Genomic DNA, 72,089 nt, shown 5'->3' with positions numbered 1-72,089 from the left:
TTTCCAAATTGCCTTTTCTTGTGGAAAAGGCTAGCTTGTTGCTGAAAAACAGGCTTTTCTTGCACTTAAGCTGTTCTCACCTAACCTTTCCTAGACCTGCTCCTAGTTGGGAACCTTTTGGACTAGTTTGCAATCTGAAAGTTGTATAACTGTGCCACCTTGCTCCAGTATTTCTTTTTCATCTCTGATTGGAATGTCTTCTGTTTTACCTTTTTTTTTGGGGAGCTTGAATGCAATTAAGCAGGACCAAGGAAATTGATAAGAGTTTCTGGATTTGAGAGGTTTGACTGCATTTTTTTTCTTGCGTCTTCTTTGTCTTAAATTATTGCCCATCTGGCAGCAAGAGGGATTGAATTGAAATGAACAAGTAAAACTTATTAGACTACCTTGAAAAAATGCAGTATGTAACATCATCTTAATGAGTGTGTAGGAATCCGGAATTATAGTTTTGTGGTGGCTGCTTTTGTTGATATGGGATCTTGTAATTTTTCTGCATGCTTTCAGCTATTGGTGATATTGGAAACAAGTTACTGCTATGTATGAAGACGGTCCTATCATATCAAATATTCTAGTGGCAGGCCTGTATAGTAGGCCTCTGCTCTCTCTCTCTCTTTTTGGTGGTAGATATATTTGCAGTAATTGCAGTCATGTTCCTCCCCTCCCTCCCAGGGCAAAACCACAACAACGTTTATTGGTTTGTTCTATGTTTACACCTCTTTACAGTGTCATAATAAAAGTGTGAAGGCAATCATCCATGAACATCATGAGTAAGGCTCAAACCATATTTAGCAATTCTAAGATTTAGCACATTCCCTGCCTTCCTATTAGAACAAGCATATTATCAACAAGGGACTTATCACTAAGATGTCTTCCAGGCAAGATGGTAGGTGGGATTGTACCATTGCAATTCAATGAATTAATCATCCTTGAGGGCCTTGTTTTTGATTGGAGCTCAATGTTGAGCCATTCTGGAGCTTTGGCTTTGCATAGAACTAACTTGATGGCTTCTGCTTCTTCTGATTCAGCATTTCTCATTTGGCTCTCTATGAAAGCCCTAGCAACTACTGGTTTTGCAATGCCAAATCCTTGCTACCATTTTAGTCCAGGTTTTATATTTGCGCCACAGTTATGGTTAATCTATGTAATGGAACCGGAAATATGACTTGTTCTTGAACATCACAAATCACTTACCTTTATTAAGAGGGTGATTTCATGTGATTGGCTTAGATCCAGTTTGATCTGCTGTTTTACTCTGTGACTTCTTGTTACTCTTTTCTCTGGGTGGTAATATGACATTTCAACCTTTAAATTGTCTCACATGATGACTTTTTTTTGGTTGATTAATGTGGATAAATTTCTTGTTCTGATATTTCATGGCCGTTTCATTAGGGATTCTTCGTTCAGAGATTTGAGAACTAATTCGGGGGATATTTCAAGGATTAGTAGCTCAAATGAGGCCTTGACTTCTTTCCTCAAACAAGACCGAGAGAGAGATAGCAATCAACATATTAGGAAAGAGAATGATGGTAATGCAGCACCCCGGTTTCAAAGTGGAGTTTTGCGCACCAACTGCATTGATTGCTTGGACCGAACAAATGTTGCTCAATATGCTTATGGATTAGCAGCTTTAGGTCGCCAGCTTCATGCTATGGGTTTGACAGATAAGCCTAAAGTGGATGCTGATAGCAGCATTGCTGCTGCTCTTATGGATATGTACCAAAGCATGGGTGATGCCCTTGCCCAGCAGTATGGTGGATCTGCAGCTCATAACACTGTATGCATGCATGTTCACTTTTGTATTTGCCCTGCCTGTATATAGCCTATAATGAGCATGATTACTGTTTGTCAAACATGTCATGGAAGAATTTTTATTTTTCCAGGTGTTTCCTGAACGGCAGGGCAAGTGGAAGGCTACTACTCAGTCCAGGGAATTTCTGAAGTCTATTAAGAGATACTACAGCAATGCATATACAGATGGGGAAAAGCAAGATGCCATAAATTTGTTATGTCCGATTCCTTCTTTATTTTGGTTTCTTTCTTTGTCTTTCCATGATGTTTCCTCTTCTTGTTGCCTTGTAAAATAGACCTCTTAGTAAGTGTGAGCTACACCAGTTTATATCTAAGTGTGACACTTTTAAGACTACTTGGGCATTGAATTCATCCTCTCTGAATGTTTTCTTTGATGGATTTACCAGATTCTTGGGTTATTTCCAGCCTCAGGAGGGAAAACCTGCACTATGGGAGTTAGATTCTGATTACTATCTTCATGTATCAGGAATTGGAGATGATTTCATCCCTGAAAAGAGGTAAATAATTCTTACTCGTTTGTGATGCTTTTCAAGTAATATATCATGTAGTCATTCTACTCTTCAAGTGATATATCATGTAATCATTCTTTTTTAGGTCTGCTTGTGCACCAACTTGTGTTGCAACTCTTTTGCTTGTTTCTTATCCAGGTCTACTGGTCTATTAACTGACTGTAACTGCAATAAAATTTAAAATTAGCCTGGTCAACTGATTCCTGGTTCGACCAGATTTAACAGCCCATTCAACTGATGTTATGGTTTTTCTTTTCCTAGAAAAATGTAAAAAGAATAGTTTTGTTGATAAATTTGTAAGATGACAAATAAAACATAGGATCCTGCATCTCAAATAGTTGTGTAACAAAGGTATTCTGAACTTTTAGAAACTTGTGAACTTGGTGCTAAAATTGCAAAGTGAAATTTAAAACCTTTTTGAAAATGAAAAGTATTAGCAAATTCAGAAAGCAATCAAGGTTGTCCTTTCTGAGCCAATTGGTATACCAGCTCCTATCGAGTTTGATTTACTCTGAACCAGACCCACCAGCTGATCAGTTATTGGTCAGAACTGGCAACCTAGGCAGTCTGGGCTGTCTTAGAATTGCCAAGTTATTGATGAAAATGATTCGGTTTTTATCATGGAGCATTGGCTTGTATTTTTTCACTGGTTGCTTATGTGCTCAATTAGATGGAAAGACACAACTATTTGCTCAATTATGTGTTTCAATGTTTTATTTTTTTAACAGAGTTGCATATGTAGCACCTGTTCGCCTTTGGATAAAGTTTTTTGTTGTTCATCCAAGGCTCTGGAACGCATGTAAACCATTTTGCCTTAGATCATCTAGATGATTTTTACTGGATTGATTAGCTTTAAGGAAACTATGAATGGTCTTCTTGAGCATTTGAGTTATAGCAGAAAGGAAAATTTCGTGTAAAAGGAAAGTTATGCACAAAGTCATAGCTAGCTTCAAGTCGAGAGGAAAAAGAAAAGGAACCACTAGAATAGCAATGGAGACATTTTAAAATATCTCCATTGTTTTCCTGCTTGTTTAGATTTTGTTTTCCTTGTTCTTTTGCTTTCCTTCTATTTGTTCTTTCTCATAGATAATTGTTTTTTTAGTCTATTGCTGGAGTCAACATAATTTTATAGTTGTTTAGCTTCATCATGAAAACAGAAAGTTCTATATTTCGAATTCCTGTCACCAAAATGGGACTGGACTTGCAGGATTAAGGAATGATCTAGCTGAATTTATGGAAACAAAAAACTTACACATGCACCTTGTGGTGTGAATTCTGCTATTGGTGCCTGCATCTCTAAGCTATTCTAAGAAAATTTTCCCTTGCAGATGGAAGTCTGTGAATTACCTTGGCATGCACAGAGACAAAAATAGTTCATATGATCCCTCAAAATTTTCGACCTTTTTTCTTTGTTTTTTTTCTTCTGATGACTATTAGATCAATACTTGAGGCTTTCCTATTTCAGTTCCCTGGTTGAAGCTGAGCTTGGAGCACAAGGCAATTCTTTTGCCCCTATTCCAGCTAGTAAAGAGGACTTTTCACGCATAAAGTTGACATCCCTTGATAAATTGATTGAAAGAACTTGCAGTTCAATTAAGAATGTTCGGCTTTACAGTGAAACAGACCAGAAAACTGGAAGTTTTGGAGTGGCCCCTGACGCAGCGTACTTCTCTATCCAATTATACAACTAGCATCCCTGTCTCTTAATTGTAGAGCTTCCTCAAATTTAAGTACCATATGCATGATGCTCTTGCACATATATGGAGAAACACCAAGAAAGAAATTCACCTTATTCTTCATTTTATTAATGTGTGAGATTATCATTCTGTGATGCATGTGCACATGATGCATGATCACTACAGCTTGGCTTAAAAAGATGGTTCTAATTTCCTTATCTTATTACTCCTTTTTGTGTGTGTCCTCTTTATTATCTTCTATGCATATCATCTAAACCAAATTCTCTACCGATGTCAGAACTGACATGTTGAAGATACTCATGATACTTGGACAATTTAATTTTTGATGTGTAGCATGTGTTGGACTATGCTTCTAGTTTTTGAAATTCTGACTGAGGTTTGCTTTTACATTTATGGCATCTGGAACTTATTTTTGGATGTTGCATATGAAATTTATAATTTACTGTCTGCTAAGGTGCATACATTGCACTTTTCCCGGGCTCTCTGTGCTCCTGGGAAGGTGGCGGACCATGATCAATGTGGTATTATATTTGGATTATTCTTATTGACACAAAGTTGTCATAATCTTGACTTTCAAAATGGTTTGTGCAGTAAGATAAGCTTGGTTTATTGTGAAATATTGGATTTTGAGAAAGGTCAAAGGGAATATTCTCTAGAGCGATTTCAGTGTAGATTTTTATGGTTTCTGAGATATGCAAATGCAGAGTGATGCATTTCACACGTGTGAAGGAATGTTTTATCTTGGAGGTCAAGCTACATCTAATGTGGCAACCTGATAAGTATGTAGGCTAGTGGGCAATCTTAAATTGTGGCTTATTTTATGCTCTCCTGCTTTGAATTATATTTTTGTTATGTGAGGGAAGGCTTTTGTTTGTTGCTTGATCCATCCTTTCTTGAGTTCATTTTTTGAGCCAATTAAGGTTCACTAGCTTAAGCTAAGGTAGAGTGACTACAGTGTGGTTAGAGATCAAGTCGCTAGTGCTTGTACACGTGTAATTTAGTCATACCTTGGAATGATAGCTCTTATCTGTTATATGGAATGATATTGTTTATAATTGACTACAAACTCTCTGCAGAGAAATACAGCTCAAGAGCCCTAATTGGCTTTTTGGACAGAGGAAATATTATGATACTAACTCAGGTGCAAAGGTTGGGTCAGATGAGGTTATAGACAGGGATTCTCATGATAAAAAGCGAGTTGATGCTTTATCGGACCTCAGTTGGCTTTCCCCTACAAGTGAAATTAATGATGAGGATTTATTCCAAAGGTATCTTCTTTATAAGCTGTGCTTATTGCTTGCTAACATCGGTTGCCTCCTGCTATCTTCTTTGTTCTGTATTATGGGTGTACATCAGTTTCATCTACAAACGTGATTTAGCAGGTGCAAAGCTTATGTGGACCAGAATGTGCGATCTGCCTGGCTAGTCTCTTGCTAATCCATCTCTAGGGTGCCTTTGCTCTTAAATGGGTGAAGCTAAGTTTGCATGTTTGCTAGTTCTGAAATACAACTGAGAATTCCATGTCCAAGCTTTGGTTAGTGGGTGCAAATTTATGACTGGCCACTGTAGTCTGTCTAGTCAGAATATTGCTAACCAGTCTCTGCTCTTACTTTTATTATACATCGAAGCTGGGCTTGCATGTTAATCATGCTTATTTTCCTGATAGTGTGGTAGCCTCGTTGTGCATGCCACCTTGCATGTATGTCTGCAGAAGAGTTTCTTTGTTCAATAATGTATTTATTTAAGAAGTGTAAGGTATGCTGCCAAAAGTGCCATAAGCCACTTAACTAAAGAAGTTTAAGGTTTTCTAGTAGGTTTGCATAATTGACCCTTTCCCAACATAATTTTTTGGAAAAAGACGAGAGAAGATTTAGGAAGCATAAGCATAAAAAGGGTTAGTTCATCTATTTATATGTTCTGGTATTGCAAGTAATTTGGGAAATTTTGATGTGGAATATCAAATCAATTACTCTAATAGGACAAACACAAATTATATCTTAATACTCCCCTCAAGCTGGATCTTATATCTTGCTACAGATAAAATCCATTCTAATTCTTGGCAAGGATTCATAGTCAGCAAGTTGTTTGCCTATTGACATGACTAGGAGACATTAGGTTTGTTTGGATTGGCTTGATTTCAAATAAAAAAATTTACTTCACAAATTTCAACCACCTTTTTATCTTTCCAATCACCTTTTTATCTCACATACATCACATTACAAAAAGTGCTACAGTAATTATCTCAAATAAATCATCCAAATAAACTCTTATCCAAACAAACTCATTATCTTGTGTTGAAGTTCTTCCCTTACAAAATGACAATCGACTTCAATATGTTTAGTAGGCTCATGGAATACAGGATATTATGGGATATGCTAGGGCTGCTTGATTGGAGAAATTCTGATCAGCAATCATGTTTTTTTCTTGTTCCTATTTCTTTCTTTTTCCTAATGTTGTTGGTGGGAAACCTAGTCTGATACCATGCAGAGAAAGAGTAGAGAAATTAAGTGTACCCCTAGAAGTGTGAGTAATCTATTTATGTACTCGGAAACTACCAGGAATTAGAAAAACTCGTGATTTGGGATATTAAGGAAATTACTCTAATAGGACCGACACTGTTTAATCTAATTTTTTGTTCTCTGTCCTTCTGAGTTTCCTAATTGTATGGAGAGGTAACTATGGCTATAGAAAGCTCCTCCTGGGTTATGGGTGAATAAAGTTGGAATGGAAGGTCGAATTCTCATCTTTATACTTATAATGACCTGTCAACTGTATGTGGCCATATTTCAAAAGTTTCTTAGGTGAGAGTGAATTGAATATACATTCAGGTGCAAGATACCCAATTTCAGCTATGTGATAGCTTCTTGTGTCCCCTAACCAATAGGGTTTTTTATACTTCAGTCCCCTTTTGTACCCATTTACTCCTTTTCATTATGTTTCAGAATGACCCTTCCATTTAGTGTTTGGGATAAAATCTGACTGTCAGCTGCGCATTTGAATGCACATGGCTTTCAATTAATTAAATCACCATCGAATAGTTTCTTCTTTCCCTATTTCCTTTGTTTCTCCTCCTTTATTCTTTTCTCCTCTCTTTGTTTGCCTCATCCTTCTTCCAGCCAAATCACACAACAACAGGCTGCGCACATGCTCTCACTAGGAAAAGACAACACAAATGCATTGAGGGAGGGCGGACTGATGGCACTAGCCATTTCTCGTTCAGAATGGATGAGTAATTTATGCAATTTTGATTAATATAAAAGAAAATAAAAACAGAAAGCCATGACTTGTGGAATCTGATTCATTTTAAAGATGGAAGATTTAGCTTGGATAAATTCAGAACTAACAACTTTTGGTGTTGATCATTTTCAATTTGATTTGTCTCTCTTGTTTTGTGTCAAAGAAAATAGATGTCAAAGTAATTGTGAGGCATTGAGAGTCATGCTAATTTAAAAAGAGTCAGGAAATTTGATTATTTTTGGTAGGTTGTACCATGAAGATAGCGATCTGTTGCCTGAGAATTGTAGCCCCAGACATTGTTGCGGAGGAGTTAGTGTGGGAGAACCCAGGAGCAAAAAGAGAAAGAAAACCGGGAATTGAAGAAGAAAATTTTAAAATCAGCATTTGAAAAAGGAGAGAGAAAGTAAGAAGCGAGTGAAAGTAAAACTAGGAAAATAATGAAAGACGTGAGCTTCATGCCAAGCACATGCCAGTTAACCGTAGATTTAATTCCAGACTCGGACAGAGGGGTGTTTGCTACATAACGAAAAAATTTGAGGAAAAAGGGATAAACCTTAGTTGAGGTGGCCAAAGGTCCACATCCTAAAGTTAAACTGTTCTATTGTGCCCTTTGAAGTTTTAAATTTGACTTCTGCTATTCAAGAAAATGAAACAGGGAATTCTACAATAGTTGTTTTATTGAATACTCTGCAAGCTTCAAAGTCAATCAGAAGCTGCTATTATTTTTCCCCCCTTTCAAGCTTTTGGTGACCTATATTCCAATTGTTTAACACGAAATCCATTCTTATATGTAAGCCTCATGTAAATATATCTGATTCTGGTCTTTCTTACTGTTACAAAATACTATTATTGTTTGGGCTCATGCTAAGTTGGTAGTGTTAGCTTTGGAAGCTTCCAGAATTGATGTTTCAGTTGTCTTTTATGTATTTGATAATTGAGGATAACTGGCAAAATGCACGGAAACTTCTCTTCTTGCATGTTATTTCCGTCAAACTCTGATTTCATTTACTTCCTACTAATCCATTCTCTGGTAAGTATTTTTATCCCACTGAATGTCTCAGACAAAAGATTAAAAACAGTGTACTCAAATTGGATAAAAGATTTAATATTGCCCTTGATGTCACTTGTTGACAAGCAAAAGAAGAAACTGCTAGGTATTGTTGCCATTGTCAAAGCTACGTTTTGCATGTCTAAGAACTGTACAACATTCTCAGCTACATGTTTGATTCCTGATCCATTGCAATTTCACTTGTTCTGTAGATATCTTGCAATGACGTCAGTAAATGAGGCAAATGGCTGGTACGGTGGCACATTGCTTGGTGATCAAGATGAAAGCAGTGAAATCTATCAACATTATGCTGAACTTGTCCAGGTATTGGGCAACTGTTTTCATGCAAATCCTCATATTAGAGTTTAAGATGCTTAAAGTTCAATTAGCTTTTTTAGCTTAATATACGTTCGAACTAATTATTTGAATATTCATTCTTGCCTTGAGGTTTTGTTGCATAACATTGCTTTGTCTTTCATTTAGAGTTAAAGATTATTGACTCTTTTGACTTGAGTCTGTATAATTTCTTTATAGTTTGGTCCTAGTCAGAAAAGCTTTAAGTTGTTACAAACAGTCTTAATTGGAAATCTAGATCCAGATTTCTGAGTTGGGGAGGTCTCCAGTTACAAGCAGCAGGTTGCATCTGAAGTTGAAAGTCTAACAAAATAATGGTAACAAAATAAGAAGTAAATACAAAATAATGGTAACCTCTATGGGTTGCTTTCTTCTGTATGCTTCCTCTTCCTTATAATGGTAACAATAAGAAGTAAATACAAAATATTGGTAACAATGAGAAGTAAATGTTTTTGACTATTGTTAGGGAAAACTATTTATGTGTTCTATCCATCATAAGCCTTTTGCCCACTTTGTTAAGTGAAACAAATTTTGTTCTGTTACTGAGGAGCATTAAGATAATCAAACGTTATTAGGATCTTCATGACTATGGAGGAACAAAGCTGTATGTTCGTTCTCTGAGCTTCCATAATAATCATCCTTCTAAGATGGTGTCATAAAACTTGGTTTCCAATCTTTCAAAATCTATTTTTCTAATTAAGACGTAGTAATTAATCACAAAAAGTAAAGGAATTAATAATATGTATGAAACTGCATAAATCAACTTGTTAAACTGGGATAAAGTTGGAATATCTACGTAATGTTTTGAGTTCAATATTTTTGTTAAAATAGGTCGAAAAAACTAAGGTGTATGACTTTTGAAATAAATAATTACGAACAGAGCGAACATTTTCTGAATCATGTCAAACTGGTATATTACAACAATCAATTTTAGGCATGAAAGGAAGTTACATATCAATATTTAGAAATTATCAAGTTCTCAGATATTGATTGTAAGAGAGCTGACTGTCTATGATCTCTAGGTCCATGTTTTGTCTATTGGGTGGAGTGGTCAAATAGGCTCTTGTTCCTACTCAATTTTTTATAAATATTTCAATAAATTCAAATTTGCACCTTCAGGTCAAAATTTCTGTAAAATAGTCTGATAGATCTTAAAAGTACTGGATTGGAATGTCGTTCTCTTGGACACAGGAGAAGCAGATTGTTTGCAAGCGCTTTTAACTAGTTTTATTTTCTTGTGTAAGAGGATTTAAGTTTTTATTGGTCTTTATTTTTAAGTCTGTTGCTGCTGTCCTGGTGGTGAGGGATGTTTGTAATAATCTAACAATGCATGTCTAATTTAGTAGCGGTTTATAGGTTACTTTTACAAAAGGCCAGCTTAAGAAAAACCTCTTGATGGTCATGGCATTGACAAATTCAAGTCTCATCAGAAGCTTGGTGTAGGTGTTCACTGCCTTGACACTTTAACTGCTTGTGTTTTAGGATCGCACTGGTGTCCAACTCATAGCTATATAGTGACAGCTGGTATTAACTGAAGGCAACCTACTTAAACCCTGCTTGTAGTACATGCTCTGTATCCTCACTATGGTACCGCTAATGAGTACTTGTTAAATCACATCCTGTCTGCCTAAGGCACTTATAAAATAGGATATTATGCTCCCAGTGCGCTAAGATCCACCACAAAAGGCTTCATTTCTCCCTCAGGATTCTGTTTCTTGTTGTCTGGAGTTAGGGAGCAAAGGCTACGTAATCCTGGGTGGTCCTAACTTGGGACTACTTCTTGATTTCCTGTAAATGGAGAGATGTACTACCTTACAAGTATTTTTGCATGATTGATGTGAACTACAGTATTTTGAATGTTCTCTTTTGCCAGGACTCATCATAACATGTATCCTAGAGCTGTTCGACCTATGGTTTATCCTGGAAGTACAGAATTACTGAAGTAGAAGCTTTAGTCACACACGAAGCATACAATTCTTTATATAGAAATATCAGTATTTTTTTCCTTGATACACACGTCATTTACAGATTTCCTTTCATAGACTATACTCTGTCCTCTTTAATGTACTATGCCATTTCAGTTTATGGTTTCGCTCGAGGCTGCTACATCACATGCTTAGATTCTTTCTCACCATAAGATCCATATTTCCCTCTTTGTTTTACTTCTCTTTTCTAAGGGTGGCAATTGGGGTGGGTGCCTGCGTGGGGGTAGAAATGGGGCAGGGGATGGGACACCCCTGCCTTAAAACTGGGCGAGGGGCAGGTCAACATACACCTGCCCCATCCCGTGCCCCGTATATATATATATATATATATTTAAATGTATAGATGTATATACAATACATATATATACACAATATAATAATTTAGTTATAATCCAATTCTTTATATTTAATAATATAATTAATAACATAATTGTGAACATATATTTGCGACTTGTCCTATTACATCTTAGTCGGATATTTTAATGTCATTTTCATGGTATTGACAAGTTGTTAATTTTCTTTAGTTATTAGTATTTTCAACTCGTTGAATGGTCCAAGGTTGAGTACTTGAGGATGTCTTTATTGGATATTTTGAGATAGAATGAATGATAAAATTGTCCCGTAGCTGAGTAGATTGTTAAATATGGTAGGTTGATTTCTTCCTACAGGGGACTGCGGGGGCAGGGGGAGAGAGATGGGGGGGTGTTATTTGACAACCCCCTCCCCATTGCCACCCTTACTCTTTTCTCTGATCATGCCTTGACTAAAAGCACTTTAATGGGACATCCTAAATACTACCATTATTTATCAAAAATATAAATCTATTGTTGCGATATCCTACTTTTCTGTTTGTCATGCTTCTCACAGTATTTTGACTTGTATATTTTTTTCATGTGTCCAACTACATTGCTTGAGCAGCTCTGTACATGCACGACCCTCTTTTATATTTTTTTATTTTGTTCTAAATTTTAAGTCAAGTAACCTTCTGAAGTACGATAGTAGCCTACATATTCCAAAACAAAAATGTGGTTCTTACAGTAACCTACATATTCCGAAATAAAATGTAGTTCTTACTGTAGTATAGAAGCGATTAAGACATGGCTATTTTTGTGCTTGTAGTTGTCTTTTATGTAAGATGATGTTGATGGGTGTAAGAGAACCATGACAACAGTCATATAGGTTCGCTTGTAAACTGTTAATGAATACTTCAAAGGAATTAGCCTTTTCTTCTAGATTCTTTGGGAAGCAGGCTTGGCATCCTATGCCAAACCTTTTCATCAGTATGAGCTCTTGTGGGAGATCAGCCTGTTATCCCTGGAGTAATTTTTTCAAAGAGGTTACTGCTTTGAACATTGGTTTCTGGGGGAACATAGACACGTAGCATGGGAGTTTGGGCTTAAGAGTGACGTGCATGCTATCCCATGTTATTAAACTGTCCCATCCTAAGATAAGCAAGTGCATAAATGTTTATTTAATTTTGCCACAAACATTTCCAAAATATTTGAACAGAATAGACACCTGCAAGTAAAAGATTCAAGTAGAAAAGTATCTGTAATTAAGTTGTTTTTTGCTGCATTGATGTAGTTTTTTGGGCTATGAAAGGATATATGCATTTCTGTATGCTCCCCATATGTCCTCATTATCGCTTAAGTGATTGTGGAACTTGCAGGGTCCTGCAATGGAACCATTTCAAGATGACCTTGAGAAGGAGAAATATTACGCTGACATCCTGCAGAGAGGCACAATGGGAATCATGGATGATACAGCTGCTGAAGCTGAGATGGAAGCGGCTTTCAAGGAGTATGAACAAATTGGTGCTGATCTGGGGATCATCCCCAGTTCATGCAATGCTTTGGCCGTTGATCCTAGTCTGGTGACACAATGGATCATTGGGGAGCAGAGGATGCACAGGATATGATGGTACAGAGCTTTTTCTGTACGATGCTTAGTTTTCTATTCTGAAGTTTTTACTTAAATTGGTGTTTATTGATGATAGTGTGGATGAGTGTTCAGTGTCTTTTTTTCTGGGACGGAGGAGCCTGTTGTTTTTTTGGGCTGAGCTCCTCTTTTTTTTTTCCCCCCATTTTCCTCCCGTGGTGGTCTGGTTTGGGGTAATGGGTGGGGGGCCGTGCAAGAGAGGCTGTTGTTCTTGGGCTGAGATACTCTTAGGGAGTTTATTTTGTTGCGTATAGTAATCTTTTGCGTCTAAAATCTGTATGCCGTACAATCTCTGTTGTAAGGTTTGCTGGTGATTTTCGTTCTTATGTATCAAGCTGATTGGCATCAGTATGAACATTCTGTTCTTGCTTATCTCTGTCTTTTGCTGTTCTTCTGTTTTTTCTGCATTGCTGATTTGCTTACAGAATCATATTATCTTGCAATCAGCTTCTGCGATTTGTTTTGCCACTAGGTCATGACTAATTTGAACGGGAAATATGATATTAGACCCTCGTTTCACCTTTCCTTTTCAATCTGGCTTTCTTTATTGTACAAACTCAAATTTATAACTTACTGACTCACAAACTAACAAACAAGTAGTAAACCATTACCAAAAACGCAGACACACTCTGAAGTTTCTAATGAGAACGCCCTGGCGAACTGTAATTGGCAAGTCATTACTCCGAATGGTACATCACCGATAGTTCCATCAATTGGAGTAGATAGTTGTACGTCGTATAGAGAAAATTTGCAGAAAGGCACTTATAATTGGTTTCTGCTATTCTTTGCCCCAAGGGCACATGATGAACACAAAAAAAAAAGGGTTGGTTCACAACAAAATGTTATGTTATCACTCATCTATTGAATTGAGGATACTTTAAGATTGATGACCTTTTGCAAAGCAAGACCTGCCTCTTATAAGAATCCTTTCCTATTTAGTAATAGTTTCAATTATGTTCATAGATGGTCCTTGACTATATTTTTCTACTCCAAAAACTACTATTTATGGTTGAGATTGTGCTGCATAAGAACATAAAAATATTTCATACTTTGATTTAAGCTACATAAACTAATTTTCTTTTTTTTAAGTAGACTTTGATAGGACTCCACTAATTTGGCAACTTGAAGCTGCAAGTTGGGCGTCCGCATTCAGAGTTATTAGTTATGATTAAGTGGGAGCTCAACTTCATACTAGAGCAAAATTCTTTTTAGTTTGTGCTTCATTTGACGACAATTTTGGCAACTGAGAATGTGAAAATCCTCTAGCAAAATAGACCCTTAATCTCCTTTTGAAGTTTTAACAACTCCTACTTGCTATTTTTTAACTAGTTGGACCCTTAATTTATCTCCAGGACCATTCCACAAACTGACATAATTCTCCAACTTTCACATGGTTAATAGTTCTAAGAAAATAAGACCTAACAATAACTTTATACTTTTGTGCCACCAGTTCCACTTCATGTGATGAAATATTTTAGTACAATGTGGACAGCTGCAAAAGGTGCCTATCCCTGCCACCTTTTTTTGGGACCACGGGCAGTAACGGTTGCAGGTGCAACTGTTTCTAGCGATTTTGTGTATTTTGCGTACCGCGTAACTTTTTTTGCAGAACGTGTAACTTTAGAATAAATTTTTTTGGACCTCACACACGTTGTTAAAAAAGAGGTACAAGAAGTGATCTGGATCGTACAATTTTTTTGGGCCAAATCCTGGTCGTTAACTGTTCAGGGACGGTCCTTCTGATGACCGTCCCTGTCTCGTCTCCCTTTTTTCGTAGGTTGTGCCTAATATAAATATATATATATATATATTTCAATACGGGAAATATCCTAATTTTGTCAGATTAATCTCTCTGCGCCTGTGCACCCCGCCCTCCAAGAATACACAAGCGATAGAGAAATGACTCGAACACACGAACTCGGGACCTAACTAGGCTACTCCGAGACCTTCCGAGCCAAATCCCAAGAGGCGGGTTGTGCCTATATATATCTCATGCAATTCAGTGGAGCAAATTCAGTACGGCAGAAGATGAAGCCCTATCACTTTCTTTGCTTCCTTGCAGTAGCTGCCATCTTGGTCTCATCAGGTAGGTCATTTCTTTTCTCAATATATAGTTTGCACTGCAAGCAGGAAAATCAGCTTCCTTGAATTTCTTCAAGCTTGAAGTTGGGAAAAATGACCTACAAATTTCGAGGATGTAATTCTTAACATACTTCTTTAGTTGCAAGATAATTAGCGATCTAATCTTGCTACTTTGTTTCTGTTCGTACTTTCAGGGAAAATCACTATAGGCGAGAAGCACGGTATTCGGGAAAGATGCATGGAAGTAATGGAGGTTAATGGGTGCAATCTTTCATCCTGTAAGCAGCAATGCTGGGAAGTCAAGAATGGGAATGGAGTTTGCTTAGCTAAAGTGAGAGAGGGTTATCAGTGTGTGTGTTTTTTTGATTGTTAAAACTTGGAATTTACCAATCTATACCACGTTTGAGGGCTAAGTTATCAATGGAAGTTGGCTCTTTTTCTTTTTCCGTTTCATCGAATAGTTTATACTTTATACTATATGTGTTCTGTTCACTATTAGCACAAGCAACTTCTTGTTTAAGTTGGCAAGGACAAGTCTCATTCTTCCACATATCTTCAACAGATTTTGAAGTACATTTGGCTTGTGTCCAGCAAGATAGTTCTTTTTCATATTTGAAGCATTGATATAAGAAATGGCAGGCACTACTACTTTTCCCAAAAAAAGAACATAACATGTGCCACCTCCATGTGGCATAAGTCACTTTGAGATAATACCTGAAAGTGTAGGGTACTTGTACTGATGTGCTAAAAAAGAAGGGGTAAGCTTAGTACTACTCAGTTATCCAATCGATAAGCAATAATACGAAATTGAGATCTCTATAAAGTAATATACTCCTTGAATAATTAGATTATGAAATTAGAGAATGAAATAAGTTTGTTTGGAACAAATCAGGATTCTTATTACAAAAGCATCAAAACTACAAGACAGTCACATGTTATTATTGGTTGTTTCGTCGGGTGGGGCCGGAAAGCGAAAGGCATATGATTAACGGATAAGAAGTTAGGGAAGTCAATTGTGGGGTGTATAACATTTTCTTTACTATTGATGATTTTGCTTTTGTTAAAGGAATTTCTTTGGAATTGGTCAACTATTTGAGAAAATATAATTGTTTGATTGATGTTCACTACTATTATATGAGTCTGGAAAATCAAAAAGTGTCTCTATATACATGTGCGTGTGTGTCTGTGTATACATGTTTCTTTTCTAAAAGCCAGGCTTTATTTTTTTGGATAAAAGGCAAATTTCAATATTGGATTGCTAGAAGTTGTCCAACACGATTTGATTTACATAACTGTTTTAGTGGCAGGCCAAACATGCCTTAGAAATTACAGATCTGTAATTTAACAGATTCAATAGATCTGAAAAATTATGAGCAAATCTGAAAAATACAACAAATTTTAAACTCATCTTCCAAAAATAAATCGCTGCAGCTCCCGTTTTCGCATGTTGCAATCACCAGATCTATTAATCAATAGCTGTAAATTCCAATAACGATGATGAGATTTGGCAAAATAGAACCAAAATTCAAAAAAATTTGATATTTGACACTCAAATTTAAAATAAATTTAGATCTAACTACAAAATAAGAAAAAATAATACAAAAATCTCCATAAGAACCCTTATGAAAATAGAAAATTCTCACTAGAAATCCCTGTGTTGAAACACAAAACTCTCAGTAAGAAAATTTAGGAGAGACTTTATTAGAAAAACAAAATAAAGAAAAATTCATAGGAAATGGTCTCCCTCCTTAAAAGAAATGCCTTTGAGAGAAAAAGAAGAGGAGAAGGAGGAAGCCAGGCTTTATAGCATCATCTTTTTTTGACATCTTTGAACAACCTTCTATGCTTGAGTTTAAAATTTCTTACTTCCTCTTCTTTGTTTCCATGAAATTCAATGTAATAACTTCTTTTAGCCCTACACCAACAAATACATTACCAGAAATCTTCCTTGACTCCCTGTAACTAATAAGGATTTGGATCCGTTGCCACTTTATTTGGTAATTAATGCCTCTCAGGGTATAAGTTATCAATTATGTTAAATAGCATTCAAGGGTTATATCATTGTTTATAAATTTAGAAATCAGTTGAATGATCAAATTAAAATATGGTTCTGTCTAATGGGTGCCCAATCATTAATATATATTTCAGGTACTTTTGAAAATATAAGATTAATTAACGAAAGTAAATAAATACAAGTAAGGGTAGGTAAGATTAAATAGAGTAGTATATAAATGTAAGGAAAAGTAATAATTATTAGTATATCTATATATGCATAGTAAGTAAATTTTAGATGTGTTTCGAGTACCCAATGGGCACGCATTAGAAAAGTCCTTTAAATATTATGCAAAATAATCTTGATCCTTTTTTATCATTGTTGTTAAACTTAGACTAGAGAGCGACTCGGCTAAACTATTGGGTTAAGAGTCAACTGATCAAATCAGTCCAACTGTTCTCAAAAACTCGTTGATGTCATAATTATTTTATATTTTTATAGGTTTCAAAAATATTGAAATTAAGTTCTTGATTATATTTTGGCCAACTATTCTAAAATTATTAGCCTTACAATCAAATATACATCTAAAAATTATATATAAAAATGTGAATTCATGTATCTCCAACCTCCAAAAATATTTGAAAAAATAAATTAAAACAAATCATACCCAATTCAAGATCTTTTTATTGGAAATATGGCTTTCTAATGCAAGTTCGAATCACTGCTGATAAATTAATAAGAATATAGAGATGAAAATTTCTTGCTTTAGAGATCGTTCAGGGGTGTGCGTGATTTTGGTGTTTATACTAAGTGGGTGGCATTTTTTTATTCCTATGAATAAATGAAAGTTTTACAACTTAGGTAACTCAAATTAGATTTGAGAAAAACAAGAAAGAGAAGTTTGAAAACCAAATCAAGTAGTCAAACCGGGGTTCCTGGTTTGGCCGATTTTTGACCAAAGTGATTTTGTGCTACTTACCAAGTCGGGAAGAAGGCCGATTCATGGTTAGATTGATCGGACCGACTAATTCGATCTGGGTCTAACAACACTGTTTTTGAGTTAAAGATTTTGTTAATTTCCTTTTACATTGTCAACTGAACCCTAATATTTGTTGGTTCTTGAATGCACTCTTACTCTTTTTATTTATTTATTTTGTTGTCAAATTAAGTTATAAATCCAGGTACAAGTTATCTATCCATATTGAGAAACATTGGCCTATATACTACTTCATTTCTAAGCACAGGCTTGAATATATATATATATATATATATATATATATATGAAGGTACATTTGGTGAGGAAGAAATACTTTGAAACTTGTTATCTCATGTCAAGTTTGCTAAGAAGTTTATCGTATTATGGTTCTGTACAAAGTGTAAAAGGAAAAAAGATTTGAATCAAATGCCAAATCTCTTGCATTATACGATAAACCATCCATGTGATGCAGCATATCCTGAAAACAATATATATATGTACAAGTGTTCTAAAATCAAAACCCATGTTGACATTGTGTAGAATCTGACTAATATATAAATAAATTCCATATAACAGTCTACCTCAATATAAGGTTGCATAATATTTATTTTGTGGTTATTTTTCTTCATGTTTGGAAATATTAGGACATGGTTGATTTGTTGTGATCTTATTCCCTCCTAAATATTTTGGTTGCTTAATTCTATGCAATTTTATGTTCCACAATATGGTATAGGAGCCCTTTTAAAGTTCTAAAAATGACATTTCAATTTAATGTATGACTCTGTATGGCATCTCTTAGGAATATTTTTTCGTTTTTTTTTATATTCAATATCTAAAAACAAAGAAAAATAAAGGCTTGCAGCGCTGCTATTTATGCTTTGTAAATCTACTGAGTACAATTTTATTTTGGTCATTTGCTTATTTTCTTTGCATGTTCTCTACACATGATCTTATTTTTAAAAACCTTTTACAGAATTTAATTATTTAAGATTTAAGGATTTTTCTGGTAAACATTGAAAATTTAATTCTTTTTATGGTAATCTTACTCTAAAATTACTTTGGGGTAGTATCTTTCAAGTCAATAAAAAAATTATGCAAATAATAAAATGGTGAGATATAATAATCAAATACGACATTTCATTATAGAAAACTAATCTCAGATCTATAGAATGAAAAATAATTTATCAAATATGAAAAACAAATCCAAATCTAGAAATAAAGATCCAAACAAAGTTGTTAGGAGACATTGGTGAGCACTTGAGCTATCGCTTCCAAATTTTTTCATACAACACTAGAACTAAATTAATTAAAATATAACAAAATATACCTACTCTAGTAAACCTATAAATAATCTGATCATTAGAATTTATCTTTACTAAAATTTGATGTTGTTACAACCCAAGGTTTTATTCTTTTTTTGTCAAATAATTCACTATATTTCAATAAATGAGAAAGTAATTTGAAGAAATGACCATTATAACTAAAAACAAAGGGTTAGTTCACATAAATTTTCAACACACTAATCATGAATAACCTAATTCATCTCTCCCCCCCCCTAAGTTGTCTTTGGACATTACAATCTCTCACTTACACTCCCTCTCTCCATATCACAACCCATTCTACCCTCATAAAGGGATAATTTCAGAAACCTTGTGAGAACCCGTAATTTTTCCCTAATAATTTTCCTAGGGTTTTTCCCCTTTAATGGCATGTTTTCTGCATTTTCTGGCTTAGGAAATTTTCCTGGTGAATTTTATGAGTAATTATAGTTTTTTAGATGATTTTTCTAGTATTGGATAGTGTTTGAAAAATTACGGATATATAACGGACGTGGGCCCCACTAGTGCGAAAAGTTCGGAAAAATTCGGCCAATTAGGTTGAGTTTCGGATACTGGTTGAAATTTATCGGGTATTAAGAGATAAGTAGAGGAGGTGAAGTGATTGATGTGAGAGGGAAAAGAAGGATAGACTTGCATTTATGGAGTGACAAGTGTCACATGGCCATTGGTTGTCTTTGTTGACAACTATTCACTTTTTGACTTGTCTTACCAAGTGATGAAATATCTGAAAAAAATCACCAAAATTCACTCTTTTCTTCTCCCTCTTGGTCGGCACTCTTGAGCAAAGGAAGGAAGAGAACTCTTCAAAATTTTAACTACCATCTAGTGCAAATCATCCAAACCAATTGCTTAAATTTGTTTCTACTCCATAAAATCCCTCCATTTGGTGCTAGTAAGTGATTTTGTGGAAGTGTTCAAGGAAGCTAAGGTGTCCTACAACTCTCCCTCTCTTGTGTTCTAGGTAAGTGGTGTTTGAACTTCCTCCTACACTTAATGAAGCTTAAGTTGTGCTTAATGGTAGCTAAAGTGATGATTTTGTGGTTTATTTCTTGGTTTGAGATGAATTGGTGAAGTTTTCCATTTATTGATGAATTTTCTGGTTTAATGTGATCATGATGTTGTGGCTATCTATGATGGTTGGAAATGATGGTTAATGACTATAGTAGGTGTACATGATTGGTTATTGCAAGCAATTTTGGGTTTGGAAGGAATTTGAGAAAGTTAGGGTTTTATATCCCCAATTCTGTCCGGTTTTGTATCTCATGGTTAGAGGCCGAATTGGCCTTGGATTAAAACATGAAAGTTGTAGGTATTGATGTGTTTGAGGTGCCTGTAAAATTTCAGGTTCATTGGAGTTGTGTAGGGTGAGAAAAGTCAATTTTACTGTTGCTGTTCTGGGTTCTTCAGGATGGCCGAACTGCGCCTGTAATTGGCTATTTTGACTGGAATTGCTTTGGATTTGGTTGTTGAGGTCTTCTGATGAAATGTAGCTTGATGTCTTAGTTACCATATGCCTTTGGAATCAATGAATTTGGACTTGTATAGACTGAGTTGGACTAATTACAGCATAGTGTAATTTGTAAACCTGCAATTAAGGTTCTGGTTTGGTATTTTGCATATTTGACCTAGTTGTGCTAGGATTTGGACTGAGTGGCCTTCTACATTGTTGTAGCCTTGTCTTTTAGCTTCGAGATGGTGGGTCTTGTACCCTCATCCGATAAGCGTAGCGCAATTTGTGCCATTACCGCATAATGAGGACAAAACTGTTTTTTTTCCAGGGCCAAAGTTAATTGCATTTCCGGATTTTCTGGTTACCTATGATACTTGTATATGCATATGAAACCCTATTGGAGTTGTGATTGGCATTGCTTTATGACTCGTTATCGAGTCTCATTGTACTTGTTTACGTGTTCTAGGGCGTGACGGTGGTTCACGACATTCTCTTGACGGAAGTGCATGAAACAACACTTAATTGATAAGTGAGTATACTACTCACTTGAATGTTACAATGTGGCTTTGCTATATGTGATTTTGATGCCTTGAAGGCTTATTTGGCTATTGGAATTGATTGAGGTGAGAGTGTACTTGACCGCCCTCACCCCTTGTGATACCGTTAATGACTGTTTACCGCTTCACTGATATACTGCACTTGCTATATGAGATATTGAATTCACTTTATGAAAAACTGATTTGGTGTCGTTTGGACGAGTATCCAACGGCCTTACTGTACTACTGAGCTCAACCCCGTTGGTAGTCAATTGAATCGAGCCGGCGGGGGCTTGGTCGTGAAAATTGACATGCCACGGGGACTGTACTGGGGAATCTTGTAGTAATGAGACTCTTGATTCCGGTAAACTCGAGTATTACCAAAAGCTACTGATTGGAGTGCGGGCCCGGTTGGGGTATGTTTGGTGGAAGGGATGGGAGTGAAGTGGGTTCTACGGTTGGTACTCATAAACGTTGACGGAGAGTCAATGAGATTGGATCAAGAATGTAAGCGTGGAAATGGGCTCTTGAGAGCCGTCCGTATCCTTTTACCGACTTGTTTTATTCTTTAATTGTGTACTTGAAATGAAAGGTTATGCTATATGCTCTTTGTTGCTTACGTGGTAGTAACTCACTGGGCTTAAACTCATTCCGTTCCATTTGTTTTCCTTACAGGAAATGACCACTTTTGGATAAGGTTGTGTTAGTTGGTTGTCAAGTTGAGCTCATGTAAATGTCTTTTGAATAGCTCGAAACCCTAATGTGTATTGGGTACAATTTCTTTTGATTGGCAAACTGAACATGTATATCCATGATGAATCGTTTTGATATGCCGCTTTGGCTTTTGGCTTGTAAATGTTACATTTCAATGTATATATGTTTGGTTGACATTTGGTTGGATTTCGGATTAACTCGTATTTCAAACGGCAAAAGAAAATTTTGGCTACTCTCGGCCTAGTATCCGGATTCTGACGTGGCCGGTACTGTTCATCATCGGCTTTGATTTTCGTTTTTTTTTTGTTTGTGATTTTGACTTGTTTGCGCGCGTTGGTATGTTCCGGAACGTATTAGATCGACGTCAACTGATCCGTTAGTCCTGGCGAGAGCTGGGCAGGCAGTCCGCTAACCCCTTTGGTTCGCCTTGGGGGAAAGTGGGGCTGTTACAAACCTCCCTTGAGGTTTCTTACTATTTCACTTAGTTCCCTTGATGTTTTAAAAATTACACTTGCCTCCCTTGATTTGACACTTTGGTAACCAAATTTTAAAATATAGTCAAAATTTTAATGAATACCCTAAAATGCCCTTATCTTACAAAGTACAATTTGTTTTTCTAAACAAAAAGAGTGTCAAGTTTTTCATGCCAATATTTGTTATTTGATAATCAACTATAATAATAAACCTTTGCTGTAATATGGTATTTTTTATAGTGCTTTACTGGGAATATAAATTCTTTTATAATAGAGAAGAAAGTGTTATTTTGTTTTTTTTTTTAAGTTTATGGACTTTTTTTAATAAAAATTTATGGACTAGTTTAGCGGTGGAACTATCATAATTTGGTAGTGATTTTGGGCCATTTGATTTTAATCATTGTTGACTTATCCTTGATTTTGATACCAAATAAAAGAGCTACAAAAAAATTGAAGGATATTAAAAGTTATCAAAAAAATATTACTAGTTTAATGTTTCATTTGGATAGATATTAGGGACAACATTGACAGTTCTTCTATACTTCTAATGAAATATAAGAGAAATGAATAAGAAGGAAAAAGGTAAAAAAAATTATAAAATCCATCCTTTGCATAAACATGGCAACAAAAGAATTTTATTAAAAATATTAAGGTTAGTGTTGTCATTTTAAATGGGAAAGGGAGGTAAGTGTAATTTTTGAAACCTTAAGGGAGCCAAGTGAAATTATTAAAAACCTCAGGAGAGGTTTCTGAAATTATCCCTTTTATAAAATAACTATCTTAATATAATTAGCTATCCATATTTCAAACTAACCAAATTAGTTTGTTACACAAGAAAGTGGATGAATACAATAAAGAAATGTTAATCGCACCCCACATTTTCATAATGCCAGTTCCACTATCTTTTTTGTCATATAATCTAATAAATGAAAACTATATGATAAAAATGATAATAGCAGTGCTATTATTTTAAAAAAATAGAGTGCGATTAACATTTGCCTATAATGACTCACATAACAAGTTAAAATCAGATACAGTTCTCTTACAATTAAACAAAGTCACCTAAGTTAATAGAATTTACTTAAGCAATGATCTAAATGCAATGCATGTAAGATATCCAAGATTAATGCATATCTTACAAGGAAAAGCTTTTGTATTTTACTTGCTTTCTAGTTTGAAGCTTTATACACTACTAAAGAAAGCTCTATGGCATTCATATCTAAAGTAAGTTAAGGGTTTTAGGAAACTCATATAAAATATTAGAAACGACTACTCACAAAATCAAGAAAGAGTGCTAAACCTTTTCTCCTGATATTTCACTAGTATTAGATATTGAGTCTCTAGTTTATTCTAAGAAAAATAATATATTTTATCCAATATAAGATATAGTCACAACAGTTCTTCTAGCAATAGAATATAAACTATTTTATACGTGTAGATTATGCGTCAAATAAGCTACTCAAATATGCAAATCCCTGCATGTTCAAAGAAATTTTAAAAGTATTCTTCATAATCATTTTCCTTGTTAAACAACATATATAGTTATGTATCCAATAAAAGTACTAAAGAAAAACGTACTAATCTGTGGCAAGAAAGTACGTATGTCATTGTAAACTATTTTATAAAAAAATTAATATAAAATAGCACTCCAATCGATTGCATAGCCTAGAAAAAATTCATTGAAATCCAATAGAGAGGTTTACATATATTCAGTTACCAACTTTTGTCAAAATACTCCATTGTTTTGCCATATTACTGGCTAATGATTACATCCCAACTCCAATTGTTTTGATTGTTTCTTTATCTATATTAGTTAGATTTTGGATATTGGTTCAAAATCATAGAGAGGAGAACGGTGAACAATCAAAACTCCCACCTTGAATGGACCCTGCACATTTGAAATTGAACTAGTACTTTGAGAACTCTGCCCATCTTGAATGGAAAGATTTTCCTCCCTCTTTCTTTTTTTGTTTCCTACACTCATTGAGAATTTTAGAATTATAGTTTCAATATTGAAGGATACTTTTAGAATTTTAATTTTAGTATAAAAAATAATTTGTGCACCCATATTTTGATATTTCTCATGGTCACTTGGTGCAGATGTAAATCGACTGATAGTTCCACTAGGAAATTCATAATAGGCAACCTCTTTTTTTGTTAGTAATGAGGATCCTTTTATTCTTCTTGAGGAGCCTTATAAATTGGATATTCGTGTAAATTTCTTAATTTTGAAAGTGATTAAAACTTTTAAAATATAAAAAAAAATGTATTCAACTTACCTTGTTACTTGTCATTGGCTCTGTATTAGTTCTTTTAATAGAATGATCAGGAGGTTTCTCATGTTCAATGAAATTGTAACTTTAAGTAGGGGTCTATACACAAAGTTGGTTTGCAGATGGTAGTAAAATTGTCATAAAACACATGAATAGTTATAATAAATGTATAATGACATAGCAATTTAACATGTAAAAAAGAGTACATTAACAAATTGATTAAGTAAAATGAGAAGAAAGTTAGGTATAAACTAACAATTAATTGTGACTTCTAAAATAAATTTTTATACTGTGTGCTCTTACATTCATATATATGACTTAATATGAAATATTGGATTAGATAGTTCTCAATTAATGTAGTATGTTTATCCTTAATGATGCCGTATAAAGTGGTTATATATTATACATGAATAGTTTAACAAATTACCTTGTCTATGGTGCCATTTTGACGCTGTCTTTAGTATTCGTTTGGGTTAGTTGTTTTTGTGGGTGTTTTTGAAAATGTTTACTGTAGCAGAGTTTTTAGAGTATATTTTGGGATACTTTTTGAAAATATTTTGAAAAATTTAAGAGTAGTAGAGTTTTTAAAATATAGTTTGGGATATTTTTTAAACATTAAAAAAAAATTAGACTACTTTTTAGAATACCTTTTAGAGTACATTTTAAAAAATTTTATAGTATTTGAAAAACTAGTTTTTGAAAAACTGAAGGATCCAAACATCTATTTTTGACAAGCAATGTGCATTAACAGCAATTTCATCAATCTTTGACTTGGTTTCACTTGTTGTGTCATGTTTCTCAAATAAAAAAAAGTATCAGTACTCAAAATAAATAATTTAGTCACATAATACTATATATACAAATAAAAAAAGAAAAAAGTATTACATTAGATTTTAGAATTATTATCCAAATTAAGAATTGAATATTACCAAATTAATGTCACAACATTTAATAAAATTAAAAAATCTTGGAATTGATACTATTACTCAATACACTTGTCTAAAAATTTCTTACACTTAATAATAATATAAGATAAATCCTTCCATATATGCATCATAAATACCATGATAGATACTAAGAGTACAATGTTAACAGAGTAATTAATTTAACACTTCTTAGGATTTTAAATGTAACCAACATTTGATACTTAATTACATTTACCTTCAAAGTAGCAAGTGCATTGACTTCACAAACTTCAAATTCTTGGAATGAGATAGATCTAGCATTAGTTATAATGCTTCTACCACTATATAAAATTACAAAATTTATAATAATTTCTAGTACTTTGCAACAAGAAACAAGTGCCAATTCATTAGTTGATTCAAGGTACTAAATATGAATTTCAAAAAGAAAGATAAAAAAACCTAAATTGACATATATTATACAATAGTAAGTTTAAATATACGTCGACTTATTTCTATAATATAAGATTTTTCGTGTGGAAAAGTTTGCATTACCTATAAGTACAACATTAATAGCCATTGTAGGGAAAAGTAGTTATCTCAATTGAGTAAAAATTCTTACTGTCGTTAATTATTTTACCATGCACTACTTACAAATAGGTGCAGATTTCTGATATTTTTATATAAGAACAATATTGCTTTAACTAGTTCTAGTTGGTAGTCTTCATCTAGTTGGCAGTCTTCATCTAGTTGGCAGTCTTCAAGTTCTATTTGATACATTCATGCTCAAATAGTTTGTATGTGAAAATTTTAGCTAGTGAAACCATCATTAGTTATGTACATGTTGATGTAGTATAGACCATAACAATCACCTGTGTTGACAGACATTTATCTATATAAATATCTACATACCTATATGTGCATGCACATATATTATGAATTTATGTATTTATATTTGTCAAATTTTGACAATGGTTGTTTGATATCTAAAATGTTATCTAATGTAACATGTGTCAAAGTCTAAAGTTTCTCTGTATTGTAAAACAATTTTGGATACTTTTGAGGGAATATTTTTATCACATAACTTTATTAGAAAAGAATCACAAAGGATATGACTGGATTAATAGTATAGTGACTAACAAATATATAGAAACTTTGCATGACAAAATGACAACAAAGTTAAACTTTCCTTAATTGGTTTTTAAGAGGTAATCAATCCCTCTAATTATAATGACTCATCATAGAATAAAATGCTCTCAAAATTTTAGACTCTTCATCTTCTAATTCTTTTTATTTTTCACTTATTTTTTTGTATTTTCTTTTGTCTTTTGTTTTCCTTTTGTTTTTCTTTTTCTACCTATCTCACATCTCTACATTATAGTAATGCATCAATCTTTTTCAAAAGCAAAATGCACTAAACTAGTCAACAAGCTCCTTTTTCCTATTTATCATATTCTTTTCTTTGTGGTTTAATTTTTTTTTTTTTTGACTTTTTTCTCTCTTAGTATTCTAGGAAGATGATGAAAGGAAAATCAGGGGTTACAAATGATTTCGGAAGTAGGATAAATTTGAAAGATTTGAACGGAAAGAGGAGACAAGAAAGAAGAAAATATGAAAATAAAAGAAAATTCCAAACTACTTAAGGCATTTTTTTCTAAAATATATTTTTACCTTGTGAGAAAATAGTTAGATACCTATCAGGAAATTCACGTTCACACTTTGACAAAGCTAACGCTCAATTGAGATTACCCTAACTACGCCTTTTTTAGAAAGAAGAAGTCTTTTGAAATTTAATATTAGTCATAGTTCATTAAGTACACAAATTTCAAGTAATCTTTTGTATAGATTTGTTAAATGTACCTCACAATTTTTCAATAACTATTACACTAATTTATAGAAAGTTTGCAATATAGTGTTTCAAATTTGAGAAACTCTAAAAATTGACAGACTAAGGAACTATATAGAAGACATATAAGCCTTATAAACACTAATGTTACCGTGCAACAAAATGCAATTTTAACTTATTTTACCATTAAAAAAAATGTGCACGAAAAAAGTAATCATGACTTAATACAAAGAAAAAATGGTTTCAAACATAAGTAATATACTAGTAATACTTACATTGCAATCACTTCTTCTGACAATACTCATACAACTAGAGAAAAAATCATACGGAATAAGCAATAGAGCAAGCTGCTATACAAGTATATATATTGGTACTTCAACCTATAAGATCAAATCAAATTAAGATGTTAATGACAACCACAACTTAATGTGAATAGAAGTAAAAACATTGAACTATGAACTTTAAACTGCAAGATTTAGACTTTGTCTCCTAATAAATGTTAGTAAATTCTAAATATACTAAATAATGATCAAATGCCAATTTTACTTGAACAAGGAAACATATTAGTAGTTTCTTTTTTTTTTAGTAGTTTACATTTTGTTTATTTTTATGCAATATTGCCTCATTAAACAAATATCTTGACAACTATGGAATGCAAGTAATAAAGCATGTTATGTTTTGGAATAATATCACAATCTTAGAAGTAATAAATTTACTAAAAATAAAATAGAAGTTTCAAATGAATTAGGTTCTAGATATCCAACGTAGTTATCTGGTAAGTAATTAAGGTTCTAGATATTATTTGAGATATGTCTATATAGGTATTGGTACATACATGAATATGTACATTGATATGTATACTTACAAATAATCATAAAGAGTGTAATTATATTATTGTGTTTGTACATACACGAACATGTATATTGATATATACTTATAAACAATCATAAAGAATATAATCATATTAGTTAAACAGTAACAAAGTCTACTTCTTATGCCTAAATTGGTCTTTTTTTTAAAAAAAAATTTCTAGCAGGAAAAGGGTGGGATTTAAAAAATGAGAAGAGGGTAGGGGGATTAAAACCCAGGACCTCTAAGTTTTAGGATCTCAACCTTTGCAGTGTGTTTATATTAGCATTCAATAGCTTTTCTATCCTGAAGCAAACTTGCTGCTACTTTTTGATCTTATTCATGTTTATTAATAAAATAGTTGAGTTTTGCCTAAGCTTCCACTACTTTTTTTTTGTTAAAAGAAAATCACATCTATGGCCATCAAATTAATATAAAATAAATTATTTTCACAATAACTACCTACCCATAATTAAGTAGGAATTGAAGTTGTGAGTATGAAAGGCACACATATTGTTAGATTGGCCCATCATTTATTATTATGATGTGGATTATTATAAAACAACCTATATAAATGACGATAGACCAAATATTTATCTTATACTACTTCCAAATATGCTTATTTCTCAATCTAATATCTACTAATTTTTTTACATGTTTATAGATGATATCACATAACACGTATACATCCATATGTATGTTTGTATATTTCATAAAATTAAGTTGATATTTATATTTTATATCAAATGATTGAAACGTTATGCAATATAGTCATCAAAAATTCAAAATTACTCTTAATAGCAAGTTTTAAAAATATGATAAAAAAGATTATATCAAGAAAAAAAATGATCAACATGAATATCTAAACTAATATCAAAGCGTATAGATTTTACAAGAATTCATCACCAAGTAATACTAGATTGCAAAATTCATAATACTCTAATTTCAATTGTATTAGTTAATTATGACACTGAAGTTGAAAGACTACTTGTATGTGTTATAAAATTAGAATAGATGTTCTAGTTTCCATTACATCAAATATTGCTTGAAAACACGATGGTTTAAATATTAGATATATTGTTCTTCAAAAAATAAAGTACAATGAATGTGGCAATTGAACCCCAATCCACTCTCTTCTTGATACTTGAACTAAATTACCCTTTGATTATCATGATATTGATTTGTTAGATTTAGATTTATATCATTATCATAGAAATAGTATATTGTCACAAAATTGTCATGGTTTCAAATCCCAATTATAGCAACACTTATTATAACTATTTGATTCGAATTTGTGCTATTTAAGATTCCTATGTTTTCACATTTTTTTTCAAAATTATGTAATGACATGTTGTCACTTAAAGACTAACTTTGTTCTATGCTATCACAAAAGACTACAACAAAATTATAACAATGACAAAAAAGAGAGACACTTTTTAGTCTACATGGAGGAAAAGATAAAGAAGGAAGTATAAAATATATCAAAGAAAATATGTACTCGCAAGAATATTCTTGTAGACCTTCGTATAAATCCACATTATTGTTTAGGATCAAACTTAATCCATTTCAAAATTCAATGTAAGATCTCAATCCAAATACAATCTAGTCCCTTCCAACCTTGAACTCAAATATCAATTTAAAAGAGAAAATCTACTTGCAAGTTTTAAATATGACACAAGCTAACTTGCAGATTGGGATTAAAAGAAAATAAGTGCTAACAAATTCAACTTTTAAATAATAAATAATTACAACTTTCTTTTATTTCTTCTTGTTCCTTTTGTTTTTACTCATTAATCCCCTCAAGAACACCTCCTTTTCCTTAAAAAAGAAGGAGGAAGGAGAGGGAAGGGAAAAGTTAAAAGTTAAAATTTATAAAAAGAAGATATACCTTTTTGAGAAATATTGGGAACGAGTAAGAGAGTATCATATATATATATATAATAAAGTCGTATCCCCATTCTTATCCTTTCATATTTTCTCTTTCCTACGTGGCTTAACGAGACGGCAAGTAGTTTCCTATGTGACTTGCTCCTTTTTTGTTTAGATATATATCAATTCTTATTTCCTATAAGAATTCTTAATATTATATGATTCTTATTTCCTACCCAAAAATGGAACTGGCAATTAATGCGATATAAATAAAAGAGACATAAATATCTCTATTAGATATATCTCCAACTTCATGCCAATAATTTGTGTACTGCATAGGGAACCGAAGTAAATAAGAATTGTTATCACTAGAAGAAATAGAAAAGTAACTAATTTCAAAAGGAACCATTAATAACAGAAGTCAATATCTGATGTTGGAAATAAGATTCTTAATAAATTTTATTATTAAGTGTGTTATCAAGACATAGTGCATAGCACGAAATTTATGGAAAAGAAAAAGTTAATTGAATCCAATTAACTATATGTATTTGACCTGTACGGTCAAATATAAATTCCTATTTGAGCACGGGTTTGTAAATTCCTATAAACCCGTTCGTTGTTAATCAAAACATGCAGGTTATACTCATTGCTAGGTTATAGGATTCACAATACATCCCTGCTCAGATGGTGAAGAGTATTTAGTGTATGGGCCCACACCATAGGAGTCCATGCGCTTAAAGGACTCGATATAGTTGAGGTGGTCTTTCAAAGTAGGTAAAATCGGTCTTGAGAACGCACTTTTATTTCCTATAATAATTCTTAATATTATAAGATTCTTATTTCTTACCCAAAGTTACGTAGTTTAAACAACTTAAATCAAGATAAACCTACATTTAATGTTCTTATCAATATCTTTTTATATTCTTATCAATTCTTATTTCTTATGCCTACATTACATATAGCCTCTAATATATTGATTTCAAGCATCAAATTCATGGTTAGGTATTTTCAGTGCAAGCGGTTGGCACATTAAAACATCGATTTTGGGTTTTCACTCCTCTTGATTATCAGGTACATCTTCTTTTAATATATTTTTTTTTTTAAAAAGGCATATTGATCTTCAATTGTAAAAGTTTAGTAATATATCTTGAATTTTATTTATTTTTTTATTTTCTGTTTGTTTTTTTATGAACACATAGGATTAGTAATATATCTTGAATTAGTAATAAATTTCTCTTATATTTCACATATTATATCTCACATAATATTTTTGCCTTTAATTTTGATAAATTATTATCAGATTGGTGGAACCGACAACCAATACCAACGTGAAGCATCTTCTTCCCAGATCTCAATTAGTATAACAGATGATTCTAATCAACAACACTTCAATACACTTCATATGAATCATTCATCAGAGGGTTCAACAAAAACCACAGAGGAAGGGAATCCTTATAAAAAGATTTGCATGAGAAGGTAGATTTAATATACTATTTTACTTTCTTAAATTATAATATTTACGTGTTGTTATACACAATCTTGAATGCGATAAATCATTTATTTTTTTATACTTAGTTATCCTGCTTTGCTATCATGCAGTGATAATGGAAAATCAATAAATGCTGATTTACACGGACAAATCGAGGAGAATGTTCAAACAGAAGAAAAACAAAAACAAGTTTCTGAAGAGTAGAATATTATTTGATACTATTTACTGCACTTTTTATTTATTTTCAAGTTTTTGAATGTTATGGTATTGTCGAATGTTATTTTTTCCATTTTTAAATTATTATTTACTGAATTAGATGTTCAAATTTATATTATAAGAATACTTTATATTACAATGCGCATATAGTAATATACTTAAGAAAGGTTATAGTAAAATATACATTAAGTTTGTATTTCATATCAACATTTTTATAAAATTGACTAAATAATTTATTGTTTTTCGAAGATTCCCGTTCAACGAACGGGTACAAAACTAGTTACACAATAAATTAAAAATAATTAATTCCAAATTGACCCCTCTAAAAATGCTTCTTCCTTGATTATTGACTTGGATCCATCCATTCCTCATGCATTCAAATTTTCTCAATTCGATACAACCAATAGAGTTAACCTACTTGTCTTTAAATTAATCATTTAGATTAATCATTTTAGAGCACATGTTACTTTTGAACAAACTAAATTACCTTCAAATAAATTAGCCTTGACTACATTCCTAAGACACTACTTAGTCGAGCAAATCCCATATGTACAGCTGTTGTATATTCAACCAAATAAATATAAAGCAAAAAAGATTACACCCACAATGGTCCTTTCATCTCTTCCATATGTTACGATTTTTTTTTCTCTAGAAAAATGAAATTATAAAAATGGATTTCTAGATTTGTAGTAGTTCATATGCTATTTAAAAAAAAAAATTGGACCTTATCTATAAGTAGAAGGCATGAAAATACATTGTCCATTTAGACTTTTATTCATTTTTATATTTACTATAGTTGTATACAAAAATATTCTGTATTAGGATAGTATAAGAATGCAATCAAGTTTGACTACTTTTAGGACAACTTAGTCTTTTCAAAGTGGTACTAGCAAGTGAATTTCACACAAAAGCAATTTAGAGAGATATCGACCCTATTGTACTGATAGTAATTGATCCAGTTAAAACTTGAAGAAATAAAGTGAAAAAAATACATTTTTGACGTGAGTATTTTGAAATTAACTCACTAAAAGATTATTATATGATGTCTATTTTTTTGTCTCTTGGTACCTAACTTCATCTTCCTCTTCGAAAAACCATATTCGGGCATTCATGCCAATTGTAGTGTGCTGGTTTCTTTGGTTAGCAAGGAACCAGGAGCGTTATCAAGGCGTGCGATGGGAGGTCGAAAAGATAATCCGCGAAGTGAATTATTTTTTGGAACAGCTCGGGAGGGCAAATAAGCTTCGTCGGTCGCACTTCACGGGGGATGCAGATTGTGATTTGCTACGATTAATCAAAGCCCTTCCTCGGAGGAGGACCCCTTGTGTGATTGCCTGGGAGAAACCGCCACCTGGTTTGCTTAAGTTCAACTCGGATGCCAGCGTGAATCATGGTAAGGCCACGGGTGGTGGACTAGTGCGTGATTGTCAGGGGAAATTGATTTTTGCTTTTTACAAAGAATTTGGAGAACAGGATGTGTTGGAGGCAGAAAGTATGGCATTACTGTTTGGTCTGCAGTTGTGTTTACAAAGGGGGTTTCGTCCTTCGTTGGTAGAGGTGGATTCCAAAGCCTTGGTGCAGTTGGTTGTCTCTGGGGTAATTGCTAAGTGACCATTATGTAATATTTTGAGGAAAGTTAGAGGTCTTCTGGAGGGCTTTTCGGCCTCCATCTCACATATTTTCCGTGAGGCAAACTTACCTGCAGATAGGTTAGTGGCTATTGGGGCAGTAGGCGTACGGGTTTATGATCATGTTCAACAACTGCCGGCGATCGTTCGGGCTTCTCTTATTCTTGACTCACGTGGGGTGCCGGGTGTTCGATGGTTAAATGAGGAGGGATAGGTTGTGCACTAAGTGTAGACTTAAATTTGGGGAGGTTGATCCCTCTACCATTTTGTAAGTTTTGTTTGCAATAAAACTTGGGGCTGGCATCCCTCCCCCGTGTACAGGGTTTGCTGTAAAAAATATATATATATGCTGTCTATATTTAATTAAATGTCAATAATTAGTAAGTTTGCTAAAATTACTTAACAACCACAACAAAATTACTTTACAATTATAAAATGTACAACTAAATGTTAAAGAGTAACAATAAGTGCAAAATAACTTAACAACCATGGCAAAACTACTTTGCAATCATAGAATATACTACTAAATGTTAAAAGAGTAACAAAAAGTGGACAACCGAATAAACGACAAATCCTTCCTGAGTCTCGCAAAATCTTCCTTCTTTGCCTTCGATTACATCTGAAAATGACAACAAAATTGAAAGAGATCAAGCTAAAATAGTCCAAATATGCACTCTAAAATTCAAACCTTACTATCCTTGCAAAAAAAAAAAACCTCTATCATCCCCGATTATCAAAATCTAATTTTTTTTAACTTTTGTTAAATACTTTATATCATCTCATTTTATACTCAAATGGGTTTTCAAAATCTTGTTAACAATTTTATAGAGTTGTAAAAAGTGTAGGGCCAAAAAGAAATGGCTTTTCAAAGTTTTTTTTGCTACATTCCTATGATTTATCATATTTGTGCTATCAATTTGTGATTTAAACTTATATTCATATTTTTATTATCAATTTATGATTTTTTTTTTATCAATTTATGATTTAAGCTTATATTCGTGAGCTATCAGTACGTTAAGTAGAAACAAACCTAGCATATTAAATTATACAATTTCTAAATTTCAAATTTTTAATAGAGGGTTTTGCCACTTTTTCTATATAGTCATAATAAATTCTCTCTATTCATAAAGCTGAAATGAAGAAAGATCTAGCAAATTTTTTGATTTTAAATGTAGCAAATATTTATGGAAATATTTCAAATACATTTGTGTGTTAAGAGGCATTGAAAAAAAAAGGAGAAGAACAATAAAGGTAAAGTTGGCTCTTTATTAGTTGATTTTAATTTAAATATGAGAGGTGGAGAGGGTTATTTATTGTTTGTAATTTGTTGACTTGGTGGAGACGAAGAATAATAGTTAAAAAATATCTTATTGAAAGATATTAGGGGTAATATTCTTTAACTATAAGTAGGGGCAAAGATACAATTACATGTATAAATTACATACTTTGGTGGGATCAATGAGAGCAACTATCTCGATTGCACCCATTCGATCTATGTCACTATGAATTATGGATATAGTTTCAGAGTCCTATTGCTACAATGGCCAATGTCAACATCAAATACATCAACATTGCAAATTGGACCAAGATTATTAATAGAAGACAAAAAGAAATATTACAAAGAGAAAAAGAAAAACAAGTCATTTTTGAATGAAGACAACTGATAAAAAGAATGAATTAATCTTTTCTACATCGACAGTTTATACACTATCAACGTTAGATAAATAACAACTATGTAAAATTTGAATTTGAAATTTAACTTTGGCACATGTATCATGGATCCAATGATGATAGTGTATATAAAATTTACTAAAAAGGAAATAGATTTAAATAAAATATGCTGCTACTTGTTTCTTGGTCCATCTGTTTTCAGCCTTCCCAATTTCTATTTCCAAACTCTTCAAGTAAAGTTTCATATGACTATCTTTTTTTTTCATCTTCGATATTAGTATTTTTCTCTATTCTTTTCTTTAAGAGGAATTTAGGATCATGTCATTATTCATTAGCCCACTATCAACTAAAATATATGTACTTTCATTTTTTTTATATAGTGCACTTTATATTGTTTTTTGTTATGTTAATAATATTACAAGAAATCTATAAATCACTCGATATTACTAAATAAATCAACAAATAGTAGGAGAAGAAATAGAAGAAATAAATAGTTAGAGTTGAATCTAAGACCTCTAATTCAAATAGTTAGAATTGAATCTAAAATCTTGTTTGATAATCCAATTTAGTATTTTAATTTAATGAGTTCATATCTTAATATATTCAAATGCATATGATAACCAAACACAAAACATCTTAATTAATTAAGTGACGCTTAATTTTTTAAACAAAACTTACTTCAAAAAAATAAGTGATAATCTATTCATTTATTACTTAATGCAAAATGTGCACACATGTTAAGATTTTAATACTTAATAATTCAATAATTAATAGATTCAGACTTTAGATTTCAAATTTCAAATTTTAGTTTTCAAATTTCAATTTTATCAAATGCACCTTAAGACCTATAGAGTCACTTTGACTACTAGACCATTGTCTTTTGGTGCTACACTTTATACACTATTGAAGTGATTTTCTTATTGAAACCACTGAGCGGCCATTAACAAATCCTTTAAGGCTTGGTGGGGTGGGAGATCAATGGTTCAAACCTTGCCTCCCACCATTTGCTACTAAAATGTGGCAAGCCACTTTAACTGGTTTCCAGACGGGTGCGTAATGCACTCGTCTAGGCCGGCGACTAATTAGAACATTTGGATAAAACAATAATAGTTTTCAATAGGCCACGAACTATAATTTTTTTCCATCCCTATGTTTCTCAAAAATTACATTTGTAAATATCAAATGTTCCTTATCTTTTGATAATTTTTTCTACTTGTATCATTTTGATCCCTTACCTCTCGAGACTTGGTAAATGTGGTCCCTTATCAATCATCATATACAAATTTAATTCCATATTTTCATAAAAAGTGACTAATGTAAGATCTTTGACAAAGAAAACTAATAGAGAAAATGAGTGAGTTAACATGTTCCATTGAAACAACATATAGATCATATATGACCAATTTTAGGTCATCATCTTTGAGGTTATCATCAATATAGTCTCGTGATATGATGACAACAATTTTTATTTCTAAATGTTAAAATTTAGCCAAAGTGATCCTTTTAATAGAAAATATAAAGTTGCTAATGCATTCGAAAGACGCTTTAAGGGTTTTTGTGCCATCGGTTTGGAAAGAACCTTAAACCTTCAAAAATTGTAAATAAATTTTAAAATTCATAAAAGTCACCTAAAACTTTTTACAATGATGCAAATAGATTTTTGTACTCTGTTAAACACAAATTTCAAGTATGAATTTAAACATTTTTCATTCAAAAATTGGTACTTTTGATATGTTAACTAGAAAATTAAAAAAATTATATTCTTCATTCTAAAATGTTTTGGGCAATTTTTCATTCATTATTTGCAATTAAATAAAATTTAAGAATCACTTTAGTTTCCAGACAAATGGCATGATAACGATTAAAGGGTCTTGCATTTTCGTCAACAATTTCTAAATTTTTCGTTAAAAGAATCACTTTCTCTAAGTTAACAAAATTAAGAAGGCAAAATAGTTCATCATAAGATTAAAGATCACATTGGTTAAAATGTTAAAAATAAAAAATATTTCATTTGTTGTTTCAAAGGTGAACGCGCAACTTATTTGACTTCTCTATTAGTTTCTCTCTGTCTGTTTTTTTTCATTAGTTTCTTTCTTCTTCTTCTTTTTTTCAAAAGATGTCCTATATTGATCCTTCTTTTTTGAAAATAATGGATCAAGTTATTATGTTGAGTATAGACAAATGAGGACTACCTAAGTAATTGATATTAAACCCAGCCCGCCTGACGGTTCAACCGGTCAATTCGGTGAACTGGCCATGAAATAGAATTGGGTTGCTAATTGGATGGATCGTTTGAGCAATAAATCCGTTGACTTGTCAATCGACTGACGGTTTAACCGGTCAACTCGACTGAATCAGGCGATTTTGTAAGGAACCCGAGTTATTGTGTGAAAATTTTTTAGAAGATGTTGAAGTGATGATTTGGACCTGAACCTCATATATACAAGTAAAGTGCAATTATCATTGGACTAACGACCCATTTGGTGCTTGTTTGGTTCTTCTTATATTATCTATTAGATTTTTATTCTTCTTTTATTTCTCCAAAACAAAATTTGTTTGCAATCTTTTAATAAAATTTTATTATTCTCCAAATTCTATAAGTTATGAAATTGATTTAAAAAATAATATATTGCACAATTTATTTTAAAGGCAAATATCATTCTTAATAACCTTTTGCACTTAAAATTTGTGAATAAACTAGATAATTACACTTAGATAAAATTTTATACTTGAAATTTGGTGGATTACTAATTAAATTTAGATTTTATTAATTTTTATAAGAATTAATGATTCTATAATAAATTGAACCAACTGAGCATTTACTATGGCATAGTTTATTATAGTTTCAACCAGATCAATAACTATGAGACATAATCTTTTAAGTACATTTAGTGACCCACCAATTTGACCACTCACCCACTGGTTGACCTGTAACCTGTTGACCCATTTTTTCATCGGGTTTCTCTTGGACCAGGTTTAATAACTATGACCTTAGTCAAGACCTTAACAATATTCCATTTTCCCCACACATTAAAAGAAGGAATAATTTCAGAAACCTCCCTCGAGATTTCTAAGAATTTCACTATGTGACGGTCCCACTTCCCCCTAAGGCGAACCAAAGGGTTGGCGGGTCGCCTGTCTAACTCTCGCTAGGACTCACTCGCTCAACTAGCTAACATCATCAAATATAATTCGTAAATAAACTTTACCTCCCGAATAAGCCAAGTACTTAAACAAATCGTACCATTCAACTTACCCCGTCCAAAAGAAAAATTCAAACACCAATGAAAACGTCGAACTTAAAATACTTAATTTCAACTTAATTTACAATATAAAGTTCATAATCCAGGGCACAGAAGCACCACAGGATTCACATTTTCCCAAAGACACAAAAGTCATCCAAAATATACTAAAGTTTTCCCAAAGTACAATTACAAAAGTGGGCATTCCAAAGATAACATTTCTATTCTAGATCTCCAAGGTTTCTTGCATTTCGAAACCTGTCAAGGAAAACAAATTGGAAAGGATGAACCAATAGCTCAGTGGTGCCTCGAAACATGCAATTCACATAGAGCCAATTTAACAAGTATAAGTTGTCAAGTAAGCAATTAATAATTTAAAAAAGCGAATTATCATGACAAGAAAAGGATACGAGGCTTTCAGGAGCCAAAGTCCACGCGCTTGATCAGGAAATTTTTGGTAGTTGACACTCCGTCAACTTTCACGACCTAACCTCCATGTAGAATATTTCCTACTCTACTTGTCTCCTAGCAACGACCTCCCCCTTATTTTCGGGCCCGACTCCAACATGAATATTGCAAGTACTTTTACCAAAACGGCCGAGAGGTACCTCCCACTCCATTAGAGGAGTTTACGTCTAAAGTGATAATTGATTGAACAATCATAATCCTCAAGGAATTCTACCCATCGCCTCTGTCTCAGGTTTAACTCCTTTTGTGAAAACAGATACTTAAGACTCTTATGGTCTGTGAATACCTCAAATGTTACCCCATACAAGTAATGTCTCCACTTCTTCAAAGCAAAAATAACAGCAGCTAACTCTAGGTCATGGGTCGGGTAATTCATCTCATGGGATTATAATTTCCTAGAAGCATAGGCTACAACTTTTCCCTTTTGCATTAAAACACAGCCTAACCCTTCTTTAGAAGCATCAGAATACACCACAAACCCATCAACTCCCTCAGGTAAGGCTAACACTAGAGTCGTAGTCAAACACCTCTTCAACTCTTGAAAACTCGCTTCACATTTTGGGCTCCAAATGAACTTATGGTTTTTCTTAATTAACTCCGTCATTGGCCCAGCAATTTTTAAGAAATCTTTTATAAAACGACGGTAATAACCTGCCAATCCTAAGAAACTTCTAATTTCAGTTGGATTCTCTGGTTGTTTCCATAAAGTAACTGCCTCCACTATAGTTGGATCCACAGCGATTCCATTCTTAGAGATTCTATGACCCAAAAAAGAAATTTCTTTCAGCCAAAATTCGCACTTACTGAAATTAGTGTAAAGCTTATGTTCTCTCAACACTTGTAAAACTATCTCCAAGTGCTTGGCGTGATCCTCTCGGGTCTTAGAATGTACTAGAATATCATCTATGAATACTACCACAAATTGGTCTAGATATTTCTTAAAGATTCTCTGCATTAAATTCATGAAAGCAGCCGGGGCATTGGTCAACCCAAAGGGCATCACTGCAAACTCAAAGTGCCCATATCTAGAATTGAAAGCAGTCTTAGGTATGTCTTCCTTTTTAATTCTCAATTGATAGTACCCTTGTCTCAAATCTAACTTAGAGTATACTACTGATCCTTGCAATTGGTCAAATAATCCATCAATCAAGGGCAAAGGATACTTATTCTTAATAGTCACCTCATTTAAACCTCGATAGTCAATGCACAGTCTCAAACTCCTATCCTTTTTCTTTACAAACAAAACTGGAGCTCCCCACGTTGAGTCACTTTCCTTAATAAAACATCTTTCTTGCAGGTCCTGTAACTGGATCTTTAGTTCTTTCAATTCCGCAGGAGCCATTCTATAAGGAGTCTTAGAAATTGGAGCTACTCCTGGTACCAAGTCAATCTTAAACTCTATCTCCCTTTCAGGTGATAAAGATGTTAATTCTTCAGGGAAGACATCAGGAAAGTCTCGCACGATTGGCACATCGTCTAATTTCACTTGGTCACTAGGGGCGTTAATTAAGAAAGCTAAGAAACCCTGGGCTCCCTTGTAAAGCATTTTCCTAACTCGAATCCCTGAAATCAAAGCAGACGAAACTAATCTACCCCTTACATCTAACTTAAGCGTTGCCTCACCTGGGATGCAAAATTCCACCACTTTAGCTCTACAATCTAGCTTCGCATGGTGGTAAGACAAAAAATCCATTCCTATAATCACATCACATCATACCCCTTAAGGTCCAAACTCACCAAGTCAACTAGTATTTTTCGTTCCCTAATCCAGAATTTACACTCCTGATAAACTAAGCTAGTGAGTATGCTCTTGTTACTTGTAGGAGTCCTAACCTCCAAATCATAGGGTAATCGTACAGGTTTTACATCAATTCCACACATAAAAGCAGGATTAACAAATGAATGGGTCGCACCGGGATCAATTAAAACCTTAGTTAATCGGTGAAAGATTGGAAGTGTACCTTCGACTACCTCCGAAGGGTCAGGTACATGTTGACTATCTAGGGCGTAAACCCTAGCCAGAACCTTTGGCCGACTCCCTCCAGAAGTAGTTTGCCTAGAAATTGTGGCACCTCCTTGGCTTTCCCCATTCTCGGAAATCTTAGGACAATTAGCAATTTGGTGCTCAGCACTTCCACACCTGAGGCACTTGCCCTCCTTTCTCCAGCACTCATTTGCGGTATGATTGACTTTTTCACAGTAACCACAGGTTATCTGAGGGGTTGACACTTGTTCAACGCGCGGAGCACTCCTAGAGGGTCCCCTTCCACTTTGACCTCCTCTTATTCCAGAACCTCTCGCCCCAGAGCCTCTAGTTCCAGCTCCCCTTGCTAAAGCACCTCTCAAAGCACTAGGGATGTTCACTACCCCAGTTCCTCTACCCATCTTAAGCGGTGAGGCACTTGCCGAAACTGGGTCCCTGCTACCACTAGGGGCATTCCTTTTTCTAGCAAAGAATGACTTAGATTGGGCTCTAGCCGTCTCAAACCTCTGAGCTTTCTCCACGGCGTCACTATAAGTGCTAATTTGAGCAGTTGCTAGCCCCTCTTGAATCTCTACATTGAGCCCTTGCACAAATCTCCTAATGCGTCTCTGCTCAGTGGCTACAAGGTCAGGGGCATAACGAGCTAATTTAGTGAAATTGGTCTCATACTCTGCTATACTCATGGCCCCTTGTTTGCACTTAATAAAGTCATCTTCCTTTTTCTCTTGGACTAGGGTTGGAAGGAATTTGGCGTTAAACTCACGGGTGAAATTTGCCCAAGTACTAGGGGTACGGTCTCTATCCCACTTAGCCTTAATTAGATTCCACCATGACCGTGCAACTCCCTCAAATTGAAATGACGCAAAGGTCACCTTTCGCCCTTCAGTGTAATCCAGGGTGGTAAAAATATCAGATATTCTCTCCCACCATCCCTCAGCTATCTCAGGCTCTGGCCCACCTTGAAACTTAGGCGGCCCAAACTTCAGGAACCTTTCCAAAGCCCTATCTTCCGTATCTACCTGCCATCCAGGTTGTTGTTGCGCTAATCCAGGACCTTGACGGTCCGCCAAACGCTCTAGTACTTCAGTTATCCTATTAATAGCGGTGGCCATTTGATCTCCGCCCCCGCCCTCGGGTCCATGATTTTGGTTCACCTCAGACGCTCTATCGCCCCCTTGATCACGGAGGGGTTCAACCCGTCTCCCTCGACCTCGACCTCGACTTCGGCCTCGGCCTTTACCACGGTGATCCATACCTAGTTATGCCTAATGCAAGAAAGAGAAGTAAGTATGCAGAAATTTATGTAAAATTAAAGAACAACGTAGAAAAATTATGTAAAATGAAGATCAACTTGAGAGCGATAAAATAACCACAACTAACGCATACATTAATCTTTGAAATTCCTACAATTAGTATTTCGTTGGGATTTTACAAAAATATAGCACAAAGGTGCTACCAGGTGCAGCCAGTCCTTTACATTCAAAAGAAGTGCAACATCACAAAAGCGAGCCATACAATTACAAAAATACAATGACCCATGAGTTAGCACCATCCCAACAATTGTTTAAGGGTTACAAGTCAAAAGGGTGGTTAACTATGCCTAGTCCTCAACGGGACCATCAGATGAATTCCTTTCATCAGGATCCTCCTCCGGGTCCTCCTCTGGATCCTCCTCAGCACTAGGAACTACCTCCGAGATCTCATCCATCACCTCATCCATCAATATGGTAGCATCCACTAATATCCCAGAAGTTCGCTCACGAACCATGTCTCTCATCCTAGCCAAGCTGTCTCTTGCTCTCTGCAGCTCCTCACGGTCTGCCTCAGCCCTAACTCTCTCCTCTATCACCCTTCCAATCAGCTCTGCTACCCTATTCTGCAGATTAGCCATCATGGCACCCAACTCGTCCACGTCCTGAATCAGGGCTATGTTGGAATTCACCAACTGTTGACGTTCATCGTCTATAGCCAGAACCAAGCGATTGGGGTAAGAGAAGGTCAACCTACAGTCACACCTAGGAACCCTGGTGGCGGGCGAGTACTGAACACGAGCTCCACCACCCTGAACTCGGTAAGAAATAGGCCTAAGAGGCGGCGCGTGACCATTCACGTGCCCGTTACCATTAGCAGCATGTCCGTTCCCATTAGGGTTCTCCATACCTACAAAACAGCCAAAACTTTCAAAGTTAAACCTTAGCACCATTCCCTTGATCAATTATCACTTAAAATATATCTGAGTATCTCGTTCCTATTCCTAGGAATAAAATACCTAACAATTCTCCCAAATACGTTCTAACATAAGGCTCTGATACCACCTGTGACGGCCCCACTTCCCCCTAAGGCGAACCAAAGGGTTGGCGGGTCGCCTGCCTAACTCTCGCTAGGACTCACTTGCTCAACGAGTTAACATCATCAAATATAATTCGTAAATAAACTTTACCTCCCAAATAAACCAAGTACTTAAACAAATCGTACCATTCAACTTACCCTGTCCAAAAGAAAAATTCAAACACCAATGAAAACGTCGAACTTAAAATACTTAATTTCAACTTAATTTACAATATAAAGTTCCTAATCCAGGGCACAGAAGCACCATAGGATTCATATTTTCCCAAAGACACAAAAGTCATCCAAAAGATACTAAAGTTTTTCCAAAGTACAATTACAAAAGTGGGCATTCCAAAGATAACATTTCTATTCTAGATCTCCAAGGTTTCTTGCATTTCGGAACCTGTCAAGGAAAACAAATTGGAAGGGATGAGCCAATAGCTCAGTGGTGCCTCGAAACATGCAATTTACATAGGGCCAATTTAACAAGTATAAGTTGTCAAGTAAGCAATTAATAATTTAAAAAAGTGAATTATCATGACAAGAAAAGGATACGGGGCTCTCAGGAGCCAAAGTCCACGCGCTTGATCAGGAAATTTTTGGTAGTTGACACTCCGTCAACTTTTACTACCTAACCTCCATATAAAATATTTCCTACTCTACTTGTCTCCTAGCAACGACCTCCCCCTTATTTTCGGGCCCGACTCCAACATGAATATTGCAAATACTTTTACCAAAACGGTCGAGAGGTACCTCCTACTCCATTAGAGCGTGGTACATGCTTCCGTTTGGTTTATTTAGTCGACGAGACCGCGCTCCAATCGACATTGCAAACCTTGTACTTATGATATTTCACATGATCACATAGCAGGTCATATTTCATGGTATCTCAGGCAAGTACTTATAACAAGTAGTTCATCTAGCAGTTAAACACAATTCATGCGAGAGACACTCACCTTAAGTGAAGTGTTTAGAATTCCAAACTTTGACCAAGATTGTGCCCTTCACCAACTCCTAAAAAAAAACATACAAATAATTCACATAAATTTCTACTTTTGAGTTGGCGAGTTTAACTCGAGTTAACTAGCATTTAATTCCACTCAAGGATTCCAAACTAGCTTTAATCGTTTTCTCAAAGTGAAAGTCACGAATATCAAGTGGAATTAACTTTTGAGGTTTCTATAAAACCAAAAACTTGTTAAATTCTTCAAATATTCCACCAACAAATTTTTAGAACCACCCAAATAATTAACAATAAATTTGGTGTCACAAGTTGAGAAAATCACATTTAAACCACTTAGAGAAATTTCCCCTCTACTTTTCCCAAAAAAAAAAAGTATCTGAGGAAGTTTCTTTTAAGAGGAAATCATAAAAATCAAGTAAAACTAGCCTTTAGAATTTTTATAAAATAGAAACTCCTTAAGTTTATCAAATTCCAATTTCAAACGGAAAAATCTGTTTTAGAAGAATCATGAAGAACAAAATTTTGGTCCACTTTTTGGACGTAAACTCTACTAGATTTTTGTCCCAAATTGAGCTATACAAACCCCTGAACTAAACACAAATCAATTGGGTTCAAGTTAACGTGAAAACAGTTCAACATTTCCTATGCAAAGCTGGAGGTTCACTCGACAGCAGCAGTCCTCTTTCCCTTCAATTTGTCCAAAATTTTTCAACTACCCAAAAGCTACAATTCAGCCAAAACTACACTACACATATAGGTTAACATATACATGATTTAAGTAGCTCAATTATTTCACAAAACCAGCTCAAAAATTCGGGTAAAGTTGGGAGAAAAACAGGCCTGCTGGTTCGGTTTAGCAGAGTACAATTTTCTCTTCATTTCCTCAAAAATTTTCGACTTGTAAACTCATACATCATGTCCATAACAACCACAACCAACTAGTCTAACATCCCAACAAATAGTTCAGTTCATTACTTAAGCAAAAATAGCAGGAAGACAAGCGGCAACAAAACTGGAATTTTTTTTTTTTGCTTTCCCATTCGGCCAGCATTCCTTTCCATTCTTTCAAAATTTTCTCAACCTCTAACTTCAGCAAAACACACATATAAATACATAAATCACCTCTAGCTTCATCCATCATTAGCTTAGAGGATTAGCCACCCAATAATTTTATCAACACAAGCTAGAAATTTCAAGAACAAAAGCTTCTGAAATTTTTTTTTTTTTTTTGGCTAAGGGGTTAAGCTGGAGTTTGTTACCTTCAAGCGGGTTGTTTACTAGCTAAAGGTATTGTCTAGTTCCTCAAGTTTCTCCTAGAACCACAGAGGGTCAGCTTGGAAGGTTCTGTGGTTGGAGGAAAGAAAAATGGCAGCTGGTTTCTCCTTCTCCCCTGGTCCGACGCAACGCCAGCAGCAGCAGTAACAACAGCAGCAGGAGGAGCTGCGATCCTCCTTTTCCTTGCTCGATCGAGACAGCAGCAAGGAATGGAGGTGGAAGCTGGAAATGGAAGCTTGAAGATTGGGGTGTGAATGGCTGAAGATGGAAAGCTGTTGGAAGCTTGGAATGGCAGCGGCTTCTGCTTCTTCTTGCACCAGAGGATCGGGAGCTTGGAGGGAAAGAAAATGGTGGGTAGATGGTGACAAGATGGGAGGAAAATTGGGGTAATCTAGTGAGTAGGTTAGTTGACTTTTTGGGCATGCCAATAATGGTGGGAATTCCTCATCTAGCATTCCTCAATTTAATTATATATTTTTATAACCTCTACATATCCTACAGTTCAACTTAGAACTACATTGCGCGTTGGTGCGCGAAAATCCAACTTAATGCTTAACCGAACGCGAATCGTCAATTAAATTTTTTTTAAAATTCCTTTAATTTAAAATATAACATTTATATAAGTAAAACAACAATATTTAAATACAAATACATATTATTTAATAAATTCAATATTCAAATGATATTTTTGATTTAATTTTTCAGAAATTAATAAAATTTTGAGATCGTCACACACTAGCCTCCCCTAAAATTTGTAAAAGTACACAAATCTCCCCTGAGGTTAAGATTTTAATAACAAAATTAGTCCAATTAGAAAAAGTAACATTAAAAAAGTACTTTAAGGAGAGAGACGAAACTTTGATTCCATAAATATCCCTTATGCATGTACATAAGTTGTATTAGTAAAAGAATAAAAATAATTAAAAGTTAAAAATAATTAATACACACAATTTATCATTCAAAGAGTTCACATTTAATAAATTAGACAACATAAACAAGCAATAAAAATACACTAATGATCACAAGATTCAGCAAGATAGACTAGTCATTTCTTTTAGCATGATGTTTGCTATAATTCTTGTGATTTTGAATAGAAAAATTTTAAAATTTTGCCTTTCTTCTCATTAAGTAAAAATAATGTTTAATAAAAAAAATATAAAATAAAACTCTAAAAAAAAATACTTTGTCACCAGTTCATCTAGTTGCTGAGGTTGGACCACCAGCCCTACAGCTTCCTCAGCATGCATAACTTCCTCTCCTCCAACTTCTTCCATATGTTCTTCCTCATTCTCCTCATGTTCCTATCCATAGAGAATTGAATAATTTTTTAAATTATTCTATAAGTTAAAATGGTTTGCATAAAAAGGATAAAATAAAAATTTTAAAATATTTAGTCACTGGTTTGTCCAGTAGTTGACCTTGAGGTACGTCCAACGCAGCGTCAAGTTCCTCTTCTCCAGCTTCTTCCACATTATTTTTTTAAGCACAAAGAATTGAATAAATTTTTTGATTATTCTAAAAATTAAAAAGGTATTGCATGAAAAAGGATAAAATAAATCTCTAAAAAAATTTAGTCACCTATTCGTCCAGTACCTGAGCCTGACCTAAGACTAGCTCAGTGTCCTCATGATGCATTACTTCCTCGTCACTGGTTTCGTCAACGTTCTCTTCCACTAGTTCCTAAGTCACGGAATTTTAAAAAAAAAATTGAAATGAAAATAATTTGAATTAATTGAAATAAAACCTCTAAACAAAAATCATCAACTCTTTCCTGTACCTGGTTTTGAACAACCGGCCCTGTTGCAGCGTCTTCGATATGCAATTTTGGATCCCCTGCAACACCTCAACTTATGTATTTAAGGAAAATAGAAGGAAAAGAAAGGCAAAATTTAAAAAAAATTTCTATTCAAAATCACAAGAATCATAAGAAATATCATGTCAAAAGAGATGACTAGTCTATTTTGTTGAATCTTGTGATCATTAGTGTAGTTTTGTTGCTTATTTTTGTTATTTAATTTATTAAATGTGAACTTTTTTGAGTGATGAAACATGTGTATTAATTATTTTTAATTTTTTAATTACTTTTTTATTCTTTTTCCTAGTACAACTTATATACATGTATAAGAGGTATATATGAAATAAAAGTTTCGTTTGTTGTTTTTTTTTAATTGGACTAATTTTGTTATCAAAACCTTAATCTTAGGAGAGATTTGTGTAATTTTGTAAACTCTAGGAGAAGCTAGTGAAATTGTTAAAAATCTCAAGGGAGGTTTCTGAAATTATCCCTTAAAAGAAAGAAATAAAAAAAAAGCCCCTTTACCTCCAAGTATTCGACTTCTGGCCGAACGGTGCCGTTGGATAGTTAATTGAGGCGACGTGGACAAAGTTTGTCCTTCGATATCAGGCATTTAAATTGAATCGTGGCCGTTAACAAACTCCAGCATTGCTCGTCTCTTTTCCTCTGAGAAAGAATTAAGAACCCTTGTAAACTTCACCATTGCAGAAAAAAGAAAATTCTGCCCGTTTCTCTTCCCACTGTGTGTGTCTGTGTGTTTTTTCTTTTCTTTTTTTTTTCCCTTTCAATCAGATAATTTGACAAAAAAAAATGGAAGATATAGAGGATTTATTAGCTGGAGGTGGTGGCGCTGGAGTGCCACCTGGGTTCCGGTTGCCGGTGGCGGGGGCCGTCGGTGTCAATCCCAAACAGAAGAAGGAAAAGATTACTCACACCATTCCCAAAGCGTCCCTCAGTATCCCAGGAACCCAGGTGACACTTCTTCTCTTTCGACTGTACCTTAGAAGTTTTCTTTCCCTTTTTATCGGTAGCTGATTGGTTTATTTATTTATTGTATAATGCCTTGCAGACAATCTATATGAAGACTTTTGGGTGTTCACATAATCAGGTTAGCTTTGGAATTACGGTTTTTCATAGTGTTTTGTTTTTTCTGTTCTTTTAGTGTTTAAGTTGAGAAGGATTTTTTTTTGAAGGGTCAGCAGAAAGATTGCATTTTCCTTTTTTTCTGGAACATTTTTAGCTGGTTATAGAGAATGTAGTGGAAAGGAACTTTTTTTTTTTTGTTTTTTGTTGAATTGATGATGCGGGTATTTGAATTTGGGTTAGTTTTATGCCCTGCTGTGAACATTGAACTTGGTATGGAAGAATGGAAACAAAATATTCGTGAATCATTTTTTTGTGTTTTCTCTTTTCATAAGATAGATGGAGGAGAATTTGTCATGATGCATGCAAATTATGGGAGGTGCATGAATCTAGATATCATTCTCATCGGGGTTTTGGATAACAATAGAGGAAGTTTTCAGTTTGAATTCTTTGTCGCTGGAGAGAAAATTTTCAGAAATCTTTGGTTCAGATTTTTTTTCGTTTTTCATTTTTATTTTCTCATAGATTCTGGGATCACTGAGCCACGAGGACTGGCTGATGGAAATATTGTTGGACTTCTTGGACAAAAGTGGTAGACAAAGGAGGAAGGATTAGTTGGTTTGGAAATGTAGGTTGTGAAGTGCCAATATAGATGAAAGGAATAATAATATTTCTTTGAAGGGTAGTTGTAAGTATACAAAGTCACATATACCAGATGTTGGACAAAATCAATGTGATTTTGCTAGCTATTTCACAGTACATGACTACTCGTCATCTAGATATCAAAGCAATATAAATCATGTTTAAGCTTCAAAGTTACTAATTGCAACGAAAAGATATGAGCCTTAAGTTTTGTGGTTGTTTGGTTTTAACTTCAGAAAGAGGTCAGGTCATGAACCAAGCAAGTTCTCAGTACTGTTTGCAAATTGTCAGACTTTGAATGTTGGATGTGTTAATCCTTTAAGGAATATTTATTGATTCGTCTCTCATACTCTAGCAATCATCTATGATGTCAAGCTTTATTAGGAAATCTTTACTGTCTCTGCACAATTTATATTACAGACTCTCTTAGTTCTATGGAAGAAGTACTTGTTAGAGTGTTTCTCAGGTTTTCCAGCTGAGCACATGTCAAGAAGGTGAAACTTGATTTTTTTTACATTGATTACATTTTAGAGGCTCTAGAACAGATTGTTGGATGTTAGGAAAATTGAATTGGGTCACTGTGTTTTGTTAAAACAAGTATTAGCAATTCTGGGTCATTAGTTCATTGAGATTTGCATTCTGGTGAGTGGAAATTGTTACCAGCTTCAGGTTGTTATTCATCTTTTATATTCCCTTTATATAAGTTATGAAACTGTGTTGCCACAATTTGCTTCACTAACTTGTTAATTCTTTGATTGGTTTTTATTAGAGTGACAGCGAATATATGGGAGGTCAACTTTCAGCTTTTGGTTATGTTTTATCTGATGATCCTGATGAGGCTGATCTCTGGCTTATTAATACGTGAGTTATCATTAATCTTTCATTTTTCTATATTTGATGGTTATGAAAACAAACAATGTTTACTGATCTTTAGTCTTTGTCATGCTCTACATGAGTGGGTGCAAAGCATGTGGAAGAATATTGTGTGTCTTGGTATGCTCTTTATGGCCTCCAATCTGGATATGCTGATTCTTAACAAAGCTGTAGATTAATTACAAAATATTGAGTTGAACATGTATTTGTTTGGAAACTTGATCTTCAATTTGATCAAATTTCCAAAGATTAAATGGGATTTTGTTTTTAAGAATCTTATTTGTAGCTTCCAATTTATTTGAATATATTTGTTGGTACAAGGGATGTGCTTTTTCATATGCAATCATTTTTTTTTTGTCGAAATGTGTGCAATCATTTAGTTATCATCCAAAGGGCTTTATCAATGAAATTCATGTTTGAAAGAAGAAAGCTACTTCTGTTCTGAAGCATATGTTGATTTCTTTAATGATGTACTTAGGACAAAGCTGCTTTTGTTCTGAAGCATGGGTTGATTTCTTCTGATGATGTACTTGTTCGAAAATGCAGCTGCACAGTTAAGTCCCCTAGTCAGTCTGCCATGAACACCCTCATTACAAAGTGTAGAAGTGCCAAGAAGCCTTTAGTAGTCGCAGGATGTGTACCTCAAGGAAGTCGGGATCTGAAAGAGCTGGAAGGTGTTAGTATAGTTGGAGTCCAGCAAATTGATCGAGTGGTAGAAGTTGTGGAAGAAACATTAAAAGGTCATGAGGTGCGGCTGCTGACCCGCAGGACATTACCGGCACTTGACCTCCCAAAGGTGTAAATGTTAAATCTCAATTACATGTCTTTTTGAGATCTGGTCTATGAAAATTAATAGGTTCAGTAATTGTGCTATTGTCTGTTTTTTCTGATCATTTTTATTTTCCAATAGGTTAGGAAGAACAAGTTCGTGGAGATTCTTCCTATTAATGTTGGCTGTTTAGGTGCTTGCACCTATTGCAAGACGAAGCATGCTCGCGGTCACTTAGGAAGCTATACAGTTGAAAGCCTTGTATGCACCTCCTATGAGTTTCTAGTGATTTTTTTTTCTTTTTTTGTTCTAATTAAATGTCCTCATGTTAGGTGGGTCGTGTCAGAGCTGTAATAGCTGATGGAGTGAAGGAGATCTGGTTGAGTAGTGAGGACACTGGAGCATATGGTAATTGCTAATACTCTTTAATCACATACTATCTAATCTGGTTGTTTAGCAACTCTGTCCATTTTTCATAATCTTCATTTATCAACAGAAAAGGGGTTAGTATCCAATTGATACATATCCTTTGTTCCACCAATAGATTATTTTACTGACATGACTAAACATTCATTTAATGACTCTTAAGGCTATAAAAATTATGCAGGTCGTGATATTGGAGTTAATCTTCCAATTCTTTTAAATGCTATAGTCGCAGTTCTTCCTTCAGATGGAAGCACAATGCTTCGAATTGGGATGACAAATCCTCCATATATCCTTGAGCACTTGAAGGAAATAGCTCATGTATTGTGTCATCCATGTGTATATTCCTTTCTACATGTACCAGTTCAATCTGGAAGTGATTCAATTTTGACAGTACGTCTGACCACTCTCCCTTGTCATCAGAACTTTTTTATTTTGTTGGAGAAATTGTTCTGGTGGAAACTTGACTCACCTCCTGTAAATAAACTTTAATTAAATGCTTAATGCAGATTGCGATGTAATTAACTTCAACTTAATATTTTTCTTCCTTTTTTTTGTCTTAATATCTGGTTTCAGGCAATGAAGCGGGAATATACTGTCAGTGAGTTCAGAACGGTGGTAGACACATTGATTGAATTGGTCCCCGGAATGCAGATTGCCACCGATATTATTTGTGGATTTCCTGGTCTGTTTTCAAGTTCATTGCAATTTTAGCAAGATTGTTCTTTTCTTGCTTTGTTTATGAACTCAATTTTCCATGACACATACAAATATTTCAAAGAAGGTCTAATAGATCCTCTAAGTTAATATTTAGTAAAATACTAACTTGAAGACGAGTATTGAATTCCATCATGCATTCGGTGCACTGTGATAGTGGGCCAGTAACTCGTTGATTTCATAATGGGATACTTGGGGTGTGCTTGCAGCTTGGTAGTAAGTGAATCACTAGTTTATTCCCTTGGAGTAGGAAATCTTTTTTCTTTTTTTAACATTCATTTCATGTTTGAGTTGGAATCGGATAAATGCCCTTTGCAATTTGTCTGTTCAGTTATCAACGTGATTTTAACTTTTTATTTTTCCTCCCAAATATTATGATGAAGTTGCTTTCTCAGTTATTCCTGTCTTGAATTATTGAGCTGTCACTTGAAAGTTTCTGTGGTAGTCATACTTGCTTTTCATTCTCAGGTGAAACTGATGAAGACTTTGCTCGAACTGTTGACCTCATCAGAGAGTATAAATTTGCTCAAGTGCATATATCGCAATTTTATCCTCGCCCTGGTATGTTATTTTCTAGTTTTGCTTCAAAAACTTTTAGCTTTTTTTTATCTGTTCGGCCTTAGAAGTGAAGTTCTTATCATCATAATCCTTCATATTCCTAATATGATCTCCTCATGGAGCAGATCAGTCAAATATCCTAATTTTACAGCTACAACTGGTTGGCCACTGTCACTCTTGCCATTCTAATTATACCACCCTTGGTCTTTCCTTTTAATCAGGGACGCCGGCAGCAAGGATGAAAAAAGTTCCGAGTACAGTGGTGAAGAAACGAAGTCGTGAATTGACTACTGTGTTTGAGTCGTTTGTGCCATACGTTGGAATGGAGGGCAAAGTAGAAAGGATTTGGATTACTGAATTTGCAACAGATGGCGTTCACTTGGTAAGATGTGATATATGCGTGAAGAGCTTCTTTAACATGCATTTGTTGGATATGTTTGTCGTCTTGAATGCAGTGTTCAAGTTAGTGGATTTAGGGCTTTAATTATTCATTCACCTAGAAAGCACTTGAATTTGATTTTTTTTTTCCATTATTAGGTGTTAATTGAAGAGCGCTGGGGACAATAGATATCATTCCTTCAGCACTAAAATTAGCAGGCTATTGACTGTAGTACTTGTGTATATAGCTTTGCACGGTTCTTTAATTTACAAATGTCATTGGTCCCCCCCCCCTCGGGGGCGGTCTTTCCCTTATTTTTTTTTCTTTTTGTTTTGGGAGGGAGTAGGAGTTGACCTTGTGGCAGTTGACTGTTATTTTTTTGTTGGCATCTGTTTCCGATGCATTTGTGCTTCATTCTTAACTGCATTGATTTCTGTAGGTGGGACACACTAAGGGATACATTCAAGTTCTTGTGATCGGTCCAGAGACCATGTTGGGGTTGTCAGCAATGGCCAAGATAACATCTGTTGGTAGGTGGTCAGTTTTTGGGGAAGTGATTGAGGTTCTTAACCAAGCAAATGCAGTAGAGAGAAGTGTTGACCAATTCTCGCATTGCTCCAGTCTGGATTCTTCTTGTTCAAAGGAACAGTGTGCTTGTGAAATGACTAGTTGCTGTGGACAAGTTCAGGAGGTCGAAAAGAAAGTTTCAACCCCAAAGTATGAAGCAAAGTTAAACCTTGTTGGTTGGGTATTGAGGAAGCGGAAAAGTAACTCTCGCATCATGGAGAAGGGCAGTGCGATGGAATTTGAAGGAAACCAGAACAAGGCCCAAAATTGCCTGCTTGAGTGGAGCACTGTTGATAAAGGTCTTTTAGGTGGCGTGCTTGTGAGCTTATTGACAATTTTGGCGCTCTCCTTGTACCTGGGGACTAGAAGTTTTTAACATCTTCTGAAAAATTGTTATACTTCTACAAAAAAAAAAAAAAGGGTAGCCGGATATCTCATTTTTGTGTGACTAAACCAGTGACAAACTTTTCAGTTATTTGTTGCTGGCAGAGAGCATAACTGGTGATATAGATATTCTGAGAGTTAAATTAATTGTAGCATTTCCCTTGTGTAATCATTCCAATAATTACACTACCGAGCTTCCTTCAATGCATGCATTCGATAGAATATGTTGAATATATGCTAGAAAACAAAATACAAAAATGAAACAAAAAGTAGTTGGTCTACTCTAGTACAATGACTAAACAAATCAGAGATATTTGCATGTTGCTGAAGGTGTGATTCTTCCTCTATTGACGCATCTGCAGCGCGCAAGGGATATACGCTGCTGTCTCTTCTGCAGCTGCACTTATTGGAATTATTTGCCATGGGCGCCTGCGTGTTTTACAGTTGGACCGAGTATATTGGTAAACAATTGATAATCTACATCTCAAAGCAGCATGTCTGATTTGGCAGGCAGTCTCTTGAAGAAGTTGACAGGTACTGAGGGTAATTTGCTCCTGAACCGAGGATGGCGCAGCCAGAAGAGCCCAATGAGCACTGCTACAACTTGGAATGGAGTAACATAAAGGAACACAGCAGAGAACAAGGCAAGTATGATGACTATAGCCGTAGCCCTCGGGTCCCTCCAGCTTAATATGGAAAGAGCCCGTTCCCCTTGCGTTGCCAAATCCCCAATGACACTTTGCACCCTGCCTGCAACGCTCCGCAAGCGGTCATACCTCATCCTCACAACGTCTGTTGGCCTTGAAGTAGGGAAAGTATCAAACTCCTCATCCAGTTCATCTGGATGAGTAAATTCTGCTCGAGAAAGCCGAGCATCCATGTGAGGTGGATGTCTTGGCCTGAATCGATAATTCCACAAGCCTATGACAAACAGATAGAGGAAAATTGTGGGCAAGATCAACTCTGGGTAGCATACTAATATCAAGAACAACACGTGAACAAGAATGGTTGTCAATGGGTTTCTCCAGTGACAGATACCATCAAACCATCGACAAACTGCTGAGATCCCTGAGAGAAGTGACATTATGCGATGAAAGTTGGCTTTGCTTCTTCTCATGCTGAACATGTGAAGGTCTACATCCAACATATATTCCACTATCTCCCGCCTGAGGGGTGGCTCTGCTCTGGATAGCCTTAGAGCCACAATCTGCATTGCTTGGTGGCGCAGCCAGTCAATGTGCCTAACCGATATAGGCTGAACATAATGCATCTTGGGAAGCAAGGGCTTTGCGTATTGAGTTACCATGTTCCCCCAAGCAGTACATGTGAACCGCACAGCCAAATGGAGTTCCCCGTGCTTCTTCAAACCGGAGGGCAGAAGAACCAACAATGGGTAATAATGCGTATAAATGCGATTGGCTTCTAAGGTTGAAAGCCGAATCCTCACCTTACCAATTCTCTGATCTCTTGCATCCTCTCTGCTCCCATTGATATGGCTATTGTCAAAGACACCAATGGTGATAACAGTGCACGGATCATGTACTTCCCAGGTGTACTGCTCATTCCAACGAGGAGCTAGAGTATCAAGAAGCGTCCTTGTTCGAACCCACTTGTTCCCATATTTGGCCACACAATAAGCATCAGTTGTTCCACCGTCCTTGCTCTTCATTGGCAGCAGATTTTTAGCGCTCAAAATGCCCAGTTCAAGAATCCCAATGCTGGGCTTTCTCAAATGCTTAGACGATGGCTGAAGATCACTGCTAAAATGTGTGGATTCATCGAGGACATGGTAACCTGCATCTAAACAGATCCGAAGATGAATTTTGCTGGAGAATTTGATCTCTCTCTTCTTCTCACCTTCTTCTCGTTCAGCCAATGAAGGCTTGAGGAGGTTGTACCATCGAGCATCAGGCAGCTTAGGGACTTCCCTTCTTTGGGGAAGTCCTCTAACAGGAATCAAAAGCCTGCCAATCAATTCTCCCTTGTCATCCACACTGACAATTATGCTCTCATCAAAAGGCTCAGCAACTACAAACATTAGTTCCTCATTCCACACCGGGCTATAAGTCCCCTGTTGTGCAGGCCTAGTAGACCTGGCCTGGTGCCCAACCTGTATCCTCACCGATGAAACCGGTGCCCTGCCTTTCTCAGCTGGAACAAGATCCTGAGCCTCAATAACATGAATACGTAGATAATACAATCTTGGCGAGAAATAGACCTTTGAACGCGTATTAGCCAGCATCTGTTGGCTAACACTGTGAGCGTCAGAATGCCAAGCCTCAGGAAACGCCTCATCAGCTTGAGTCCCAATCCAAACAGCAAGCATAATCTCCCCTGGCAGGGTAGTTTTATTCCCCTTCTTGTCCGCCAATTTATACCACTGAGGAGCCAGAGGACTATCCGGGGGAACACGAACGGGCACATCTATGATATCAAACTCAACTTTCCCAACAAAATCATCCTTTACAATATCCTTATCTTTCACAATTACTTCAAGCGTACTTGACTGCAATCTTTCCTTAGAGAAAGCGAAAATCCTGTTCCAAACCGGATATTGGTTCTTCTCCAAATGCCTAGTAACTCCTCTATAATTCCCAACCTTCACTTCAACATATGGATCGAGACTCCCAGTTATATCCATCACAGGAAGATCCTTAGCCTTGACAACATTAACATACAAAAACTGCATTTGTTCCACCATATCATAAGTACTCGCTGTCTTATCCCTACCCCAATAGCCCATTCTTGCAGCCACAGGTGGCCTAGTCTCCACCAGCCCAAAATCAGGCGTCTGCCCGGGAACCTGCATATGCATTACAGCAGGTCCACCAGCCTTAGCAAAGTCACCCCGGGGTTCTACCACAGCCGGCTTTACTGGAGGAGGAGGAGGACCACCACCGCCGCCGCCCCCGCCACCAGTACCAACCGAGTAGAAAGTCCTGACTTCCTTCTCCTTCTTTTTCTTCTTCTTGACATCACTAAACTCCTTAAATTCTTCACCAGGCTTATTCGGATTGATTTCTTGAAGAGGGGTTTCTTTGCTTTCTTGAAAATTAACATTCACCGGCTGCGGCGGCGGCTGCTGCTGCTGAAATAGTACTTCCGGTTCAGGCTCAAAAACCTGACCATTGCTATTACTATTACCACTATAAGCACCAAGAACTGCATAGATTCTCAATGCAATATCACCTTTTATATTAGAAAAAAGTCCTCTTTTATCAAGAGGGTAGCGCTGGACAACAGCCTCAGACTCAGAAAAAGGGACAGAAACGCCAGAAATTCTGACTTTTCCAAGGAAGTTCTTGTGATGGCCTTGTTTATTATCATTATACACAAACACATCAATCGTTTTGTCAGTAAGATCCCCGGGATTTTGGATGTTGAAAACAAGGTTCTCGTTCCAAACCGGATTGAGATCTTTAACTTTTGGTTGTGTCTTCTGTTTATGGCCTTCAAAGTCTACCTCTACAAAAGGGTTTGCTGAGCCTTGCCCATCTTTAGGCATGAGATCGCTGGCGTCAAGAACTTCTACTACAAGTTTTGCCATTCTTTCTAAAAATTTTCTGCCTTAGCAAAGAGAAACGAAAAAATGAAAAAGGATAAAGTTGTTAGAATGGAAATTTTTTTAGATGGGTTGGGGAAGGATTGAGAATAAAGAAGAAGAGAAAGGAGTAGTAGTAGGAGGTAGGGAGGAAATGGGAAAGAGAGATGGCGGAAAAGAGGAAGCGGTGAGGTGGAAGCTGGTTTGCATTTTGGAGTAAGAAGACCGAAACCATTATGGGGTGGATGAAATCACATTTGTGTACGTGTAGGACTATTTGTCTATGACTCTGGGGTGGAATGAGGTGGCCCTTAAAAGCTTCTTGGTATATGTCTTTTGATTCTTTTGGTCCTTGGAGAAAAGTTAAATTCGGTGGGGGCACCCTTTTTGGATTGAAGTATTGGTGGGGTAGGGGGCAATGGGTGGTGAAATTTAAGGATTGGTTAGTAGAGGTATAACGGGAATTTGGCCATAGGATTAATTTGGAATTTAAGGGATGATTGGAGAACCCGCAATAGGACAGTGGTGATTAGAATCAACCATCATCGTTGAGTTTTGGTCCAATAGTCAGGAAATAATCTCTTTAAAATTCTTTCATACACTGAATCGGGGATTCAAAACCTGTACAGTGAAGCACAGTGCAAATTCAGAGAATACAATAGTACGTGCATTTATATATAGTCTCGTGGTTCATTTCTCAACTTTTATACGTACCTCTTCAGACAGACCCCGTAAAGTGAAGATATTTTAACCAAGGAGGATTGATTCAAGATTACTATGTGCGGAGAAAAGGGTTTCTTGATTTTCAACGTTAATTGCACAAGACAATGTAGATGATACACGAGTATTGATAGACTGTGAATTAGTGTATATACTTGGACAATAATTGTAGCATCATGAGAGAATGATACCTTCGTCTATGCTTTGTTAATTCCGATCTCTGTAATTGTTGCAGGCCCAAAATGAATTATGGGTGATGGGTTCGACTCTGCATTCTCATTCTCCTCTTTGTCAGTGAAAATGGAATACAAGGAAGAAAAAGAAAGTGAAGGGTGACCAGGTCACATTCCTGTTTTTCTGCGAATTCCGAGCAACTGAGGAAGATTTTCCAGAAGGCTTGCATTTCTTTTCGTTGGTTGGACAGGTCGTTTTCAAGGGGGTTATGGGGAGCGGGCGGATTGATTTTTAATACTAATGTTTTTCCAAATGTTGATGGCAGATTGGCATTGTGAAGATAGCTACTGATATGAAGATTTTCAACAAGAAAATGAGGTGTGTGGTGGCCGGTGGGGCATAAGCTTTTGTGTTTTCGGAGTAAAAAAATAGCAATTAAACAAGAGGAGACATGGGACTTCATGACTATTTGAATATTCAAATATGGAAGTTTGTTGGTCTTCCAATTCAAAGAATAACTTGGGAACAGTCAAGCCTGCAGATACTTAGAAGTGCCAAATGTAAAAAACTGGTGTGGATTGAAGAGGTCCTCTTTCATTCTTCTTATTTTTTTTCTATTTCTTTTTTCCTTTTGGGGGTGGTTAGGCTACTCCCTATGGTATACATATACTATTAAAAGAGAGCGCGATTCCATTTAGTGTTATTATACATTCATACCCTTAAAGAGTCCATTTAGTGTTTTTGGTTTACTTTAGTGTTATTATACATTTAGAGTTGATTTGGTATACATTTTAGTGTTATTATACATTTGGTTTACTAATTACTTGCTTTAGGTTGTGTTTGGATTGCATTTTTCGTGATTTTTCATGAAAAAATTACTGTAGCGATTTGATGTATGTGAGGGAAAAAGGTAATAGGGAAATGTGATTACGGAAAACGACGTAATTTTTCGACAGAAAGAAGCTGATACAATTTCAACAAACTAATAAAAATTTGGGTACCCCATATGAAAATGTCAAACTCCTTTTCTTCTAAGCTTGTCTTTCATTGTCATCAGCACAAATTCACCACAGTATTCAACTTTTCCCCAAGATGTGCGCAACAAATTGAAAAGGAAAATTTACTACCAAAAAAAAAAAAAAAGATTTTGCTCTTCATTTACTTTTATTCCATTTATTAATTTAAATTTGTAAGCTATTGGAAACTTCTATGGGTAGGCCATAACTTTTCTTGATTAGCATATTTATCATGAAAAAATTCTATAAAATCATCTTTGTTCCAAGAATATTTTCCTACCCCCGAATCGCAGCTATTGCAACTAAGTGAAATGCGATTAGGTTAATCTTTATTCTGCATAAAATTGACATAAGCTATTGCTATTTAGTCAATACCCTGATATAATCAACTAAATGACGAAAACTTTCATTAAAAAATAACCATATTGAATTATCTTATGACCAAGAAAATGGAGAATAATAATCTTAACCTTTCCAAAGATGGCAAGCAAAAAAAAAAAAAAAAAAGGAAGCCAAGATTAAATAATTCAGGGATTACCATTTAAACCAATTATATATTTGTAGAAGGACTGACGGAACATGGAAAACGTTCTTTAATTTGAAAACACACGTCTACAATAAATGTTAAACTCAGAAAACTGAAAGCGGAAAGTTTAAACATGGCACCTTTTTCATTCAAGTATTATTCCAAATAATTATTTGAAATAATTACTATAGCATTTTTTGTGATGTAATGTATGTGAGATAAAAAGGTGGTTGGGAAATGTGTTTATAATACAAGCAAAAATTTTTTTAAAAAAAATTTGCTATCTAAACATCAGATAAAATGACATTGAAAAAACTCATTGTCTAACATTACACGCACATAATATATGTGTATTTGTATGTGCATACTCACATACACACACTCTTGTATATTTGTGTGGGGATAATTTCAGAAACCTCCTTGAGGTTAATGTTTTAGTAACAAAATTAGTCCAAATCAGAAAAAGTAACATTAAAAAAGTATTTTAAGGAGAGAGATGAATCTTTTATCCCATAACTACCCCGAATACATGTATATAAGTTGTATCAGTAAAAAAATGAAAACAATTAAAAGTTAGAAACAATTAATACATACATTTCACTACTCAAAAAGTTTACATTCAGTACATTAAAAACTGCACTAATAATCACAAGATTCAGTAAAACAGACCAGTCATCACTCTTAATATTAGGTTTGCTATGATTCTTATGATTTTAAATAGAAAGAATTTTTGAATTTTGCCTTTCTTTTCCTTTCTTTCTCATTTACTTCCACGAAATTACTTTACAACTATTACAGTTTTAAAAGTTTCAACGAAAATTTTCTCATGAACAATCTTCTTTTGCCCTATATTTTTTCTTTTACCAAAGCCCTTCTTTTCACTCTGTATATAAACTGGTTTCTGATCATTATCAAGTTCTATCAATCATAAAATAGCGGCATATGGTATATCAACTGGCCTATTTTATAATTGCGAGGCACTGTTCATCATTAAAGAAATTCTCAATAGTTATTTTTGTTAATTAGTTATTAATAGCTAATTAGTGCTCTAATTACCCAATCTTTAGATATTAGTTTATATAAGACATAATGTCTTAGGATATATGAGTAATTTCTCCCCATGTGATATAAGTAATTGGGCCCACAATTCTTTCAAAGGAGGTAAGTGTAATTTTATAAACCTCAGGGGAGGCCAGTGAAATTGTCAAAAACCTCATGGGAGGTTTCTAAAATTATCCCTATTTGTGCGTGTGTGTGTGTAAAACCCACTCACTGACAATATCCTTTGAAGATATTCTTGTGTCAATAATCCACGGAAAAAGATGAAAAAAGAAAAAGAGAGAAAATAGAATATTCATTATAATGCAAATCAGAAGTCCTGTGTCTTCTGTTTCCTACTGGGACCAAAAGTGAACTTGGATCCACCAAAAATGGTGCATGACGTGAAAGCAGACGCTTATTCGGCAAACCCTCGCACCCCACTTCTTCAATACTTATCTTTTCCCACAAAAACTTATTATTGTCCTTCAGAAAAACTTCTGTTCAGCAGCCAACAATGGTAGATATCTTAGTTGTGAAGCTTTCTGCATTGTGGATGACATGATGTCATGTTGAATAGGATAAACCATAGCATTATTTCCTTCTTTGTTTCCTTTCACTGATCAGCGTAAAAAAGCTCTTTTAGTGATTTTGAAGTTATTCTTTTCAAAGGAATGTGTCAAGATTTAAGTGTCATCATTGCTATTGCGATATCTTCTAACCTTTCTCCATTTCACAAGAGTTGTTCCATTTGGATTAGTTATTTTTTGAGATATTTTTGAAATATTTTATTATAGTAGTATATATATAAAAAATTTTACTATAAATGTTTTTTATGAAGTTTTTGAAATATATTTTGAGATATTTTTAAAGTTTAAAAATTTTTATATTATTTTTTAACCCATCATCGTGACCATCTCCTCCCTTCTCCTCCCTCTCTTTATTCCTCCTCCTCCCACCTCTCCCTCCCCCTTCCTCCTCCATCTCTTTCTTCCTCTTCCTCCATCTCTTTTCTCCTCCCATCTTCCTCTTCCCTTTCTTTCCTCCCCTCCTGCCTTCCCCTCCCTTTCCCCACCACGCCTCACCCCTCCCCGATTTGGTCGAGGCCAGATCAAGGTCTTTGGTCATGACATCACGGCCAAATCATAGGAAGGGGAAGAGAGGGGTAGGGTGTGGCAGGAAAGGGGAGGGGAAGGGAGAGGAAAGAGAAGGAAAGAAGAGGAGGGAGAGGAAAGAAGAAAAAGAAGGGAATGATGGCGGTGGTGGGTAAGGGTGGCGGTGGTGGGTGATGGTGATAGATGGAAGAAAAAAATGGTGTAGATTTTATCTTTTATTTTATTGTATATTTGGAGTTGTTTTTGATATATTATATGAATGTGGTGTTTTTGAAATTGTTTTTATTTGTGTTACTGTAATATTTGTATATGACAAACTTGTTTTTCAAAAATGAATAAACGAAACGGAGCACATAGATGATCACCCAAATGTGTATGTGCTAAACTGCAGGCTCTAACGCTTCAATAATTATATAATAGATGGAGACAATGTAAACATCAACTCAATATATCTATATTTATATTTAAATGAATTGTAAAAGGGGTTTTTAGAATAGTCAAATCATAATGCTTCCCACTCCTTTTTTTTAATACAATTTTGATTTTTTATTTATTAAATATCCCTTCATGCCTTTTGAATTTAAAATGTAAGAAGTGGCTCCATAATGTAGGAATTTGGTTTGAAGTTTATTCATGTGAGGGTAAATAAAGATGAAACATCATAAGTCCTACTAAAAGTAAATAATAATATTTTACCCTTTAATTCAATAATTCTAACTAAAAGGACAAATTATATATATACAAAAAGAAATAATAATCAGTGGTCATGAATTTAAAAACTTAATAATCATATTATTCATGATACCTAAATTATGAAATCACTAAGTTAAAACAAAGTCTTGCTGGCCTTTCAAAGCGGAAAATTTTATTTAAAATTTTTATTTTTGATAAAAAAATAATTATAAAAATAACATCAGTCCTATCAAAAATAAAAAACAGTAACAATATAGTTTAAAAAAGATATGGAGCATTTGATCATAAACTATATTTACTTAATTTGTATATATCTGATCTAAATTCGATCCTAATTAGTTTTGAATAATAGTGTAAAATCCAACCACTAAGAATAACATTTGGTATTATTGGCTATTTTGTGTATTTTTATTGTTTTCTTCATATGTAAATGTGAATACTATTATGTCATTTTTATATTCTAAATATTTTTTTATTATTTTTGTTGTGATTGTTGGATATATTATAAGATATTATCCGTTTTTTATTTACATTTTCAGATGTCAATACTTGCAACCATTATAGTCAATTCTTGGTTTTACATAATTTTCATATATGGAAGATAAAGTTAAATAAATTCTAAAATTATTAAACCAAATTGCAGGTTAAAAAAAATTGCAGGTTATAAGTTTTTTTTTTCTTTTACTTCAAATTTTGCCTTTTAATTTGGAGGATGGACACAAAATCAACTATAAACTTTTTTAAAAGAAAAGTTGACACCCTTCAATCCAAATTTATGTTACAAATAATTCAACATGGTGCTTTTATTTTAAAGATAAAAAAGTAAATATATTTTAAAAGTAAAAAACTAAATTACAAGTTATAAAAAAAATTTCTTTTACGTCAAATTTTCACTCATCAATTTGAAGGTTGAAATGTAAACTCGTGCACTTTACGTGTCAGAATGCTAATTGATACTACAATGTCATTCCTTCATATGCATGCGTGTACATGTTAGTAAGGATCAAAAATCCCGTGAATAGATTGCATATAGAGGGTTGAACTTACCATCTACTCTTTTTTCAAGTCTCTCTATCTCTTTTGGATAAGAACTGAAACAGCTTTTATTGAAGATTCATTCTTCCATTCATGATTGCATTATTGATTTTGTCTTCTAGTTTTTTTTTTTTTTTTTCACTTTTTTGGGTTCTGGGGTTTTTGTTTTTTGGGAGGAGGGGGGGCATAAAAGTTTGATTGCATTATCATAGATGCATTTGGAAAGGTATGTCCATTCGACTTTTATAAAGTACCATATATATGTAATCAGGAAATGGAACAGTCTATTGGCTGTCAATATATAAACTAAGGTGGATTCCACCATTCGGACAGTACTATAGTACAATTTAGTGCAGCAAAGTACTATTGCAAATCAGTATCTGCCAAAACCCTTTTCTCTAAGCTTTACATGTTTTGTAGCACGAAGTAAAGCACTATTGCTACTTAGATATTTGCTAAATTTCCCTAAGTTTACTATTTTTCAGTACGAAGGCTTTTGTTTTTGTTTTTTGGTACGAAGGTTTGTTCTTACATGAAACTGAATCATATTAACACTGGTGGTCCCAAGTATCATTAGAGAAATTTCTTGCATATACCAGTCTACCTTGATCACAACTTAGATTATGCCCTAAACTTGTACTTAACAAAGGTTATTATTATGAGTAAATTTCATAGACATTGACAGTGTATACACTATCATAATTGAATACATGATAAATGAGTAAAATTTAGATTTTAAATTTAAATTTAGATGAGTTGTCATGCATCCAATAGTAACGGTGTATATATTATCAGTGTATAAAATATTAATACTATTATTATTAGTTTAGAACATTTCATTTGGAAACGGATCTCTTTAATCCCTCATATTCTCACAAAAACCAAATTAATTAGTCATTTTTTATTTTTTATTTTTGCTTCAATTTCCATTAAATGATAGCATTTTGCATATCTTTACAAATGTAGATCAAATTTTGGATGATGTCCTTAGCTATTTTGGTTGAAATTGAAAATTAAAAATTGAACTAATTTCTTTTTTTTTTTTTTTGTAAAAAATCTGAAGAAGAGGGACAAATTAGTTGATCAGACTAGAAACTCGTGAGGAGACTAAACTTTTATTTATTTTTCTTTTCCCCAACCTGCATGAGCAAATTCATCTACCTTAATGATGAAGGGCTAACCGGTAATTATACATTTTCTAAAAAGGGCAAAAATATTTAATAATGCTATATATTTCACCACGTAAGAATGTGCCTGCCTTAAAGTTTAAGCAAAGATATAAGGCTTTGAGCTAAGCTACATATTTAGCATCCCCATTAGTGCTGCAGACTCAAATCGTTATCTAATTAATTACCCAGAAAAAAGAACTTCAAATAGCTCTGGTCATTACTTAATTGTGTTGATATTACATTACTACACCAATAGCCTGAATCCAAACCATTTAGTACTTTTACAAAATGGGATGGTAAAAAGCTTAACATACATTACAAAGTAGTCAGATATCTAATTGCAACAAGAAATCGGCTTAAGAAAAGGATCAATTCTTGTTAATAGGATCTATAAAATAGAAATCCTCAACGTACATTATGTTTTAGGACGAAAGTTTATTGTTTAAAATATAGAATTAATTTTATATACACTGTCAGTATATATACTATTACAATTAGATATATGACACATGTGCGAAATTTGAATTTGAAATCCAAAATTTACTTACGTGTCATCCATCCAACTGTGATAGTGTATACACTGACAATATATATAAGATTCACTCTAAAACAAAATATATTGGTCAAGAACTTTCTAAGAACTATGTAAATTATATATTCTAATAGAAGTATACTATTTTAGACTCTCATTATAGTTAACAAATGTGCCGACAAATAATTTAAGAAAATGTTATTTACACTTGATATTTTGTTAGTTGCACTACTATCATTTATTTTATCATATAGTCTTATAAATGAAAACCATATAATAAAAGGATAGTAGAATTGTGATTAACAAAAATTAAGAGTGTAAATAACATATCCCTTAATTTAAGTCAAAAACATTGGTCAAACACACTATCTTTTCCTTTCCTTTTCTTTATTGCTTTCTTGTTTCTTTGGTTTTGGATTGCATTTTCCGTCATTTTTTGTGGGAAAATTACTGTAGCGATTTGATATACGTGAGGGAAAAAGGTGATAGGGAAATGTGATCACGGAAAACGACAATATTTTTCGACGAAAACAAGCAATCCAAACAAGGCTAAACAAGATTGGATAATGAAATCCTAACGGATTAAGTTATAATTAAGAAGAAGATAATTGTCCGCCGAGGATGTTTTGACAAATTGTCCACTAGTTTTGTTTTTACTTTGACAGAAGACAATTCTTTTTTTAATATATATATATATATATATATATATATATATGTATATATCCCTCAAATTCCAGAAAGAAGTAGCGGTTCCGTTACGTGGTGAATTTGAGCGAGAGAAAGTGGGTGTCATTGTCAAAAAAGAGGAGCCAGTGGAGAAGGGTTGCTTTCAGGACTCTGGCCTGTGATGAAGCAATGCTGTTGACCCCTTTGATTGGCTTTTGATTGGCTTTCAATTAAAAAAAAGATAGAAAAATATTGTGTCAGTGCAGCTAGTCAATTAGGGGCATGATTTATCATTCTCTCAAGTGGCAAATTGAGAGTTGAAACTTTATCCTCTGAATTATAAATTTAACGAGTACAAAATGTTACACTAATCTAAAATGATCTATTGAATTCCCTTTAGAAGTAGGTTAAGAGTAGGACGGTAAAAACAAAAAAATAAAAAAATAAAAAAGGGCTATCAAAATTTAGAAAAAGAAAGGGACACTTTTTCACTCAATTAAAGGTGCGTTTGATAAAATTGAAGTCTGAAATCTGAATCTGAAGTTTGAATTCATTAAATTATTGAATTGTTAAATATTAAATCTAATACATTTGAATACATATCATATTTAGTGATAAGTGAATAACTTATCACTTAATTTTGGAAGTAAGTTTTACCTAGAAAATTCAGCGTCACTTAATTAATTCAAATGTTCAATTTTTTTATTATCAAACGATCTGAATATATTAAGATCTGAATCCATTAAGTTTAAGTGCTAAACTGAGTTATCAAACAAGGCCTAAGTGGGTATTTTGCATCTCCTACACTTTGATAAGAGACTATTTTATTTTGATTTAATTAAATATAATGGTGTTTGAATCATTTTGTAAACAATGAAATTAAAGTTCGGAGGAAGGATTTCTACGTATATACTTCTATGTATATCAAGGTGACCGACAATTCGGAGTGGTCCATATTACAATGAAACGTCTAGCCTGGATTTTGTCAAAGAACCGATAATGACTTTTATGTGATATATGAACATCACGCAATATACCTAATATGATAATAATAGGCATTCAAAACGGAAAGCGATAATTTCACAAACCTATTCTGAGGTTTATAATAATTGCAAAGAGCTCCAATTAGGTTTTAAAAATTGCACATACCTCCCCTATTTCTACTATTTATGTAACAATGTAGGTTTAACAAACTAGATTTTCTCTCAAAAATCCTAAATTGCTCTTTTGTACAAAACTAAAAAAGGAAAATACAATATATTCAATCACTTTTTTCCATACTTTGCACAAATCCACCATCTTGATTCCTAACAACTACCCAAGCATAAACTCTAATTTCAAATCTAAGTAGCTATCCAAATGATCCTGAATTGCATATATAGCATTAATGCTTGTCAGGCAAAAGAAAAAAAATAGACACACACACACCCATCGACAACCAATTTTATACCTCAAGATTAAAACTCAAAGCCCCAACACCTTTTGAATACAAGCTAATCTAGTCTAGAACCACCGTTATAACATTCCCATGTCCTTAAAAATATATACATCTAAGAAGTAGAGAATAAATTCTACATCTATAACAAAATGATAACCAACAATTACTAATCCAATGAAAGAAATCCTTATGCAAATCATTGGTATATTACAAAAATTTTTCTTGATAACAGGCAAAATACAACAAATTTCACATTTTTTTTCCTTCATATTTCAATCATCAATTTCATTGTTCATTTCTCTATCACCGTGATTCTCTTCATTTTGTTTTAGTTTGACACATAATCTGCTTTTTTTATTGATTTTACAATTTCAAACTGCTAATATGCATAAAACTGAAGATAATAAAAAGAGGACATAGTAGTATAATATCTAGAAAAGGAAGGAGCAAAAAGAGATATAAGATAGAGAAACATTGGTTTGGCAAATCTATTGTCTTAAATTGTGAATTATCTACCAAGTGGAGGGCATCATAGGTACTTTACTATACCAAATGAGGTAATTATAATTACTTAAACTTAAGGGAAGCTGAGTGAAATTGTCAGAAAGTTTCTGAAATTATCCCCAAAAAAATCCTACTTTGGATTGTGCTGTATCTTAGCATCCCACGATGAGAAGATATGATTTTTAACTCTTTTGCTGTTTTTCCGTTTTTCTTTGTGGTCTTCTTTTGTTGTTCCCAGGCAAGGGAGCATGGAAAAGTGGAAAGAGGAATTAGGAAGATAACGGGAATTAGAAGCCAGAATCATGTAATCATGAATCATAGTCATAGTTATCCTCACTAATGCCTGAATATCAGTCGTGTAAATTAACTTGATAAATTGATCAACTCACCCCAAAAGCCTCGTCCACCTAACTAACTTTCGGGTAGGGTATTTGAACTTCGATCCCATTAGCACTGAATGACTGGTAGGTCACTGGCTTTTGGCCTTTGTGATGTCTTCATCATTTGGGTGTTTGGTGTTTCAATTTTAGTGCTGTCATTTACCTTCAAAGGGTGGTCCATGTGCCAAGCAACTTCAGCTGGAACAATAATATTTCCAGCAATATGAAGACAGCAGTGGCTAAAGCTTGATCCATTTACTAACAAATGAAAGTTTGGCGTTTTGTTTGTGTGTGTGACCAAATGAAAAGTGGAAATTAAGTGTAATTAATTGAAGTGATGACTTAAACAGCACTTAGCTGGAAAGACTGGAACTATCCAGATTTGCATGTTTTGGATGTCTAAGGTTCTGAACAAACAGGGTATGTCTGGAAATCCTAGAATTCAGCGCCCCATCCATCTTGAAAGTGTTAAGTATAAAACTTTAGATGACATGATTGCAATGCAGGCTAACATATTCATAATAAAATATTCTTTTTTCTTTTTCTTTTTTTGAAGGAATATACTTTTTTTTTTCTTTTAAAGTGGGAAGCGTTGAACTGAAAACGTTCTACTTACAACCTTCTCAGTTGCTACATATCCGACCCTCCCTAAAAGAAAAAACTCTATTTTTGTTGTTTCAGTAGTAATTTCTCTATTTTGATTTTACTGAGAGATCATAAAAAAGATACAACAAGACAACACAAAAGTATGTTAATGCTTTCAAGTTCACCCCCAAACAAATTTTACATAAAACAAGCATCTCTAAATCTGGGGATTGTCAAGGTAGTTGATCTTACTATTGCATAAATTTGGTGTTGAATCCCATTATTTGTGATTTATTATGAATCAGATGAAGTATTAATTGCACTTGAAAATGTTCTTTCATTTCGTCTAATTTGTAAAGACCCTTCAACCAATTTATCCAAAAAAATGAGTTTTTTTTTTTTTAAAAAAAAAACCCAACAACTTGTCCAAGCAATAGTGTCCAACAGACGTGTTATGCTTCCGGGAAAAATTTAAAGGTTTTGTAACGCGAGTCAACTGGAAAGGAATTTACAGCATAAGGGACCTTATAATCAGAGTACAATTTGGAAAAAGCGCAAGAATTTGCGAGGTCCAAAATAGAATTTGCCTAGAAACTGCTTTTGCTCACAAAATGCAGGCGAAAGGTAGTCACTGATCAATTAATTACCCAATCAGAAAGGTAGAGTAGGAGAGAAATGAATGTCTTAGCAGAAATCATGGTGAGCCCACAACATGATAAAGCTAATAAAGTTGATGATTACATTTTTTTTCTGCACAAGCAACAAACAAAAGTTTCATCAATTTTGTCTAACGATAATCAACAAAGTTTTGATTTGGGCAGCACAGCACCATGCTAAAGCGATAAAGAAATCTACATATGCTAGATTAATAATGCAGCAAAGATTACAGTTATTGCTCCTTCATTAGCTTCTTTTTCCAGTTCTTGGGATGAATGATTGAGGTAGGTGAAAATCACAAATCTAACTGCTAAATACATAGCTAGCCCACATGTGAGCAAGCTCTTTCATGAACAACATAATTATAATGAAGACATTGTTGGCAATTATTAACAATTAAGGAATTGAAGACTCTTCAACCCCACCAAAATTGTATATAGAGTTGACAAGTACATGTTCCAATAATGATAAATGGAAGGAATCTATAAAGGGTATATCATGCATGTGTTAGCTTCTTTGCTCTTTGCTTTGTTTGGTGGCTTTCATGCTCACATGCAGCACATGCAAGCCTTTGGCTCCTTTCATTTGTGGTCTTCTCAGAATGTGGTGCCTTAGCTGTATTGAATACAAAGAAGGAACTAATATATATAAAGGTTTGTGTTGTCCATGCTAATTTTTTGTGTTTGCATATAATGACCACCCCAGATGAGATTTTCTTATGCAGTTAATTATCTCTAATCAGACATGAAGTATAGTTACAAGTCAGAAGAATCTGGAGCTGGAAAGTGAAAAATATTTGGAGGATAAAACAAACAAAAATGCCCTTTAGGCCCACCAATTGAAGAACAATTTTTAAGGCTTTAAAGACTTGTTCAAATCTGTAATGAAGCTTTATTAAAGAAAGCCAATCCTAGAAGATGAAGTTTTACTTGATTATTAGGGTTTCTAGTTGATAGGGGTAATTTGTACCTGACAATGTTTTGCTGCAATAAACACCAAAGAGAAAGAACGTGATGAACCCACAATTAGGGTTTTTTTTTATATATATATTTTTTAAAGCAACCCGTAATTAAGGCTATATAGGATTAATTAGTGCATCATATTATTTGGCACATGATTGTTAATTAATTGTAACTTTTTACCAAAAAAAAAAGAGGGAGGATATTAAGGTTGTGATACAAATTACAATAATGTATTCTCAATTTCCACTTGTTGCAATTTAGGCTAAACCTCTATATTCGACCCTTTGGTAGTAGAATAGTAGTTAAAAAACAACAAATAAAGTGCAGCAACACTAGTATTATTCTACTCATTGCTTAGGATTAACATGCTACGATCAATTGCATAATTTGCTTTAAAAGTAAAAATTCAACTATCACATAATTAATGTAAAAGTGCTGAAAAATAAGTGATCTAATAAAAAAAAATTAATTCTAAGCCTTTTTAGTTATAAATTTTATATGGTACAAAGTGATATTATTCATATTATCCATTTTCATCAAACATTTGGATACCTCACAGGCTATAAAGGCCAATGGGAAAATCGAGTAAACTATTTTTTTTTTCTTCATGGAATGTTGCAAAACAACCTAGGACTATCTTTTCACAGTTTATTTATTTATTTATTTTTCTCTTAGAAGATGGGAGGTAGAGGCTAAAACAGACGAGGGCTTCTTAAATTGGTACATCAAATCACTGTACCAAAAAAGGGGACAGAGTTTTATTAAGCTTTTATGTGCCGTTCTTGTCATGCTGTACCAAATGGATCTTTGAATTGAAGGCTTTCATATTGCTGTGTTCAATTTTACACCATAGCCGACACTTCCAATGACTTTATGCATCTTCTTGGTTGGTGGTATTAAAGTAATCAGTGTATTAACAGAAGAGTTTACCTAAAAAAAAGCGAGTTGAAAATTCTCACTACGTGTTTAAGTGAAAAACAAAAACATAGAAATCTTTGAAATCAATGAGATGATCATCTTTATCTTTATTTTTATCGTATTAACTCGTCTGTCACATAGAGTAGCATTTTCCATAATGGAAATGGATACTAGTCAATTGTTTGGCATGCTAGCAATTGTTTTTAGTAACAAGACGAGTGCTAGGGGTAATCTCATGTTCTTTTTCTGTACAGTGAATTGTTGAAGAATATATATATTTTTTTACTTTTAGAATTACTACCAAAAGTTCTTCTAGAATTGATGAGATTTTTTGTAGTTCAAGTAAGAATCTAAAAGGGAGTATTATAAATAAATTACCAAACTAATGTCTTTATCAACCAATGATTTAGACTTGAGAGCTCAGTTTGAGGAATACTTCCAATCCATGTATAGATTGACATTGATATTTTGGAAAAGAAGGAAATGTTCAATACTCAAAAATATTTTACAAACTTACTTCCCGTATAGTATTTTCTATTTTTTTTTTGGCTTTGCGACTTGTACAAATATGTGTCCTTTAATTTGTAGGGGCTTTGATAAACAATCTTCACATTTTGTTGTAAGGGGGATGATAAATACTTCTGTGGTGAACGTAAAAATGGTTGTGTTTAGAAACTAAACAAAAATTGTCCTATCTTTTTATGAATTAGTAAACTTCCACCACTCCTATTGGAAATTTTTCCTAAAATTTAACTATTGTCAGTGCATTAAAAAGAAATTCAGTTAGGTTTTTCCAACGAGAACTTTCCACAAAATATAAAAAGAGAAAAAAAATAACTCCATCTGAATGTCATCTGATTTACCAAATTTCTATATAAAAATAAAGGAAAAAAGTTCAAGATAGTGAAAGGGCTTATTAAAGATTGACACTTCAAGACATAGAGATCATGGGTTCAAATTCTCTTCCTCTCCTCGTTTCTTAAATCACATCTCTCGCTGCTCGAAAAAAATGGAATGGTACCAAGAATCTAATAAAAGGGGAATAAGATTTAGAGGAGAACAATGGTATAAAGTGAAAGCGTGAT

The 72,089-nt window shown here is 34.2% G+C and overlaps 4 protein-coding genes and 1 long non-coding RNA gene across 6 annotated transcripts in view; 3 read left to right on the top strand and 2 right to left on the bottom strand.

The window, feature by feature from the left end:
* LOC113712850 (phosphatidylinositol-3-phosphatase SAC1) overlaps positions 1-12,949 on the top strand; it is a 24,598-nt gene extending 11,649 nt beyond the window's left edge. For both annotated transcript variants that reach the window (XM_027236452.2, XM_027236451.2), the window contains 7 exons: positions 1,390-1,774; positions 1,881-2,002; positions 2,196-2,306; positions 3,784-3,981; positions 5,092-5,283; positions 8,513-8,624; positions 12,309-12,949. In XM_027236452.2, the coding sequence (XP_027092253.1) occupies positions 1,390-1,774; positions 1,881-2,002; positions 2,196-2,306; positions 3,784-3,981; positions 5,092-5,283; positions 8,513-8,624; positions 12,309-12,557 (1,369 nt within the window). In that variant the 3' untranslated portion in view covers positions 12,558-12,949. The remainder of the gene's footprint in view (positions 1-1,389; positions 1,775-1,880; positions 2,003-2,195; positions 2,307-3,783; positions 3,982-5,091; positions 5,284-8,512; positions 8,625-12,308) is intronic.
* A 1,475-nt stretch (positions 12,950-14,424) lies between these two features.
* On the top strand, positions 14,425-15,104 carry LOC113712892 (uncharacterized). The gene is made up of 2 exons (XR_003453382.2): positions 14,425-14,663; positions 14,854-15,104. It is a non-coding gene; the product is annotated as an uncharacterized lncRNA (long non-coding RNA).
* Positions 15,105-40,295: 25,191 nt separating this feature from the next.
* Positions 40,296-41,831, bottom strand: LOC113711274 (uncharacterized). Its single transcript, XM_027234438.1, has one exon. It carries the CDS (start codon positions 41,829-41,831, stop codon positions 40,296-40,298), a length of 1,536 nt encoding a protein of 511 aa, XP_027090239.1.
* Positions 41,832-47,597: 5,766 nt separating this feature from the next.
* Positions 47,598-53,539, top strand: LOC113712815 (uncharacterized). Its single transcript, XM_027236409.2, has 11 exons — positions 47,598-47,912; positions 48,010-48,048; positions 49,435-49,526; positions 50,085-50,334; positions 50,449-50,568; positions 50,640-50,715; positions 50,915-51,123; positions 51,307-51,415; positions 51,916-52,008; positions 52,227-52,387; positions 52,824-53,539. Exons 1-11 carry the CDS (start codon positions 47,751-47,753, stop codon positions 53,325-53,327), a joined length of 1,815 nt encoding a protein of 604 aa, XP_027092210.1. The 5' UTR covers positions 47,598-47,750; the 3' UTR covers positions 53,328-53,539.
* Positions 53,531-57,170, bottom strand: LOC113712814 (multiple C2 domain and transmembrane region protein 6-like). Its single transcript, XM_027236408.2, has one exon. It carries the CDS (start codon positions 56,880-56,882, stop codon positions 53,820-53,822), a length of 3,063 nt encoding a protein of 1,020 aa, XP_027092209.2. The 5' UTR covers positions 56,883-57,170; the 3' UTR covers positions 53,531-53,819.
* Between the last annotated feature and the right edge of the window lie 14,919 nt (positions 57,171-72,089).

This window comes from Coffea arabica, chromosome 10e, assembly GCF_036785885.1.
Source record: "Coffea arabica cultivar ET-39 chromosome 10e, Coffea Arabica ET-39 HiFi, whole genome shotgun sequence".
In the NCBI taxonomy this organism is placed as follows: domain Eukaryota; kingdom Viridiplantae; phylum Streptophyta; class Magnoliopsida; order Gentianales; family Rubiaceae; genus Coffea; species Coffea arabica.
The sequence above is the reverse complement of the archived record's forward strand: the minus strand, read 5'-3'. Positions and strand labels throughout refer to the sequence as shown.

Coding starts and splice junctions, on each gene's coding strand:
- LOC113711274 (XM_027234438.1), bottom strand. CDS start 41,831: ATGGATCACCGTGGTAAAGGCCGAGGCCGAAGTCGAGGTCGAGGTCGA.
- LOC113712815 (XM_027236409.2), top strand. CDS start 47,751: ATGGAAGATATAGAGGATTTATTAGCTGGAGGTGGTGGCGCTGGAGTG. Junction 50,335..50,448: donor CGGCACTTGACCTCCCAAAG/GTGTAAATGTTA, acceptor ATTTTCCAATAG/GTTAGGAAGAACAAGTTCGT. Junction 51,416..51,915: donor TATTATTTGTGGATTTCCTG/GTCTGTTTTCAA, acceptor TTTCATTCTCAG/GTGAAACTGATGAAGACTTT.
- LOC113712814 (XM_027236408.2), bottom strand. CDS start 56,882: ATGGCAAAACTTGTAGTAGAAGTTCTTGACGCCAGCGATCTCATGCCT.